This window comes from Gastrolobium bilobum, unplaced genomic scaffold, assembly GCF_033153095.1.
Source record: "Gastrolobium bilobum isolate Gb01-03AN ecotype WA unplaced genomic scaffold, APGP_CSIRO_Gbil_v1 utg26293, whole genome shotgun sequence".
Taxonomy (NCBI): domain Eukaryota; kingdom Viridiplantae; phylum Streptophyta; class Magnoliopsida; order Fabales; family Fabaceae; genus Gastrolobium; species Gastrolobium bilobum.
The window spans coordinates 255988-328076 of NW_026897991.1; the positions used below are offsets into that span (position 1 = coordinate 255988).

General features: G+C 32.9%; 3 protein-coding genes across 5 annotated transcripts; 2 read left to right on the forward strand and 1 right to left on the reverse strand.

The window, feature by feature from the left end:
- Positions 1-6583: 6583 nt before the first annotated feature.
- LOC133311987 (agamous-like MADS-box protein AGL11) lies at positions 6584-18709 on the forward strand. Of its 2 annotated transcripts, XM_061513127.1 has the most exons (8): positions 6584-6600; positions 12924-13106; positions 16676-16757; positions 17056-17117; positions 17263-17362; positions 17670-17711; positions 17885-17926; positions 18551-18709. In XM_061513127.1, the coding sequence occupies exons 2-8, from the start codon at positions 12925-12927 to the stop codon at positions 18707-18709; spliced, it is 669 nt and encodes a 222-aa protein (XP_061369111.1). In that variant the 5' UTR covers positions 6584-6600; position 12924. The 2 variants fall into 2 exon arrangements, with proteins under 2 accessions (XP_061369111.1, XP_061369110.1); XM_061513126.1 differs by lacking the exons at positions 6584-6600; positions 17670-17711 and having other exon boundaries at positions 12925-13106.
- An 83-nt stretch (positions 18710-18792) lies between these two features.
- On the forward strand, positions 18793-33374 carry LOC133311998 (regulator of nonsense transcripts UPF3). The gene is made up of 15 exons (XM_061513139.1): positions 18793-18807; positions 22166-22290; positions 22665-22771; positions 23091-23186; positions 23309-23407; positions 23610-23689; positions 24456-24554; positions 25473-25605; positions 26941-27026; positions 27398-27896; positions 28050-28139; positions 28258-28376; positions 28454-28502; positions 32739-32873; positions 32984-33374. Exons 1-13 carry the CDS (start codon positions 18793-18795, stop codon positions 28490-28492), a joined length of 1587 nt encoding a protein of 528 aa, XP_061369123.1. The 3' UTR covers positions 28493-28502; positions 32739-32873; positions 32984-33374.
- Positions 33375-36456: 3082 nt separating this feature from the next.
- Positions 36457-47878, reverse strand: LOC133311997 (putative methylesterase 12, chloroplastic). 2 transcript variants are annotated; one of them, XM_061513137.1, is made up of 5 exons: positions 47550-47878; positions 46430-46684; positions 46195-46338; positions 45378-45512; positions 36457-36976 (listed from the first exon to the last, which is right to left on the reverse strand). In XM_061513137.1, the coding sequence occupies exons 1-5, from the start codon at positions 47790-47792 to the stop codon at positions 36704-36706; spliced, it is 1050 nt and encodes a 349-aa protein (XP_061369121.1). In that variant the 5' UTR covers positions 47793-47878; the 3' UTR covers positions 36457-36703. The 2 variants fall into 2 exon arrangements, with proteins under 2 accessions (XP_061369121.1, XP_061369122.1); XM_061513138.1 differs by having other exon boundaries at positions 46430-46669; positions 47550-47877.
- Between the last annotated feature and the right edge of the window lie 24211 nt (positions 47879-72089).

Genomic DNA, 72089 nt, shown 5'->3' on the forward strand with positions numbered 1-72089 from the left:
AGTGGCGCAAGTTAGCGCCATGTTGCATAGTACAAATGCCAGAGAATTGGCGCTAGTTGGCGCCAGAATGGCGCACACTAGCGCCACCATGCCAACCAGCGCCCAAGTGAAGCAAAGTGGCGCCACACTTTGATGAAGAAATTGAAATGGCGCCAACAGGCGCCCAACCAAGAAGAAATCATGGCGCCAAAGGGCGCCCAAAGTCCAAGCATCATGGCGCCATGTAGCGCCCAAAAACATGAAGAAAGTGGCGCCACCCTTGATGCCATCTTGCGCCAGTTAGTGAAGAATTCATGGCGCCTAGTGGCGCCATGTTACGAAGAAAGCTTTCTGACTTTTAGTTTGAGCCAGAAGCGCGGCGCGAAGTAGCGTCACACCGGCGCCAACTGGCGCCGGTTTGCGAGAAATTATACCGTGCTATTCTGAGGGTATTTTTGGAAGAAGGAAAAGAGGTTTATAAATATATCCTCTTGACAGAACCCTAGGGATCACATTACATTCAGAAGGAGGCCGACGGCAGAGCTCAGGAGTACTCTTCCACAGATCTTCTTCTTCATCTTCTTCTAGTTGATTTTATGTTCTTATTGAATATTGGATTTTTAACCATGATAATGGTTGGCTAATTTATCTTTTATTGTAGTTAGGGTCACGAGCCCTATGTGAACCCTTGTTACGATGGATTGATTTAGTTTTACTCATTTATATAATTATCTTTGTCTCTACCTTGTGCGTATTTTCTATTTCCTTTATTAGAACTGATCAATCTGATAGTTGAGAATAGTTTGAGGGTTAGAACCCTAGATAGGAATATTGGGGTTTTGATCTTGAAAAGGAGTAGGATAACAATTGGTATGCATGCTAGGAATAGATGTGTATTTAATTGCGGATGCTTAAATTATTGTGTTCATCGCTTAATACCATGAGGAACATTGCAAGGAATTGAGGTTCCAATTGGGGATTAAAGGGTTAACCTTGCAAGGAATTGAGGGTTAACTAATAAATATTCTTAGATAATAATTTATCCGAGTAATTATATGAATAAGTATTGTGAATTAATCCAAAGTAAGAAGTGAGGATCATAAGGTGAGTGCGCTCTAGCTACAATGTTTTTCTCATATTTTTAAAATCAATTCTCATTGTTATTGTTTTATTTCTCTTAAATAAAAATTCAAAAACAAGTCTTTACTTTTATTTCTTATTGTTACTCAAAATCAATTCACAATTTTTCCAAACAACAAACTGAGTTTTCCAACTTAAGGGGACTGGTTATTGTAGTACTTGGTTTACAATCCCTATGGAGACGATACTATACTTACTTTCTATATTACTTGTGCGATCGGTATACTTGCCGTTGAGCATCAAGTTTTTGGCGCCGTTGCCGGGTATTGTTAAATCCAATATTATAAATAACTGTTGATCTTTGAGATTGGATTTTTTATCTTTATTTTATATTGTTTTATCTTATTCTGTGTTCTGCAGGTGCTACTAACATATTTTTCTGAGTTTTATGCGAGGTAGACTTGCTCCTAAAGACTTTGTATTTGATCCTGAAATTACAAGGACTGAGAGGAGATTGAGGAAAGTTGCCAAGCAGTTAATTTGGGAAGATTTCAGTAGAGAACCTGTACAACCAGTACAAGAGATGACGGGTAACAACAATGCAAATAACCCACCTCCACGATAGTTGGACACCATTCTGACTCCGGTGTTCAATAGGCCAAATTCAAGTATACTCAGGCCGACAGTGGAGGCAAACAATTTTGAGCTGAAGCCATCTTTAATTACTTTGGTGGAAAGGGCTCAATTTTCTGGTGCTGAGGAAGAAGACCCTCATGAGTTCATAGATCGATTTCTGATGATTTGTGACACTACTAAGCACAATGGAGTGTCTGCTGATGCTATCAGGCTCCGACTATTCCCTTTTACTGTTAAGGGAAGAGCTCTCAGATGGATAGAAAGGCAACCAGCTAATAGTATCATGACATGGGAAGACTTGTCAACAAAGTTCTTTGCCGAGTTCTTTTCTTTGGAGAAGTACAACCAGCTGGTGAATGAGATCACAAACTTCCGCCAGCTTGAAGGAGAATCGCTTTGTGCAACCTAGAAAAGATTCCAGGAACTTATCCGAAAGTGTCCGCACTATGAGGGAGGTGGCAATTTTCTTTAATGGCATCTCTCCTGAAACAAGATTGGTGATTAATAGTGCAGCTGGAAGTTCTATTTGGCAAAGTACATCTGAACAAGCTATTGACTTGATCAAGAAACTGGCAAGAAATGAGAATGAGAGTTTCCAAGTTCAAGCAAGAAGAGGAGTGGTAAAGCTGAAAAGCAATGAGGCTATGCTTGCCGAACAAAAGTTGTTGTCCAAAAAGTTTGACAGCTTGAATGAGAAGTTTGAGAAATTGCAAGTGTCCAAGGTTCAATCAACTTCTGTGATGTGTGAGTACTGTAGAGAGGCTCACGAGTCTAATGAATGCTAGGGGTGTTCGCTGTTTGGATTGGATCGATTTTGGAAGCAAAATTCATCTGATCCAATCTCTTCGGTTTGATCATGTAATCATCCATTCGGTTTAGTTTTTTTCAAATCCGTTCCAATCCAATCCAATTTTTTTCGGTTTGGATTGGATCGGTTTTCGATTTTTTGAATATCCTAAAATTAGTTTCATGATTATTGTACAAATAACATCTTTTGTATATATTGACTTTGTAAAAAAAATATTGAAATACAAAAATATCAGTAAACAATACTATATAGTTGATGAGACGTGACTAAGTTTTTTCTTGGGTTTAGTTGATGAGTTAATGGGTCTTGAGTTGAGAAATTTTTTGGGCTATGATTGGAGAAAGGACAAGTAGGTTGAGGATAATTAATATAATGGATCGGTTTGGATTGGATCGGTTTTCACCAGCCCATACGAAAACCGATCCAATCCAATTAAAATTTGCGATTTTTTTCGGTTTTTGATTTTTCGATTTTCAATTTATTCGGTTATCGATTTTTCGGTTCGATTTTCGCGGTTTGAATCGGTTGGGATCGGTTGATGAACACCCCTAATGAATGCCCTACTCTAATGAGTGATAATCCACAGCAGTTGCAAGTAAATGGGGTTTAGTATGAGCAGAAGCCCCAACAAAATTTTCCAAGAAATCAGAATTTTCCTGGCGGAAGTAATTTTCAGAGAAGAGGTCAAGGAGGTGGTCTTGATTATAGTTCCAATAACTATCTGCAACCTCCTCCTATTCCACAGAAGGAACCTTCCGATTTGGAGAAGTTAATTGGACAAATGGCTCAACATTCTAATGCTTTCATGGAGGAGACTAGAGCCAATACCAAAAATACAAATGCTTTCATGGAGGAGACGAGAGCTAATACCAAAAACATGAATACTTCCACCAGAAATTTGGAGACTCAGATTGGCCAACTGGCTAAGCAAATCACCGATAGAACTCCAGGTACCTTCCCTAGTAACACAGTTACTAATCCAAGGGAAGATTGTATGGCCATCACAATGAGAAGTGGTAAAGTACTTCCATCTCCTGAAGTTGAAAAGAAGCAAGATACTGCAGGTGAGCTCGAAAAAGAAAAAGAAATTGAAAAACCTGTCGAAGTGGAGAAGCCAGTTGAAAAGAAGAGATTTAAGTTGAAACCTGAATATGTGCGAGCCATGGCACCTTATCCTGAAAGATTCAAGAAGGATGCTCAGAAGCAACAGTATGGCAGATTTCTTGATATCTTCAAGAAGTGCATATAAATATCCCTTTTGCTGAAGCCTTGGCTAGCATGCCAAATTATGCCAAGTTCATGAAGGACTTGTTATCAAGAAAACATAAGCTGCAGGAATACCAGACAGTAACACTCACTGAGGAGTGTAGTGCCATCATACAGAAGAAATTTCCACCTAAACTCAGTGATCCAGGGAGTTTCAAAATTCCTATTGAAATTGGGGACACAAAAATTGGCAGAGCATTATGCGATCTTGGCGCTAGCATTAATTTGATGCCCCTTTCTGTTTGTAAATCCTTGGGGATCACCGAGTTGAAGCCTACTTTGGCATCTCTTCAACTTGCTGATAAGTCTTTGAAGAAGCCTAGTGGTATTATTGAAGATGTTCTTGTGAAGGTGGACAAGTTCATTTTTCCTGCTGATTTTGTAGTGTTGGACATGGGAGGGGGAGCTGAGATGCCTCTTTTGCTGGGTAGACCTTTCTTGGCCACTGCTCGGGCCATGATTGATGTTGAAAATGGAAATCTTGAGTTAAGGATGAATGATGAGACAATTACCATCAACGTCTTTGACTCTATGAAACAATCTTCTGACAAAGGCGATTGTTTTAAACTTGATGTTTTAGAGCAAGTGGGGAAAGAAGATGGTGCCCCAAAAATAGAGTTGAAGGAGCTTCCTGAAACTCTTCAATATACCTTCTTGGGTAATAAGGAGGCAGTGATTGAAGTACTGAAGGAACATGAGATTGCCATAAGGTGGTCTACTTCATATTTGAAAGATAAAGATCCCTCTTCCCGTACCCACAAAATTCTCAATGAAGATGATGACAAACATGGGAGAAAACCCCAAGGGAGGCGTCATCCTATACAGAAGAAGGTACTGAGAAAGGAAGTGGTGAAATTCTTTGATACGAGTTGGAAGAGACACCGGGAGCTGAAGTTTGACAAGAGACACCGAGACTCCATCTCTCAGAAAAACCAAAGCTTCAAAGAGTTCTTAACATGGCTTCATGGTTTGGAACAAATTTGGGAATGGTGGTCTCATACACCAAGGCATCCAGTACCACCGGATCTTCCATTTGCTGAGTCATCCCATGCTGCTGAGGGGGATGACGTGGAGGCTTGATAATATCTCCTTGCTGACGGAGATTTTGTATATTAGTTTATTTTTCTGTTTCGTATTTTTTTTTAGTTACTTTGTGTTGGTATATCTCTCTCTGATGTTTTAACGTGCGCATTATAGTTTATTCTATATGCCACTATTTGTTTCATTGTGCAGGTTTCTCTTCTTTCTCGTGGTTTAATGATTGCTGAGGACAACAATTCTCTAAATCTGGGAATGGTAGGCTTGCACCTGAGAACTGCAATTCTTCTGTCAGGGGAGATACTCTAACTCTTTTAGTTTTCTTAGTTATTTTTATAGTTATTTTGTGTGCTATATAAAAAAAAATTTGAAAATGTTTTCTGAGCAAGTCTCAGGTTTAGATATGCTTTCCCTAGTTAACTTGCCTGATTCATCCTAGAAAATATGTTTTGTATGAACTTCTGGCATGATATTGTATGGGCATGAGTAGATTTCATGATTGCTTGTTTGCCTGAATTTTGTGCTTGAATAATTAATGATGCATGATGTTTCTTTTGGAAGTTTAGCTTGACATCATAGCTGGTGAGGTTTTGTGCTTAAACACTTATTTTATTCTGAGAGACCTCATTGTGATAGCATTCTAGAACTTGCTCTGTTTCTCTGAGATGCATGCATTGATTGAAATGATTAAGGCAATTTTATTCTGTTAGCCATGGCTAGATAGCCCACCTGCTTGATTTCTCCATTGTTAACCCCTTTGAACCTGAGCCTTTTTGTTCATAATTCATGATTGATGGTTTAGCCTATATTCATATAACTTACCTTGATTGAGATTGAATTACTGATGTGTTGGAAATAAAACAAAGAAATTGAGGTAAGCTCCACAAAGGTCAATTAATTAGGGGAGATACAAATTTCATCTGTGCCCTTAAAACAAAGGGAGAAAAAGGAAAAAGCAAGAGAAAAAGAAAAAAATGGGTGAATGTAAAGAAAAGGTGGCTGAAAGGAATTAATTCCTGAAATTCTGTGGGAATGTTAATGGAGAAAAATCATTGAGTTGAATGTGTTAAAAATGAAATAATATCAGTTTTTCAATCTCATTGTTGTTTGAGCTACTTTCCATATATTCCTACCCATTAACTCGACCAAGTTACAACCTGTGAAGTCCTTTTGATCAATTGATGCATATGTTAATGTTCCTCATCTTTAGGAACTTGAGAATATGATCAAGTTTATGATAGTGTTATTGTTGTGGTGGATTGAGTGATTGTTACTCCCCCAAACACTTGAGTGCTGAGCGTTATATGTTTATCTTGGTAAGGGGTGTTCAAGCTAGATTCTGACAATTTTCATGAGAATAGAAGGCATTGTTAGGAGTTCTTTGCATTGATTCAGTCATGCTTAACATAGTGATCTATTGATTGTCTGTGTGATGTTATGTTGGATTAATTAATTATTTCCGGGATTGAGTCTTGTACATTGCTGAGGACAACAACGTTTAAATCTGGGAATGATTTGATGTGCCTCTGGCAAGTGTGGTTTTTCTGTGTTAAAATTGATAAAGATTGAGTCATAAGAGAGCAATTTAAATACATATTTTCTATTTATATTGATTCTTTCTATGTCAATAATATTCACCTTTTGGTTGTATTTTTACAGGTAAAAGGAGTGAAAATTACAAATTATAAAAAGCCTGTTAACGCGACTCCACACACAGGAAAGTTCCATGTTGCATCATGTCGCATAGGCCAAAGTCCAGAGAAATGGCGCAACTTGGCGCCACAGTGGCGCAAGTTAGCGCCATGTTGCATAGTACAAATGCCAGAGAATTGGCGCTAGTTGGCGCCAGAATGGCGCACACTAGCGCCACCATGCCAACCAGCGCCCAAGTGACGCAAAGTGGCGCCACACTTTGATGAAGAGATTGAAATAGCGCCAACAAGCGCCCAACCAAGAAGAAATCATGGCGCCAAAGGGCGCCCAAAGTCCAAGCATCATGGCGCCATGTAGCGCCCAAAAACATGAAGAAAGTGGCGCCACCCTTGATGCCATCTTGCGCCAGTTAGTGAAGAATTCATGGCGCCAACTGGCTCCATGTTACGAAGAAAGCTTTCCGACTTTTAGTTTGAGACAGAAGCGTGGCGCGAAGTAGCGTCACACCAGCGCCAACTGGCGCCGGTTTGCGAGAAATTATACCGTGCTATTCCGAGGGTATTTTTGAAAGAAGGAAAAGAGGTTTATAAATATATCCTCTTGACAGAACCCTAGGGATCACATTACATTCAGAAGGAGGCTGACGGTAGAGCTCAGGAGGACTCTTCCACAGATCTTCTTCTTCATCTTCTTCTAGTTGATTTTATGTTCTTATTGAATATTGGATTTTTAGCCATGATAATGGTTGGCTAATTTATCTTTTATTGTAGTTAGGGTCACGAGCCCTATGTGAACCCTTGTTACGATAGATTGATTTAGTTTTACTCATTTATATAATTATCTTTGTCTCTACCTTGTGCGTATTTTCTATTTCCTTTATTAGAACTGATCAATCTGATAGTTGAGAATAGTTTGAGGGTTAGAACCCTAGATAGGAATATTGGGGTTTTGATCTTGAAAGAGGGTAGGATAACAATTGGTATGCATGCTAGGAATAAATATGTATTTAATTGCGGATGCTTAAATTATTGTGTTCATCGCTTAATACCATGAGGAACATTGCAAGCAATTGGGGATTAAAGGGTTAACCTTGCAAGGAATTGAGGGTTAACTAATAAATATTCTTATATAATAATTTATCCGAGTAATTATATGAATAAGTATTGTGAATCAATCCAAAGTAAGAAGTGGGGATCATAAGGTGAGTGCTCTAGCTACAATATTTTTCTCATATTTTTAAAATCAATTCTCATTGTTATTGTTTTATTTCTCTTAAATAAAAATTCAAAAACAAGTCTTTACTTTTATTTCTTATCGTTACTCAAAATCAATTCACAATTTTTCCAAACAACAAACCGAGTTTTCCAACTTAAGGGGAAAGGTTATTGTAGTACTTGGTTTACAATCCCTGTGGAGACGATACTCTACTTACTTTCTATATTACTTGTGCGATTGGTATACTTGCCGTTGAGCATCAGATTGCATATGAAGGCATAAGGGGTTTGAGCAACAGGATAGTCTCATGGTTATGATGCAGAGGCTAATGGAAAAAATGAATAAGCTTATGCGAAGACTCAGCCTCCGTCTCAGGTAGGGGTGTTCGCGGTCTGGATTGGATCAGTTTTGGAAGCAAAAATCATCTGATCCAATACCTTCGGTTTGATCATATAATCATCCATTCGGTTTGGATTTTTTTTCAAATCGGATCCAATCCAATTCAATTTTTTTCGGTTTGGATTGGATCAGTTTTCGATTTTTTGAAAATCCTAAAATTTGTTTCATGATTATTGTGCAAATTACATCTTTTGTATATATTGGCTTTGTAAATTATTATTTTTTCAAATACAAAAGCATCAGTAAATGATAATATAGTTTTTTTTTTTTGCAATGAGATATGAAACTCTACACAGATGAAATTTTGTTGATGAGATGTGATTAGGTTTTTTCTTGGGTATAGTTGATGGGTTAACATGTCTTGGGTTTAGAAATTTTTGGACTATGATTGGGAAAAAGTCCAAGTAGGTAGAGGAAAATTAATATATTGGATCGGTTTTCATCAACCCATCCGAAAACCGATCCAATCCAATTAAAATTTGCGGGGTTTTTTTCGGTTTTTGATTTTTCGGTTTTCGGTTTATTCGGTTATCGATTTTTCGGTTCGGTCACCGCGGTTTGAATCGGTTTGGATCGGTTAATGAACACCCCTAGTCTCAGGACCTAGGCGTGACCATGATTATGAAGATCATCCACCAGCATGACTTTTGAATCTTTATTGGATGTATATGAAATGGACTATTGTAGATAGACTCTTTTCATTAGTACATAACAGGGACTTTCGTATGAGTATGTCCATTTTGATTAGTATATGACTTGGGCATTTACAGATATAGGACATTTTTCATTAGTATATGACAGAGACTTTTTGTACACATAATTATATTAAGTTCATATGATTTTGATATATTATTTACTTTCATTATATTTGTTTATCAGGTGCAAAACATAAATTGGTATTAATTTTGTAGAGAAAAATTAAAAAAAAAATCGACGGAAGAACAATTTCATCGAAAATTGAGGCAATAGTTTTTTTACGGAATTTCATTCGTTTTTTGGTTCAAATTTTCGACGGAATTTGTTTTTCGTAAAAAATTGTTACAAGATTTTTCGACGAAATTTCATTTATTTTCCATCGAAAATTAATACAAGAGTTTTCGACGGAATTTCATTCATTTTTCGTCGAAAATTTTTGACGAAATTTATTTTCTGTCGAAAATTATTTCAAGAATTTTCGACGGAATTTCATTCAATTTCCGTCAAAAATTTTCGACGGAATTTCATTTATTTTTCGTTGAAATTTTTCTACAGAATCTCTAATTCCGTCGAAAAAATTGTTACCAACGAAGAGATATTCCACGGCTTCATTTCCGTCGAAAATTCCGTCGAAAACTTCATTTTCGACGGAATTTTTCCGTCGAAAAAAATGCATTTTAGTAGTGGCACGAATGTAAATTACTAAATTACTCCAATTAAGTTTTAGTGGCACCAATAAAAGTACAACATTTTTGTTTTACTCTGCTATAATAATATCATTAAGAAGATGTAGCAATTTTTTTATCATATATAAATCAACCCTTTTATAACAGAACATTATATTTGGCCCATAAGAAGCGTATACCAAAACAACAGGGGAAAAAAAACATATCTTATATATATATAAAGGGCAGTATTATTTGCTTACCACATTTTATGAACATCTTTTACATTTTTGTAATTTAAAAAGCAAAAGCAGAGAAATAATACTTTGAAATATGTGTGTGTGTTTTTTTTTTGGTTTTGTTATTTATAAAGGAAGTGCTGTAAAAATAATCTAACGATGATAATATGCAAGTAACATTATTGTGTGCATAACTATAACATTATATAACTAAATCGTCACTTACTGTCTCCGTTAACAAGACAGGATAAAATCTAATGAACCAATCCTAATCCTGTTGTTTGTTGTTGATTTTTTATTATTATTTCCTTTTTGTTGTGAGTATTCAGCGTTGTGCATGATACGTGGAAAGCACCAAAAGTCCAATCAGAACCCTAACATCAACTTGCAGTTTAACGAATGTTGTTGAAGCTTTTTGAAAAAAAATGTTTTATGCTTTTTTTTCCCCCAAAACTATCATTTTTTACCTTATAAGAAAAGCATTAAACTCATTTGTTCAAGTTTTAAAAAAATATTTTTATGATATACTTTTTTGGAGATATTTTTCAGAACTTACTATTTTTAACTTCTCAAAAAAATCTAAAATAATATTTTAATAAAACTCATTTAATTATTATAAAGAAATTTAAATATATTTTTCAACAAACGGCTCCTAGCTAGATGTAGCTTCCCAGATATTGTGGTTCTCCTTTGTTGGGTGTCTTGTGTCTATTCAAAGTTCAAAGCTCAAACTAATTAATTCATAGATCCATTTTATATGAATGGTCCGAATTTTGGCACCAACAGCAATTAATGAGACTGAAAATGATAGATTCTCTACAGGGGCATGTTAGTCATCAAAAATTGAAAACCTTTTTGGTAGAATTTATATATGTACAAAAAAAAAAAGTAGGAAATTTTATGGGCTTTTTGACCCTTTTGCCTCTTATTAATTAATTAATAACCAATTTGTCCCTCCCCCAGAACTATCCACCATCCTACCCTCATTTAGTCGAGCAACTTGCACTTTTAATCGACTAAATGGTCAAAATTCAGAAAACATAAATCACGAGATTTAGTCGACTACATCCTCACCTTGATCGACTACATTTCGAGCCTTGTGAACCAATGATGGTGCAATCGGACCTTCAAGGGGATGGGATTCGGACTTGGTTGAAGAGAGGGGTTCTTGGAGCCTTCTTAATCGACTAGGGTTTGAAAATAACCCCCTTTGCGAAATGGGATTTTTTTTTTTAAAAAATCGGATCTGCGACTTTTAATCGACTAAATAATGTCCTTAGTCGATTAAAAGTGCTCGAAATGTAATCGATCAAGGTGAGGATGTAGTCGACTAAATCTCGTGATTCATGTTTTCTGAATTTTGACCATTTAGTCGATTAAAAGTGCAAGTTGCTCGACTAAATGGGGGCAGGATGGTGGATAGTTTTGGGGAGGAACAAATTGGTTATTAATTAATTAATGAGGGGCAAAAGGGTAAAAAAAAAACCAAATTTTATGAACGAACACGATCACTTTCGAAATGTTAACTTTTTTTTTGGAGCAAAAAGCGAAATATTATAACTTTTCTCTCACGTAATGTACCAAAGAATCAAATAAATGTCCTTGTTAAGACGTGCAATTCACTTTTATTACACCACGGAATACATATACATATCAACTGAGAATATCCTCTCTCGTATTAAATTTTTACATAAATTAATTATGTGAATTTTTTTGTGTCTATTTATTTATTTATTAATGATAATTAGACCGTATCTATTTAATTGTAAAGAACTATTTCAACTTAAAATCTTAAGGCGTTGAATGAGAATCTTTTTTAATAATTTATACTATTCTCTAACATTAATGAATGTGAAAAGAGGGATAGATAAAAGCCCAGCACAATTGGTAGATAGCTGAGTTCTTTAAACATGTTGACGGGGGTTCGATCCTTGGCCGTGCGTATGGAAAAGACTTTATTGGAGAGGTTTACCCACTTAATGTAATCTACTCTCATATTCTCTAATATCACATACAGTTAGGAAAATTGAAAAATCTAAAAGCAAATCAAGAGTTTCTATTTATGGTGGTAATTTGCACCTGGAAAGATGCATTGTTTAGATAAAACTTCTACGTCGAGTATTTGCTTTAGGCAAAAAACCATTCGAGCTTAGCTGGTACTTTTTCCTTGTTGAGAACCTCTCTATTTCATGCACCCATTTCAAAGTTACACAAAGAAAGAAAGGGCTATAAATAGGAGTGATAGAAGTGGAACAAAGTCTATAGTGCACTTCCTTTTCTTTGGGATTAGGAATTTTTCCGAAAGCTGAAGTAGCCGGAGTGATCATACCCTCAGCCAGGTCTGTTCTCTATAGTTCCCTTCTTCTTCTTTTTTAATCTTTTTTCTTATGTTATGTTACTTCATATAACCAACCCCCTTATGAAATTAAGCATAAACTCATAACCTCATATTTTCCTATACTTCATTTTTTTTTTTTTTTTTACCTTGCTCCGCGTGAGATTTTTTTTCCATTTCTTTCTCCAACTCTTTTTCTCATCAATGAACTGTTTTTCCTTGAAAAGTGTTATAGTTCTCTTTCCTTTCCCAAGACTTCTGGTCTCCTTGACTTTCCAAAATTTTCTGTACCAAAAGAGAATGGAAAGAACAAAAAAACAGACTTAAATTTATGTAAAAGTAAAAGGATTTCATGAGTCTGATCATTCTTATGCTTAGACTTTCATATTTTTGTGTTAAAGCAAAAGGGTCTTTGATCTTCTCTCTTAAGAATTCAAACGATAAACTTCACCAGGGTTTCTGGCCCTAAGAAAAAAAAAAAAGAGGAGCTTCAAAAGCACTGACACAAACATACACTGATCATATATAAAAGCTGATAAAAAAGAGTATTATATACTGTGTTTTTTCATAAAAGGGGCTAGTGCATCTTCTCCAAATCTTGTTCATTTTCTTAGATCTTGCTCTTAATTTTCATCTGAAACTTAAAAGAACATATGTTCCATTACCCTAGCTAGTTACATGGCTATTTATGAAGTATGCACAGAACCTTCTCATATCTCATATCGTTCGTGAACTTTCCTTTGAAGTTTGAACTTTCCAACCTAATAAGAAGCTCGATTTGATTAGATCTAGCTTTGTAGGATCTCTATTGTTCTGGTTTGTTTTTCTATGATCTCTCTTATATATGTAATTTATTTCCCTTTATTTATTTATTTATTATTATTATTTTATTTTATTTTGACAAGGAGTTCAAGAATGGGGAGGGGAAAGATTGAAATCAAAAGGATTGAGAACACAACTAATCGCCAAGTCACATTCTGCAAGCGAAGAAATGGGCTTCTCAAGAAAGCTTATGAGCTTTCTGTGCTGTGTGATGCAGAAGTGGCACTCATTGTCTTCTCAAGCCGTGGCAGACTCTATGAGTATTCAAACAACAAGTAAGTTACTTTCTACTCTTCATGTCAATTATTTTCTTCATTTGGGTGTCAAAAAAAAATTATGAATCAACCATAAATTAATATATAACTAATCCTCACTCATACTAACTCTCTTTCTGATTCACCTCAGCAAATGTTTCATGATAAATTCTTCTTCTGTTTTGCATGAGCTTGACTATACTAATTGAAACTACAGAAACTTATTATCTTTTATAAAATGGTTCATTAATGATTACTTTAATACAATAAGTTACCATTAATTGTTGGTCAGTCTGAGTAGATCTATAAAAAAAATTGGGCAATTGATTTTAGGACACCCTATATAACATTTATCAAAAGGGAACTAAATTAATGTTCTATCTTCCATAATTGGAAGCAATGATCACTTGGTTTGCAAAGCAACTAAGAGCTTTTCTAACTAGTGGCTATGGTTAAACAGTATTTAATATTTATTTTCTTACTATTTTTTAATTACTTTTAAAAATATTAATTTTTTTTATGTTTTTTAGATATTAAATACTTTTATGTTACATTTCATAATTTCTAATTTAGTTTCTTAACCAGGGCATTAAAAGAACTCATTAGTTAATCACAAGAACTTAAACTTAGCTTAGTCTTTAGTGTTATAATTGGAAGCTTATAATTTTTAAATCTTATTCCACCTGCCTTTTGTGTTCATTTTGAGGCAATACTTCTTCCTAACCCTATTTCTATTTTACTGAATCAAATTATTTAGTAACCCGAGAAATGACTATTTTTGGTTAATGTTACTGGTGCTTCTTGGTTAGTTATTACCTTCTACTTAATTTGTTGTTGAGGTGATAAGTAAATCAATGCCAAATAGAAGAGAAATTATAAATGAGGATATAAGGGATCTATTCTAAATAAATGTTTAATTAAGTTCAATTGTTAGATTGCTTTTCTTTCATATTAGGAAAAATTATTGAATTGTTCCTTTGGCAAAGCCTTAATTCAAATCATTCATTTTACTCCAAATGTTAAGCTTATGGTTAAGACATTTTTTTAGTAGAATAGTTAAGACATATTTTATGTTTGGATAAGCTTATTTTATGTTTTAAATAATTTAAAACTAAACTTTTACTAACTTTTTTTAAAAAGGCAAGTATTTTCTCAATTTTAATCAAAATTAAACATGCCTATAGTCTAAAGCAACAAATACGCCATTAAAAGCTTTCATTATAATTGGATCACAAAGTCAACCCACCACAATATAGTATTTTTTTTTTTTAATGTTTGAAATAATAGAATGGGGGATATTTGTATTCATAATTTAATGATAAGGTTGACCTTCAGCTTCAGTCATTGTAACTAAAAACTCAGGTCTTGTAACGAGAATGCATACCTATGCAGTTATTATATATATGTTTCATTTTCCTCACGTACTTATGTGCTATATCAGAACTTGTCTTTTCTGCTTCCACTTTCACACTTGTGTTCATGTTGAAGTGACAGAGAGTGATGATTTCAATTGTACCCCTAGTTTTGGTTTTGGTTCTCTTTAAAAGTTTTTACCTTTTCCCTTTACACGGTTTTGCAAGAAAACGGTGAAACACTGCAGTTTGTAGGATTTCCAATCACAATGTTTAAAACTTATATACTACACAGAGTACGGTCAATATTTAATCATGGAACACATATTTCAAAAGACTACTATACTATACTACACTAACATTTTATGTTTCATCATATTAATATGGAGCGAATTTCTATGCAACTAAGGTTCCACTCTGCACTAGTACTTGGTTCTGGTAAGTGGTAATCTAGAACACCATGACTATTTATATCCAATAAATAAAAAGCTGTTGATTCTTGATTATTTGTCTCTCCCCAATATATCATAAACATTAAACTTTTTATTTTAAATCTAATTGAAATTTAACTATCAACCACCAAACACGTGGATCAATTGCTAAGTGGTTGTTCCAGCTTAATCAATTGTCTTGAGTTCGAGCTTTTCCCAGCTCTCGGATTAGTCAATTAATCAATGAATCGGTGAAGAAATCTTAAAAAGAAAAAAATATTTAACTATCAATGATGATGATCATGACCATGTCTGTGATCATTATATAGAAGTACACTAACTTTGACTGACCCTACTGAGCTGGTTAACAAAATTGTAAGAGACAAATGAGTTTTGTATCACTGAGTCAGCTCCAATAAGTTGCAGCCAAAGGGAACTATGCTTTCTCTGCATTCATGTCAATGGCTACTTCTATTTCTTTCCTTTTTGAGTGATAAGATTTATGAGAATCTGTGCATCTTTATAGAGAAAAAAGTGATCATATAAAAGTCTTGGCCAATAAATCACTTCTGGCCAATCTCATTTCTTGTTCAAACATCTCTGAAATCCAATTTTGCTTGCTCAAATTTCTTTGCCCTCTTTAGTGAAAAGAAAACATTTCTCTCTTCTCTTATATTGGAAATCTCTCTTATCCTTTCACTTACTATATCTTTTACCTTTTAGTCTTAGCCTCAGGTTCAGTTCTAAATGGAAGAAAAGAAAAAGCTAGTTTCCATAAGACGTGCAAAAAATAAAAAATAAAATAAGGACTTGGTGGATAATCTTTGTATATGGTTCATGCTTACATTCATAGATTCCGTTGAAAGATATCATAGAACTTAATGATTATATGTTATAGCAGTTATAGTTACAAGTTAAGGTCCTGATTTATAATTATTAAATTAAAATTGTGAAGAAAACATGCATTGGTAGAAGGACATGCCACCTAGGTTTGTAGGGCTTTTATACATCTTCCAAAGAATTGCATGCACGATTATAAGTTTAATTACTTTGGTTATTACATGCTTTATTCGGTGATTTTGTTATTTATCCTTCTAATATTAAAATGTTATATTAACATAACGATGCTTTTCTAAAATATAAAATTATTTAAGGTAGCTAAATTGTTTACCACTACTTGTCACTTGTTATAAAATTTAAAATTTAAAATTATTATTATTATTATTATTATTATTATTATTATTATTATTATTTATTGTAGGGCTTTTGTTATGACTTTTAAAACTTACAAATTTAAGACTTAGATATGTTTTCTTGAGACTTGTGTATGTTTATTTCATATTTATTTTATATCTTAAGGTTTGTGTATGTTTGTTTGAGACTTATATTATGTTCATCAAGAGACTCTGGTTACTTTAGCTAACACTTATATGCATATTGTTTTTGGGTATTTTTAGACCGGGCAACCAACTCGACCTGCTCATGAATGGGTTAATTAGGTTAAACCCATAAACTTAACTTATATTAAAAAAATTCATATGCTAAATAAGTGTTAGCTTATCTAGTGTACACCCTTAACCTTTAACATATATGCAAATCTCTTGTGACCTAGTCCCACATAAAGAAAGAAAACGAATGTACTTGAAAAATTTATTTCTCTTATTTCATTAAAAGAAATAATGATATATATAAGAATACTATAATTGAAGTGGTATACAAATAACATTGTGAACAATGTACAAATAACATTAGAATATATGTAACCATAATGATTCCTTCGTATTTTTTTTTTCCTTTATGGCTACAGCATAAGGTCAACTATTGAGAGGTACAAAAAGGCATGTTCAGATCATTCAAGTACGAGCACTACCACTGAAATTAATGCTCAGGTAATTTGTCTACATGAATGGCCATATATAATTTCATTTAGCTATAAACAGGTTAAACTAAAAATTCAAATCTTGGTTCAACAAAATCATTATTCACTAACTTCAACAAATTATAATTAGTGATAAAATGTAATCAGGTTAACAAAATTACAAGATATTAACTTGGACCTAGTTTGAATATGGTTCAGTTTTATGCTTATTGTGTGTTGCACATTTATGTTAATCTATCTACTGTATAATTATCATATACATGTATTCTCTTCTGCATCATTTTAAAACTATATATGAATAATGACAGTATTATCAACAAGAATCTGCAAAGCTGCGACAGCAAATACAGATGCTGCAAAATTCTAACAGGTGATCTGTTATTATCATTGTTTCTCTTAAAGCTTCTAATTAAACAAAACATTGTAATGGATATATATGATATGATGATTGTTTTTACCTTTTAAGTTTCAAAGATGCAACTTGGTCATTTATTTCTCCCTAGTGCCTTTTGTAGGCACCTGATGGGCGATGCCTTAAGCACACTGACTGTGAAGGAACTTAAGCAGTTGGAGAATAGACTTGAAAGAGGAATAACTAGAATCAGATCTAAGAAAGTAAGAGTGCAATATCATGTGATTGATGTGCTAATTTACATTACTTAAATGTGACATTAATATTAAATCCATTAGCATCTCTGAAAATAAAGCTAATTAATTCTACCTTTTAATTGAGAAATTTACTCTAGCAAAATAGTTCCTTTCATGCATCATGCACTGTGATAATTATGTATCATATTCAAATGTCTCATTCAGATATGATTATATATAATTAAGAATAAATCATTATAACATGATTAAATCTTTGACCCCATATTTGCTAATAATCATCTTATTACTTTTTTTGCCTTTCTAACTGCAACAGCATGAGATGCTACTGGCAGAAATTGAATACTTTCAGAAAAGGGTAATTCACAACTTGAATTAATTCTTCTAGCTTTATTTTCCATTTCTTTCATCTTTATTGTTATTCTGTGGCTATCTTAATTTGATCTCTCTCTCTCTCTCCCACCAAAATTCTTTGTTATTATCGTTAATTAATCTATTGGCAACTGATAACCTGCTTTATTGGCTGGCTAGGAAATTGAACTGGAAAATGAAAATCTTTGCCTTCGGACTAAGGTATGTTGATAGCAAATTACTTCTTTTCTTCTACAACCTGAGTTAAAGTATAATTAATACTCAAACTAAATAGGGTATTATTTTTAGTAATTTCGTTTAAAATATGAACAATGTTCATTATTTTGGTAAGTATGAATCAACAGCTTTAAGGTTTTGTTTAATATGGCAACACCCAAATTGTGAGAATTTGTCACTTATGCTATCAAAATTATAATTACACAAAAAAAATTATAAATCAAAATTTCCTCGGTAGAAATTGAAATAGGAAGAATTGCTTTAGTATAATTTTAATACTTGTCAAAAAATTATATACAACTCCTTGATGTGAATTTTTATAAAGATTGTCATCTTCCCTACACCTGCTAGTCAGGGTTTCAAGGGGAATGTATTATTTGATTTCAATTTTATATGACCAAGAGAATAGCCTATAGTAGCACCTCAATTTCACAAAAAAATAAAAATAAAAATGCCTTTGGAGATTAATATTCTTGCTTGCTTGCACAAAATTTACTTTTTGCGTCCTTTAATCCATTCTCTTTATTCTTTTCATTTTTGGTAATAATCAATAGATGCATTTTTTTATTTTAATTACAATGCTCTTAATTACTACTTCCAAATTTTCAGATAACTGATGTTGAGAGGATTCAGCAAGTAAACATGGTTTCTGGACAAGAACTGAATGCCATCCAGGCATTAGCTTCCCGTAATTTCTTCAATCCAAACATGATGGAAGGTGGAACTGCCTACCCTCAGCCAGATAAGAAGATTCTCCATCTTGGGTAAGTCATTTCTAGTTTCACTTTCTTAATTTTATTTTCGTATGTCATTTTGCATCTCAATATATTCATTTTTTTTCCATGGTTCCAATGGCGGAGCCACTTGTAAGTCAGCCACCAACTAATTTTTAAAAATGGTATAGATTTTCTTCAAAAATTATAATACAACCTTAATATTGATTGAATTTTTAAAAATAATACAATATTGGCACGGCTGAAATTTACTTGGTGGTCTTTTAACACTAGCTAAACTTTTCTTCTCGCTCCACCACTGCATGTTTCTTATTAGAGTAAACACCATTTTTGCTCCCTGGCAATATCTACGAAATCCTTTTTAGCCTCTGGCAATAAAAAAGGATCAAATTAGTCCCTAACAGTATGTAAAAAGGGCCACGTTAGTGACGGAGGAGTTGACATAAGGACTAACGTGGCCCTTTTTTCATAATTTTAGGGACCAATTTGGTCCTTTTTTATTGCCAGGGACTAAAAAAGATTTCGTAGATATTGCTAGGGACCAAAAAAGATGTTTACTCTTCTTATTATATACTTACTTGATATCTTCGTTTCATTATTTATAAATATCATTCTGATTATCATTTCATTACATTGCATATTTTCAACAATATGCTTGATTTGAAAATTGTGAACTTTGTTTTAATTACTTTGTTACCTCATAATCATAACAAAGTATTTTTTTTATTAGGTTAGTTAACAATCAAATGCAAGCTTTATTTGAATAGAAATTTTGCTACATTTTACTTCTCACTTCTTTTCTATTCTTTCTTCCTTTGTTGACACAGGTGATCAATAATAATAGCATTCGCTATATGACAACATATCCGATTAGCTGGTGGCTAAATGCATGATTAATACTCTTTTGATTAATGCTCATTAGCCCAAGTGACCAATTACGTCCTAAATTTCTCTTTTTCAATATATATGATGGATATTTATGTTGTGATGATTGTATGATATTATGGGTGTGTGTTGTTGGAATAATAATTAAACAATTGTGGGCTATGTATGAAGTCACTAAGCTATTATGGCATGATGAACCACTTTCGTACTATGTGAAAATTCTTCCATTTATCTAAGTACTTTATATTTAGATGACATTAAATAATTACTGTAGTGTATATAGCAACAATTATGGATAAAAACTTAAGAATCTCCTAATTCTAATAATAAATAAGAAACCATAGCCTTGTATATCAAGTACAGCCTCGATATTAGATTAGAGACCAAAACACTTTTTCGCTAGAGAGTTGAGAGATGGTAAGCAATGGCTTAATTCAATTATATATAATTCATTTATCTTACTAAAGAGAATTATAATAATGGTATTATCTTATGAAATTAAAGTCTTATATCTTCAAAATGCTTGGGAGATTGTAGAGAAATGTTATACGCTACCACAAAATGAGGTTACGTACATTAATTGTTGCCAAATGTGAAGGAAAATTTGTTGTAAAGAAGAATCAACAAGCACTTGCTGCATACCTAGCTATCAATGTGTTGATGAAGTGTTTGAAAAGGTTTTCAATGTACGTAACCACCTCAAAAGGTGTTTAACAAGGTGAAGAACCTTGATATCAAAATTTTGGTCGAGTTAAAATTGTTCTTGTCTTGCTAATGACGTATTTGCTAATGACCTATCAGACTAGGGTTTCTTTTTATAAACAACTATCTCACCTAAAAATTTAAGTTATTAAATGAAGGTTCATTAATAATTTTTGTATTATATCTCTCTAACACATTTTTTTATCTCTCTTTAAGGCAATTTTGAGCTCTAATCAAGCAAGGTTCAAATTAAAGTTAAACATCCTGAATGAGAATCTTCGTGACAAAAATCAACATACCAACACATTATGATAAAGTTTCAAAGAAGACTCATGACTACAGCTACCCAAGAAGACTCATGACTAACTAAGGAGTTATCAAGTTCAAAAAGTTTTAAATATTGATTTTCTTTTATTTGACTTTATATTCAAAACAATTAATTTATAAATTAAATATATAAAAATTTAGGTCCACTACTTTTTTTTAATTATTTTAAAAAAATATTTAAATTATTTTTTCATTTTTTTTATTTAAGATTATTTGTGCAACAAAATCAGAGTTTTTTTTTCTAATTTTTTTCGAAATTGCTAAACTTTATTAATTGCACTTTTTAAAAAAATTATTTAGTTTATTTTTATAATTTTACTCTTATTTACCCACATATTTCAAATTTAAAAAAATCATATAATACAAATATAACCAAAGTAAATAGGTTATGTTTTAATTTTTTGGATAAATAACTTAAGAAAATTACACTTTGTTTTCATCTTAGCATGCTTTAAGAGCATTTCTTTTATTAGCCTAAGTAATAGGAAGGTTGGCTTTGGTAACACAGATTTGGGATAGGAAATCGGTGGAAGGTGACGAGAATAACCTTATACCGCAATCTTAGTCAAGAGAGAATATCACGTAAATACAAAATATTTATTATACTATAAAAGATGAACTTTAAAATTTTTATTTGAAGTTTTTTTTTTTATTTGTTTTTGGTATCCTTTTTATTTGAAGTTATTATTCAAATACAGCGTGTCTGAATTAAATAATTTTTTTGAAAAAATTGCATCTGCTACTATTCATTCAATTATTTTTTTAAAAATGTCATCGTTATTAATTTTTTGTTATTTCCTAATTTGTTTTTCATTGGATCTCAAATACTTCTTCATCAAACATTAATTAATATATTAAATCTTAATTAACATATTCCTAAAATGATAATTAGCTAAATTGGACTATAATAATTTAAATAACTATTAATTCCAGTTAGATATTTTATAAAAAAATTATTTTTGATAAATAATTTAATATAAAATACAAAGATTAAAAATAACAAATAATTTAACTGAGATAGGATATTGTTATTACCAATTAGTATTATTATCAATGTCACTACCAGTTTGTTTTACCGTTAGATCGATTATGTTGATCTAATAATTATATTTATTTTCATCTTTGTATGGTTATAACTTATAACTCCCCATATTTAATGCATTAAATATGTAAAATGAAAATAAATATAAAATATAGAGAGAAGAAACCAGATTTTTAGAAAGTTAAATCAGAATTAAATCAGTTATTCGATATTACAGTGAAATAAATTGATAATGACACTAGTAATAACACTATTTAGTAATTAGTAGTAAGAATATTCTATCTCAACTTAACTAGTATATATGTATTAAAAAAAAAAAAAACTTAACTAGTATATAAAGCGAGAGTGATATGATCCGTTTGGGAATTGGGCGTATCGGGTCGTAGAAGTTTGAGTTTGAGCCCAGTGTATCGAACGAAATAACAAAGCGAATGCGAAGGAAAAGAAAGAAATTAAGGAAATTGCGTGTTGCAGTTGAATAGAAAAAAATTGGTGATCGAGAATTGGAAGAAGATGAAGGTGCGTTTGGAAAAGGAAAGGACGAAAGTGGTAATTAGGCATTTGCCTCCATCTCTCACACAATCTGATCTCATCCAAAACATCGATAACCACTTCGCTTCTCGCTACAATTGGTTCTCTTTTCGTCCCGGCAATAACAGGTGTTACCATTTTTTATTTTTTATTTTTGTTATCAAGATTGAATCGTCTTTTTAAAAGCCTCGTAGATGATATAGTTATAAATAACACTTGTTATGAACTTGAATTTATAGTTTTATGGTTACTTTTAAATAGAATGAATATCTATGATATAATTAGTTGCCACTTTTTATTTTAGTTTTCTTATCTGTAACAAATTATCTATGATATATAATTAATTGTTACTTTTTTATTTTATTTTTCTTATCTGTAACAAAACCCTAACAATAGTTAGTTCCGTATTGCTTAGCACAGTGTTAGCTGAAGATTTTATACATAGAATTTCAGTTTGTGCATATTATGTATGACTTCTCTTCCGTTGAAATAATATTTGCAGTCACAAGCATCAGAGGTATTCGCGAGCATATATAGATTTCAAGTCTCCTGATGATGTTTTCGAGTTTGCTGAGTTCTTTGATGGACATGTTTTTGTTAACGAGAGAGGTAATTAGCAACATATAATTTATTTGTCACCCACTACATGTTTTTTTATTCATATGCCATATGGAAAGGAACAAAGCCTTAAAATTGTTTAGACCTGAGTAATGTTTTCCAGATAAGTGTTTAGCTTTTTTTATAGGATTTGTTGCTTATTGTACTGTAAGTTGTAACTTCAATTCAATGTTTTCATGACGTAATTGATTTAATAGACTTACATATACAAACTTAGAGCTGATATTCTGTTTTATTTTTAATTTTCATTATTTATTCATATTGATTGCTTTTATGTTGTGGAAAATCTTCATGCCTGATATTCAATCAGGTGCCCAGCATAAAGCAATAGTTGAGTATGCACCTTCTCAGCGTGTTCCAAAGCCAAGTACCAAAAAGGATGGTCGTGAAGGAACTATATATAAAGGTATCAATGTAAATTGTAATTTACAATGGCTAAATGTATAAATGTTCTAATGCTACCTATGTGCTTACAGCATGTTCCCTTTTCATTTCTGATAATAATTTTTTTTTTTTAAAATGGGACAGATCCAGACTATCTTGAGTTCCTCAAACTCATTGCAAAACCTCCTGAAAATCTTCCTAGTGCAGAAATACAATTGGAAAGAAAAGAAGCTGAGCAAGCTGGTTAGTTATTAGTTCACCAACTTTATTTGATTTACACTTAATTTAAAAGTGATTGATAAACATTAGAAAGAACTTTTGATCACTTCTTCCCCTGACATTAATGTGTTCATCTGCCTCTTCCATATGTTATAAATGTGTCGTGGGGATTTGTCTGAGGACAAATTTCTGTATCATTGTGTCTCATGTTATCTCCTCTTTCTAGGGGCTAACAAGGAAACACTTATAGTCACACCCCTGATGGAATATGTTCGTCAGAAACGTGCTGTTGACAGTGGTATGCAGGTAATGGTTCTAGGTCTTCAGTTTTTTTTTTTTTCCCTTTTTCTTGTGTCATGTTTAGGTTCTCCAGGTATGCATTCCGAGCTTATAGCTTTATTGATAAAAAGAAGGCTTTGTATTCATCTTCTTCTTTTTGTGTGTTTATCCCAAGTCGGCTGTCAGATGTGTGGTGAGTATTGTTATATTGCATTTTTGCATGCCTGTACTTGATTGAAGAGAAATCTTCATATTGCATGTATGGAATTCATGTGCTTTTACTAGAGTACTGCTGCTGTATTTGAGTTTTGGTTTAAATCAACATAATCTTAAAAATTGAAGATTTAGAACAATTATATCTCAAAAATTTAAGATATATATGGAGCATTTTTAACATTTCAAAGACAGCAATGCATGTTAAGTACTACAGCTAGGTTTGGCGCATATTATAAAAGGCATGTAGAATTTGAGCATATAACTTTTTTAACCTTTTCTTAGCAGGTTCACTAGATTTTTGGGCTTCAGTAGGGGTGATGAATTTTGATTGTATAAAAACTGTGCAAATGTACTACCTCAAAAAATTTGCAGTTTATCATATGCATCTTTCATTTATATTATACCTTTATATCATTATGGCTTTTGACTTCCTCTCCTGCTGCGTGAAATTACTCTGGTATTATATCTATGTAATTTGTTAAATCACAAATAAATATAAGTTAAGATGGTTTTTCCTGCTTGGGTATATGTTGACATATAATACTGCACGCCTTATGTTTTTAATAATCAATGATAGGCATCATCGGCAGTGGTAAAAGTTAGCAGAAGAGCCAGAGCTGCTTTGGCGGGCAAGCCAGGCGCAGCCAATACTAAACGAGGCTCTGAAAAGAAAAAGGTAAACCTTTTCAAATGAATGCATGTATGCTATTATTATTGCTGGTGCCGACACATAATCACTTGACTTATTTTGACTGTCTTGACTGCATTGTCTTAAATATTGTAACTTTTCTGTTAATACAATAAATACAATATCATGACACTATATAGTTCGCCTCAAACACTGGATAGGATAATATTATCCTATCAGACTGCTTATCTTGTGCACATCAAACACAGGATGAGATATGAGCTTATAAGGCTTATATCCTATCCTATTCTTGTCCAGCCCTCCTATCCTATCTATTCCTATCCTATCCTGTCCACCAAACTAGCCATAATAGTTATCAATGAAGGAAATTAGTTGCGCTATCATGTTGGAACAGGCTTCTTCCTCTTCTTAGGCTCTAGATACCTTGTTAAGAAAGGAGGAAACGAAAGACATTTAGTGAAATTTATGTGTCTAAACTACACAACGGAGGCTAGATTATATAACGAAAAAGTAATAAATACAGATATCATGGTTATCCTAATTAGTTCAATTACATGATTCTGGTTAGTCTATACAATGAACCTAGACACTATTTAGATGTTTTCCCACAGATTGATATAACTATAGGAACATTTGTTGAATATTGCTTGGGATCAAGGTTCTTATTCTGTACTCTGTGTGTAGCATTTGGAAATGCTATACTTTCAAGCTTTTTTTTGGATAAATCCTCTTGTGCAACTATAAATCAATCAGAAATACTTCAATATAATAAATTATCATCTTCTCAGCATTTTGACCTTTTTTTTTCCGTCAAGCTAATGAAGAGTTTTGGTCTTTGGCTTTTGCCTGAGTAGTCTTACTTCTATTGTCGATATAGATGTTCTATTTATGCTTGCAAAAAGACAATGGGTTGTCACTTAAATGAAAATTGGTGTTGATTGTCAGTATATTCAGAAGGACAATGCCAAGGGTGCCAATCGGAAAGAGTCGAAAGACAAGTCAACCTTTATTGTCGTCCCCCGGCGAGAGGATCAATCAGCTGCATCAAGTGTGAAAGGATTTTCTGAAATTGAAACGTGTAATTCATCTTTTCTACCTTTAGATTTTGTTAGAATATCTTTTTCTTGTGAATGCCTCTGCTATAGTTATTCTAAATCTCCAAATCCAATGTTTTATTATCTACTTTCACTGTAACTTTCTGTTCGTGTGTACAGAGAGCTTCCTCTGAAATCAAGGAGCTAGTATGGATTTCCTATATAGTGAAGTTTCAGTCCCTTGTAAAAGACAAGGAGATCCCCTTAAATATTTGTTCAGCTTTGATAGGACCAGGAAGTTAGGAAGTTATAGAATTACTTATGAAGTAGATATAAAATTAATTAGGTGATTATAGTTCAAACGGCAGGGGCTTAGTTTAAATAGTAGGAGGGTAGAAATAGAGGGATTTAGATTTGTTAGTTTGGGAAAACAGGACAGGGGCTCAGTTGTTAAAACCCTTTGTTGAAGGGAAACCCTCATTATGAGACACTAAAGAAGGTCCTGAACTTTTGATAGATCGTGTTCTTGATAGAAATTATAGAATCAGTACAGCATCACTAAATGGTAGTAATAGACCAGAACAAATTCTTTTCTCCCTATCACAACAAATTCTCAACAAGATTTTGGGTGTTGTTCATTCATGGCAAGCATGAGACAAGGTTCACAATCACTTCGACTCCTTGATGAAGGCTAAGTTCCATCAACTTCCCTCAGAGCTACGCAACATAAAGAAAGGTGGCAGAGACATATCTGAGTATGTCTTGCGAATTAAAGCACTCAAAGTTACCCCATTAAAGAATCACGAGGGCTTTAATTTGCAAGAGATACTCAGATATGTCTCTGCCACATTTCTTGATGTTGCGTAAAGTGAAGCTGACGGGATTTAAGTAAGAAGCTCTTTCAGTATTCAAAAAGTTTAATGCTATGGTCACAATCCAATTCAACACTCACATTTGAGCTGTGAGCTGTCTAATCTGATTTTTTATTTATTTTTTTGGGGGTGGGGTTTAATTTTGTCCTTCCACTCAACTGCTTAATGAACTAGGAAACTTTCAATTAATTAGACTGTTATGGTTGTTAGCTTTCTGTTATAGTAGCTTTGATCAGGTGTGGCTGGTCTTATTTTACTGCTCTTGCTCCAAGCTTGTTGAGCAAAGCTTTTTTGTATCCTATAATCAGGTTACTCCATGTTTCGAGTAACTAAGTTTGAATAACACAAGAATTCAGAAACCTCTTTAAATTCTCTTCTCTCTCTTTTCCATTTCTGACATTTTCCCTCACTTTCCTCTATTATATTATAACCAAATTTTATTTATTTCAGCTGATAAATTATTTTTTTTATTTGCGATTAATGAATATGCAGTGCATGGCATTGAAGGTCCCGTTTCTGGAATCCCACTGACTTCTGACTCAGGAAAGAAAAAAATCCTTCTTTTGAAAGGAAAACAGCGGGAAATTCCCAATGTAGGTTTTGTTTTACCCATAAAGGTTTCATTTCTTTCAACAATATCTTGCTCATCTCTATTTTGTCTGCTTTTATTAATCATATTAACATCTCTTGTTTCCTTGTAAAAATTTTCTCTTCATATTAAACAAGAAAAAAAATGTTTTTTTTTTTCTCCCCCTCTATACAAGGTTTGAGTTAGTATGTGTTTGAGTGGACTGAGTTTTTTTTTTTTTTTTTCTGGTCAGAAGTAGTGTGAGTGTGTCTTCTGGCTTGAAGTTATTTTGGATGGGTTAGATTGCTCAAGTTTACTTTTAGATCCCCACTCAAACATGATTAAGCTCATTACTGTCAATTTGTTATTATGAACTTTTTTTTTGGGAACTTTCAGGCCACAGAGGGTATGGTAAAACAGCAAAATGTTCAATCTGGAAATTCTTCTGTTTCAACTACTGGAAAACATAACCAGAGGCGTGAAGCTGGTGGAAGGTTGATTAGGAACATACTTCTAAATAATGAAGCTCGTCAAAGTCAGTCTACAACGGGTACACAACATAAGATTCAAATCTTAAGTTCTGAGAATGGGAAACGAACAGCACGTCATTTCGGTGCAAGGTCTGGGTTAAATGATGTAGTCTCTAATCATGATGCTGGTCAAGTTAATTCTGTAGCGGATTCTAAAAGGGCTTTGGATGAAAAGTTCGTAAAAAGGGATCTGCATGGTTTGGGTAGTATGGCTGAGAAAACAGAAAAACGTACAAGAAACAAGGATAGACCTGATCGTGGTGTTTGGGCCCCCCTTCATCGTTCTGATGTTTCACATGCTGGTATTGAGAACTTGTCATCCTCATTGGCACAGCCTACTCTCTCAAATCCTGAGTCAGTTGGAGGTATGGCCATTGACTAGGCAACGAGTTGTTTCCAAACAAAATAGAAGATATATTTCTCTCCAATGTATATTATGAAATCATTGCCCTGAGATTTCAAAATATAGCTTAGTGATTAAAATCCATTGTCTGCTGCTGTTTTTCTTGTCTCGGCAGGAGAAGTAAGAGAAAATGTTCCTTTGGGAAACAGGAGTGGGGAATCCTCAGCTTCTGCAGGTGGACATAGCAGTCCCTTTGTTGAGAATGGTTGGTGTCTCTTTACTGATTATGGCTAATAAATGAAAGACTAATAATATACACATTAGAATGTATTTATCTTGACTCTAATAGAAATATGTTTTGACCAACCTATTGAGTTCTCTAGGTTCTCAAAGAAATTTTACTCGCAGAGGAGCGTCCTATATGGTGAAGGATGATGGTGCAGTCAGCTTGGGTGAAGGGAAACCTTCCAAGAAAGGAGTTGCTGGGCATAGTGCTCATGAGGTATCCATGTCTTTTGCTGATGTATTTTGTCATGCCTCTGCTTGATTCATAGTGTAAAGTGCTTATTGTGTCTGCAGAAACAAGTTTGGGTTCAGAAATCATCTTCAGGGTCTTAAAACATCTGTTGTAAGTCCGTACTCATTTGCATCTAGTTTTATTGTTCTTTATCTCTTCAAACTGAGACTCAGAGCTTATTTTATCAATGGGGGAATAAGTAACTCGTCCTGAAATAAAGATTGGTCTCTTTGAAAACCTTCAGTGAAATTAGTAGTTAGTTGTGACATGTTTGTTGAGCTTTTGATTTATAAATAGGTAAGTGATTTTGGTTCCCATTTGCCTATCCTGCCCTTTAACCTGGTGGTGCTTTTGAGCTTTTGATTAAGATATAGTTGTAGAAGATATGGTGTTTGTCAATGGTAAATTATTGCATTTATCCTAATTTATTAAAAGCAGGAGAAAAAGGAAGGAAAGACCTTGGTGGTGGAAGTTACACCATACTCATAACACTAGTAGGTTCCAGCCTTTGCTTGACTCCATCAACAATTTTTCCTTATCCCAGTATTAATCACCCAACATCTGGTTGTCTTCCACTTTGGCATAATTTCAATTGTTGAATTTTTCTAGATCTATTTTATTTCCAAGTATACTGTGTTTTGTATTCCCAAAATTGTCTTCCAATGTTTTCCTTTATGTGATTATATTATTGAATTCTTCATGTTCACTAATTTGGATAATGGAACTGAATTACTATTTCATGATGGTTTGTAAATGTATAATTAATTGCTTGCAGTAGAATATGAACACTATGTATGTTTGTGTTTATCATTAATTGGTTATAGTGTTTTAAGCAATACAATTGGTCAGAAGCTATCTACAACGATCACATCAAAGTGGATATAATTATTTACCTGTTTAAGTCTAAGTGAAGGCTGGATGGATTGTTAATATTAACAAACCTTGATCTATTGCTCCTAACCCTCTTAACTTAAGACAATCATGTGAATCTTTGCAATTAACAATTTGCAATCAGAGCCGCTAAAGTTGGTGTTGAAAACTGGGACAAAAGATTACAGTCTGAAGTGGGATAACTTTGAAATATGATTTCACATGAAACTGAAAGCTTTTTGAGTCCTTCTGTGTAAATGTGCCTGTGTGTTTAGAAGCGAATGCAAAACAGTGTCTTAATGTTGAGATATATAAAATCATTAATGTAGCCTCACCTAATAGCTTAAGTGTTGAGATATATAAAACCATTAATGTAGCCTCACCCAATAGCTTAAGCTTTTGGGTTGAATTGGTTCTTTACATGGTATCAGAGCCTCGGTGTACCGGGTTCGATCCTCTCCGTCCCCCACTTTCTTTCTAGTGAAATTTCTTTCTTCGCACAGGTAGGTGGGCCTGTGCATTGTCCACCCTTCAAGCCCAAGGGCTCTTGTGTGAGAGGGTGTGTTGAGATATATAAAACCATTAATGTAGCCTCACCCAATAGCTTAAGCTTTTGGGTTGAATTGGTTCTTTACATTAAGCTTTTGGGTTGAATTGACTCTTTACATGGTATCAGAGCCTCGGTGTACCGGGTTCGATTCTCACTGTCCCCACTTTCTTACTAGTGGAATTTCTTTCTTCACACAGGTAGGTGGCCTGTGCATCGTCCACCCTTCAAGCCCAGTGGGCTCTCCTGTGAGGGGGCGTGTTGAGATATATAAAACCATTAATGTAGCCTCACCCAATAGCTTAAGCTTTTGGGTTGAATTGGTTCTTTACATGTTGGGTGATGCTACATTAATGGTTTTATATATCTCAACACGCTCCCTCACACGAGAGCCCACTGGACTTAAAGGGTGGACGATGCACAAACCCACCTACCTGTGCGAAGAAAGAAATTCCACTAGAAAGAAAGTGGGGGGCGATGAGGACCGAACCCGGTACATCGAGGCTCTGATACCAAGTTGAAAAAAAAAAGGATAATCTTATTGATAAAAATTGTGTATTACATCTGTACAATTGCTTTCTATTTAAAGAGACTAAATAACCTGATGGGCTAAGCCCAAACAAGATTCTAGAATGAAAATAAATAAAAAAATACTATTATTTACAACACTAAAGTCATTTTATGAGTTGATTACTTAAATTTTTGGTTATTATGGCATCAAAGTCTTGAAACTTCTTGCTATTTTACACGTAAGTTGATAAGCTTTGAAAGGTAAAGGATTCTCATTCTGAAGTAAGATTTAAATTTTATTGCGGTTATGATAGGAGGGCAGACAAATAAAGGAAAATAAGGCGAAGTAGTTAGAGTAGTTATAGGATTAGTTAGAGTTCGTTAAAGTTGTTAGTTACATAATTGGTTAACCAGCTTAAATAGTAGGAGAGTCGTAGAAGATTCATTCTGAATTATTAGCATTGGAAGCACTAGTTCTGTTGTAAAAGGGCAAACCCTTGGAAGGACAATTTTGTCCTTTTTGTGTTGAGATTCAATAAAGCTTTGCAGATTTGTTCTCTTTCTCTCTTTTCTCTCTATTTTTCTTGCTTGTAGTTTTGTGACAGGTTATACTTTGCTTTTACTGGGACCTAATTGTTAAGATATAGCCATTTTTAAATAGGCGGAGAATGATAAGAGCTGTTAAGGGGAGACTCTAGGAGAAATGACATATTTCAAAGGAACTTTGGGGGCATTTGGTAGAGAAATTTTTTTTCCTGGGAATATACTGAGAAAGTGAATTTTCTAGTAATGTTACTAAAAAGTTGTTTGGTAAGCCAAAATATTCTCAGGAATGTTGGCTCAAATTTCTGATTCTAAGTTTGGTTCATTGTCAATGATTGCTGGGAATGCGGGCTGATTTTACAAAACTAATCTTTGATGAATTTTTGAAAAAAAATTCTGATATGCCACAAAAGAGTCAAAACGCAACGTTGGAGATCAAACCCAAATTTTCCAAACAAATTTGACCGTTCTCAAACCAGAGAAACCACAAATCCTCTTCAGCAACCAAGCTATTACCATTTGCAGCAACCACAAAATTGTTCTCAACCACGGAATCGTGGCTGTTGATTCAATGTCGGAACCAGACGATTATGGCGTTGGGGTCACCGGAGCGAAGCAGAGAGAAACCCAGTAAAGGCGTGGTGAAAAGGAAGAGAGGATATTTTAGTCATGAAAATATTAAAGCAGTGTTATTTATATCCTATAAATATGTAAAAAATTTCCATCCTGATGATAGTATTTCATGGGATTCTTATTCACAATTTTAATCCCTAGGAATCTCATTTTTCCTGGAAAATTTTAAGTATCCTTGTACTAAACGTGGGTAGCTAGGATTCTCAACGTGAGTTTCCTGGGAATTTAAAACTTATCGCTCTACGAAATTGCCCATAAGAGAAAGCCCATAGTTAGAGGAGCCCATGAATTTTGACTCTATCATTCTCTGAGTAAGATGGGAGATGTTGGATTCAATCTTTGGCCACTTCTGCATTGAATTTGAACTTACTGAAGGAAGAGACAGAGATAAAGAGAGAAAAAAAAATAAGGGGGGGGGGGGGGGGGGGGGGGGGGGGGAGATGAAGGAGATATTGGTAAATCAAGTAAAGAAACACATGCTTTATAGATGTCAGTAAGTAGAAATAATGAAATCTCTGCAAGGGTGCTAACTTTATCATTAACCCATCGCTTCAAGTTTTGGGGTACTCTGATGGGGGAATATGTTATTTCAAGCCAGATAGCTGCTAGCAGTTTGTAAAGAATTAGAATTATCATGTAGTTGAGATACAATCTTCAGTGTTCTAGCGTCCAAAAGACTTCCTTTCCTTAAAAAGTCTGGGTGGTTTATTGAATTAAGCTGTAGAAATCCTAATGATCAGGGTATCTGCATACCTTGTGTTTTCCTCCCTCATGGCTGTCTAAGCACTATCTGATGCAGGGGATAGGCTATCTTAATTTTTAATGTTTCTTTGCTAGTTTTCTAAATTTATTAACTTAGTGCACCCAACTTAACTGCTCCAAGTTTATGCAAGAATTTTCTTGCTTCTAGTGACTGGATTATTTGATGTAATGCTGTGTTGGTTACAATCTATTGCTTGGTAGAGTGGTTGTTTTACTACATTTTTTACCATCATTCAATTTGATCCTTGATTAGTGATATCTGGTGTATTGTAGTTATGAGTTGTTATTATATCCATACTATACATTTGACAAAGGGTTTTGTTGCTTGAAGTTTTAATCCTGTGCTTTTATTGTTTAACAAATGTGCTTGAGTAATCACAAAAGGTGTTGCTTTACCTTTATTTAGTATGCAAATTCATCTAATGGTTTAAGAGGATTGTTTACATCGAATATTGCAATTGACTTTGTAATGTTATAAACAGTTAATGGACACTCACTCAGGGCTATAATTCCTCGAAGTTTTGACGGGATAATTCCTGCTATGTTGAGCTACGGTCTCCGTTTAGGACATCATCCACAACTAATACAGGTCAACCTGAGGCTGAGCGACTTGTAAAGTATGTGCAAGTTCTATTTTTTTTTTAAAAGACTACTTGAATGTGGGTTTCATTCTTTTTTTATGAAATTTCGTTGGCTTGGAATCAATTTAACATGTCGATTTTTACAGAAAGATGATCCAGTTGGTGCCTGGCGGAGCCTGCACAATGAAGGGAATGCAAAGTTACAGACCTTGTTGACATGATTATCTACTGAAAACAGATTGGCATTGATAACCATGTTGGTGGGTTTCCCTTGTATGGTTCGTGTCTCCTTAAATTGTTGAATATTTCAGTTTTGGGTAATGTTTTGTGTTTGGGATGTAACTGTAAAGTACTTGGTACATATCATGGGATAGTATGTTGGGGAGTGAAGCATTTTGTCCCGTCCAGTGGATATGTAGCTGAGTAGCACTTTGTATTCAAGGCTTATACTTGATTTTAGCGTGCACATGATCTACTTGTTATTGTAAGGATATTAACATGTCTTTGGTACGCCAGAATCAATCATCTCCTGTTCCTTACCCCTCACTTATTTTCAGTTATTCTGTTAGAGATATATAAAATCATTAATGTAACCTCACTTAAAAACTTAAACTTTTAGGTTGAATTAGTTCTTTATTTGATATCAGAGTCTAGTTGTTATGGATTTGATTCTTAATGTTTCTCACTTTTTCTTGTGAAAATTTTTAGCACAATTAGGTTGGGTTTGAAACATCCATTATTCACTATTCAAATTCAATTGGCTTTCGTGTGAGTGTGTTACAAATATATAAAATCATTAATGTGACTTCACCAATCAACTTTAGTTTTTGAGTTGAATTGATTCTTTACACATTTAATAAATGAGAAATATCTTTGTTTTCTTAATAGAAAAAGAAACTACTAAAGAGAAATAGAAAAATTACAAGAAGAAAAGAGGAATTTTCTACGGAGAGAAAATAAAATGAAAACTCTCAGCATATTTAATTATGATATTACACGGTAACCGTATTTTAATTTTTATTATGCGTGGCCAATCTGGCTTTTGAAAAAATATATATATTTTATGAAATCACCATTAATAAAATGATTGACAACGCATGTCCTAATTGAGCACCATAGTAATGGGACAACGACCGAATTGAGAGGGGATGGTTAAATTTGCAAGGGAGAACAATCTGTCCGAAGGAGATTCTTGTGTTTGAGTTGATCAAGAGGAACCCGGTTTTGCTTAAAGTTACAGCGTTTCGTGCAGTTGATTATGCTAATTCCACGTTGGCCTTGAAGAACTTGATCTAGGTGTGACGTTTGACGTTCTTGAACTAGTAATAGCTACTTAACTTTTTTTACTGTTTATTGCTTTAATGGGATGCTTTCTTTCGTTTTGGCATTTTTTTTTTTTTATCTTCAAGCAATGTAAGGTTGCTGTGTAATAGGAGTGTCTTAAAACTTGGTGACTGTTAAAGAACACATTGGCGGGATGTTAATAGATTGATGAGAATTTATAATGGATTATCAGCTAGATTGTTAAGTATCTTTTCAGAACATTAATTACTACCGTACAGCTTTAATCAAATAGTAGCCACTAACTTCTGATTTAAATAAAGATTAATGTTGTAGGTTATTAATCAATTAGATCAATTTCTTGCCCGTTTATATTATGTAGAAATGAGAATAGGCCTTCTAGAATAGCCTCTGGGGACTAATAAGTCAATTATGTGGTGTTTGGTTGGGAGCTTTTTAGGAGATATCTATCTTTCTCAAGTATGGCTTTTAGAAACACCATGTTTGTTTCAACGTTTTTTACCAAAAATCCATCTATCTAATTTGTCTGGATTTATGAGAAACATAGATATCCGCACTGTTTAGAAACCCAATTTGAAGGTGGAATTTTTCGGAAAACCGATTATGTGGCTTTTAATGCACTGTTGATTTCATAAAGTTACCTAATTTTCCCAGTAAAGTTTTTCCCCACCAAACAACTTTTTTTTACATTTTTCTACCTATCTCACTTTATGTATCTTTCCAATCATTTCTCTATCTATCTCATTTCTCTACTATTCCAAAAAAATTTCCTCAACCAAACGCCGCCTAAAGCTTTTAGTCATATTATATTCAAATAAGACTTTTTATTTTCCCGGGGTAGACCAGCGACTTTTCTTCATTCCTCGTTCGAATAGTCAAACATTCGAATATTCTTTTTCTCTACTCAATTTTTTTTTTTTTTGAGGCTTTTTGGTAGAAGGATAAATTTTAAATTATGAGAAAATTGATATTGAAAATCCTAGTTTTCCATATTTGGTACAAAAATTCTTAGGAATGTGTGTTGGATTGAGATTTCAAATGATTTTAATAGATTATTTTTGGACAAAAAAAATTCATTGATATTCAATTATAAGTACTAAAAAAATAAATTAACTTCTATTTTTTTACAATAACTTCAGTACATGATTATAGAATTTTAAAATAATTTCGCAAGCACATATAGGATGCATAATTTACTCACCTTGTGTTAATAGATTAATTAGATTATATGCTTGGACGCAAGAATTTTAAGAAAAACAAGAAAAAGGTAGTCAAACTTTCATTTTTAAATTAAGTTATAAAATATTTTTAAAAATAAATAAAAAATATTTAAATATTCAATAATAATATACCATCTATTTAAGAATTTCAAATAATAAAAATATTTACTCACGATGAAAAACTAGCCCTCCCCTTTTTTCCCTCCAACCAAAACCCCCTTCCCTTAAAATCTAAAAATACCCTAAGGGTGTGTTTGGTACAGGAGAAATTTTTTGGTGATCGGGAATCATGATTAATGGGAATTCAGTAGAAATTGAGTTTACTTGTAATCTTACAAAAGATGTGTTTGGTTAGCCAAAATATTACCGGGAATACTGGGTAAAAATTACTGATTCCATATTTGGTTTAGAACGAAATATGACTTGGAATATGAGCTTATTTTACAAAAATAACCCCAAACTTTTTTTACTTTTGTAATTGATAGATTTGGTCTAGATTTTTATGTGTATTGGGGTATTTTTGTCTCAAAATTTATTGTTGTGTTTTCCCTTTACTTGGTATTCTGATTGGTATTCCGAATTACCATATTATTTTTGGTAATCTGAATAGTGACTTTTCTTTATAAATCAAATTACCGGTAATCCTTGGATATCCGGGAATCGTAATTTATTCCTTCTACCAAACGTGGTAATTACATTTACCAAAGAAGGATTACCGGTAATCCTCTCCAAAAACTTGAACCAAACACCCCCTAAAAGTCTAATTGATTATAAAGTTTAAAGAACACCCTTCAAATATAATATTGAAATTAAAAAAAAAAAAACAAAAAGAAGCCCCCTTTGGTTTTATTGAACGTCAGCAAATGTTCATGCACTTTTTACTCTATGAAACAATGATTTAATATCTCTCATGTTGTCATACATAAAAATATATGAAATCTATATTTTTTCTTTCTTTCTCTTCTTTTCACATGACCTCACTTGAGCCCCATATACTTTTATGTATGTAAGAAATAATTTTATATTCTACGACATAAAAAACATCAATCAAAGCCAAAATGTAAAGTGAAAAGTTAATATAACTATACACATGGAGAGAGAGAAAAATAATAATAATAACCGAGGCTTACAGAAGTCATTTACTACTTACTATAATACTGTTGTCTTAAAGGCAATGAAATCATGTTCCTTTCTCTATTATATTCCATAATTATAAAAAATAAGATACTTCTCCCAATTGGGCCTACCTGTATGATGGTCAATAATGCAAAGCCATATCAACTCTTTTTCATTTTGTAATCTTAAGGGGATGGAAAGATAAAAGAAATCATGTTGACCATTAAGCTATGCAATTTGAGCTATTTCCACCAAAATTTTGTGGAGAGATTGTGGCTTGGAGAAGAATGGACAGTGGTCACTGCCTTTGATTTTGAAAACACCTTCAGGTGGGTTTTCCCTCACTAGCTTCTCTTGGACATCTGGTGAAAGTGCATGATCATCAAGTGTTTGAATGTAAAACCGGCGACCAGTACCATATTTTTCAGCAGATAAAGATAGCTTCTCCATGATAGGACCAAGAGGGCTATGTCTCATGGAAACCATGGCTAAAGCAATATCCTGAAATACACCTCATTTCAAATTTTATCAGATGCATATATTAGTAGAATCTATAAATACTCATGAGAACATTCATGGTAAATTGAAAAACTAGTCCGAGTTGCTATAAGCCATGCGCAAATTTCCCGGCGAAAAATGTTAATACAACAAAAATGAAGATGGTTTTCATCTTCCTTCAATTAGGACACAATTTACAATATACAGTTAGAAATATAATAAATGAAGATGGTATAATAGTTTTTTTAATTTGAGCACAGTTATGACCCCAACCTTTAGAGGAAACATGGAACATGAAAGATGAGGATTGCAAATGTTTCAGGTCATATACTAGTAACATGTAATGTTTACAAACCCATTTTCCAGCACAAGGACATTAAGAAACTAGAAACATACTAGATGATTGTCTTGGGTAATGTCAGATGATTAATCCATAAAAACAAAAAAAGAATAAAATAAACACATATCTTGGATGAAAATCACTCCCCATTAAACCCCAACTAGCGAGGGTAGGGACGAAAGCAATACTTATACGTAGCCTTACCCTTACATATTTGCAAAGAGATTGTTTCTCGAATTCGAACTCGTGACCTTTCAGTCATAAAGAAATAGTTTTATCACTATTTCAGGCTCGCACTCTTAAACACATTCACATACTTGGATATCAAAGAAAAAAAAAGTCCACCTTAACATAACAATACTTAAGAAAATAAAACAATGAATATATATGAACAACTTCAACCGTACTTGAAAAAGACTAGGCTTAGTAAAACGAGAAACTATTAGGAACCCACAAATTCAACAGTTCTGCTCCTTCTAAGTGTGTTTGGATTAACTTTTAAAAAAAGTTACTTTTATGCCCTGCTTATTTTAAAAGTGTTTTTTATAAAAGTTAAAACTATTTAGATTTTTAAAAAAATATATTTTTTTTTTAAAAAAATTTGGCTTTTGACTTTTGCTTTTTTGAGAAGCTAAAATTTTTAGCTTCTGGAAAAAGCAGATTTTTGACTTTTTTTATGACTTCTGCTTTTTTAAAAACAGTCATCCAAATGCACTTTACAACAAAAGTTCTTTTTTTTGAAAAAAAAAATAACTTTTGACTGAAAAAAAACTCATCCAAATGGGTAGGTTACACTGTTGCGGGGATACAACCCTCTTGGTCAATCATGCTCGTATTTGGGCAAAAAAAAATCCATTGCTTTAGACAGCATTCAAAGACAGTGGAAGATCTTTAGAGAAATCAAGTATGACTAGGGGGAGGATAAGAGAAAGAAGACAAAAAAAAAAAAAAAAGGAAAGAGATGCAAACAAGGTTTAATCAAGAGTGCGACAAGGCTGTTCAGTCCTGCATTGCATATCAGTAATGGTAACTCCCTTGAAAGAAGCCATAAACACAACACTATCCGGAAATAAAACTAGGGGCAAAGAGAGAGACTTAAAAATGCAGGCATTTCGTTTAGGGGGTGTCAATTCTTGACACAACACGAATATGATACGAAAATTCATATCCGAATTGACCCTTATTTAAATTTGTGACATGTTCGTGTTGGCAAAATATGACATGCAAAAATTCGTATCATGTCGCATGTCAACACGCAAACCCGCATTTGCCCGTATTTTTTAACTATTTACTATTTTGACCGATTCATGTCGTGTCGCGTCATGCCGTGTCACCCCTGTCATGTCGGTGTCAAGAACACAAATTTCAATTTGCATGTTGTTCCTATTGTGTTGTGTTAACCAGCAAAATTTGTGGGTCGTGCATGTATTGAAGGTTTTGACACGAATAAAAATGTGTCGTGTTCGTATTAATATATTTGTGTCGTGTCAACATGAATTGACACCCCTAATTTCGCTCTAACCAAAAATAACACAGGACGGCAAACATGCACACTGCCACAAAATATTAGTCTCCTTGTTTCTTCCAAAATCTTGAAGCAAACCAAGAGATACTGCACCAAAGTGACACCCAAGATTCATCCAGCACACCAAACAAAATATTAAAAGGAAAGTAGCTGGCTTAAAATGTAGAAATAGATGGGCTACTGTTTCTGAACTTGAGCTGAAAATAACAGAAATGTCAGGGAAAACTGCTGAGTAGGGCTCACAAATTTGTAGCAAGTCATTGGTATTAATCCTATTGAGTACTGTTGTTCATACAAAAGACTTGACCTTAGAGGGAATCTTAGATTCCAAATGGGTCTCGAGAAGAATACTCTCCCTATTAAAAAAATGAGTAAGAAATATAAAAATAGGAATCATAAGAAAAGATACCAGCACAGTTAATAGACCAAATTCTACTATCTTGATAAAGGAATAAAAGTAAGAATCAAGTAAAGCAAAAGGGATTGAATCTCAATGCTCTCCCTATCATTCAGGTCTCATCAAGTGAAAATCCCAATAAATATTCGAATCCTGAATACAATAAATGCTTTGGATGGGTGACTCATGAAAACAAAACAAATTATAAAGGAAAGAAAGATCTCTGAAAAAGGAACAGTTCCCATCTATACATCCACCAAAATTCAGATCCAAGAACCATCACCCAAGCACAAAGAAGCGCACACCCTTAACAGATAAACTTCCAAGGATTCACATGACTAACTTCTGTTTTTGTATAATCTGCTTTATGAACTTGTTTTGCAAAACTGTTATGGAAACAACTTTCAAAAAAAATTAAGAATTTGTTTGGAATATTTGATCAAGAAGCATGTCTTTCTTAAAGAAAAGAAAAAAAAGTGAAAAAAAAAAAACCTTCCTAAAGCATTTGGAAAGGGGAATAAAAAACAAACCCACAACACTCAAGCTTTAGAGGCAGAAGGGGTTTTGCTCCTTAAACTTGGTACAAGAGAAAAAAAAATTTGTCCGGGAATCTCAATTTTAAAAAATATGATTTTTACATTCAGTTTACGATAATATCTGAAAATTAAAAATTTAAAAAAATTCAGTTTCCCGAGAATCTCCATGAATCCCGCATACCAAACGGGCCCCGGCCAGCTATATTTGAGTTCTAAGGGCATTATCTTCCTCATGCAGAGCTCACGGATCAACAATTAAAAAATTGTTTTCCAAAGCCCCTCTGGGCGGTGGAAGAAAGTCGAGCTTTGGCCCTTACAGTACTAGATTGACCAGCAAGAAGGGGCTAAAGTCATCCAGTTGCTCAATTGTACTCGTTTTAAATCTCCTATCATATGGAACTTGCAAGAGGAGTGACAAGAAAACAACAATTGCTAAAGGAGATAAAAGACAATAATATATTACATTACCTTTTTCAAGTTGGTATCAGAGCTCTCGATTCTGAGGACTCTGCTTCCACAAATCACCGTCTTTAAAAAACCAAACCCTATTTGCCTTTCGCCGCGGGAAAAAAATTTCCGGGGACCTTTTGGACCGTGAGGACCCCTGTTTCACTCTGTTTTCTTAGATCTATCATTCTACGGAGGTTTCTTTTTCATCAGACGACCGGAACAGCTCAAAAAAAAAAAAAAACGCGATACTGTTCATCGGGTACTGTTTACAAAAAAAAAAACTTTTCCTACTTGGTTTTGTCTCCTCTTTCCAGATCTGTGTTTTCTTCCTCTACCTGGATCTATGATTTTCTCTCTGATCTGACGTCGTTTGGGTGTACGTTGTGTGTTTTTGGTACTGTTTTTCACTCTTTCTTATCACTATGGCCGATTTAGAAGATGGTTCGATTATCACGCAGCCTCCACATGTCTCTTCATATTTGAATATTTAGCAAAAGGAGTTGAATCAGCTTAAACCCGCTATTGATAATATGTGTAAGCCATCTGACCGTTCTTTGATCTTGTCAGGTAAGAACACACATTCTACATCTCTTCTTGTTTCTTGCACTGATTTTAAAACCTTATGGATTTTGGATTTTGGTGCAACTGATCATATGACTTGTCGACCTGAGTCTTTTCTTTCTTATCATCCTATTGTTGGTAGTCATACTATATCCGTAGTTGATGGATCCCATAAATCAGTTATTGGTTCTGGTAACATTCAAATTCAACCTTCCTTGTTTCTTAAAAATGTTCTTTATGTTCCTCAGCTTTCTACTAATCTTATCTCCACTCAAAAACTTACAACTGATTTGAATTGTTCTATCACATTTTTCCCTTCTCATTGTGTTATTCAGGATCTTACCTCAAAGAAGACAATTGGAGTTGCTAATGAGCAGGATGGGTTGTATTATCTCCTTCCAGAACATGCTATAAATGATAGCAAAAATCAGTTATTAATGACACGTCATCCTTCTACTACAGAGTCTATGATTTGGCTCCATCACAAGCGTCTGTGGCATCCACCATTCAGTCTATTGAAGTCAATGTTTCCTTCTTTGTTTCTAAATCAGTCAGTTGAGTCCTTCCATTGCGATGTTTGTGAATTTGCAAAACACCATCGAGTGTCATTACCTTCTAGCACTATCAAAAGCAGCGAACCTTTTTCTCTTATCCATTCTGATGTTTGGGACCCTTCTAAAGTGCATAGTGTTTCAGGTGCAAGGTGGTTTGTTTCTTTTATTGACAATTGTACTCGGGTAACATGGATATTCTTGATGAAAGACAAGTCTGAAGTACCAGAGATATTTATTCGATTTCATCACATGATTGAGACTCAGTTTGGTAAGTGTATTAAAAGACTAAGATCTGATAATGGTACTGAGTACGTCAACCAATGCCTGTCGCAATTCATTTCAGACAGAGGTATGGTTCATGAGCTCACATGTGTTGATACCCCTCAACAAAACGGGGTTGCTGAAAGAAAAAATCGTCACCTCCTTGAAGTTGCTAGAGCACTACTCTTCCAGACATCTGTTCCTAGTTCTTATTGGGGAGAAGCCATGTTAGCTGCAGCCTTTTTGATCAATCGCTTACCTTCACGGATCCTTAACAATACTATTCATTCCATGACTTCTTATTTTCTTCTGTTCCCATTTTGCAGAGCCTTCCACCAAAAGTGTTTGGATGTGTTGCCTTTGTCCTTATTCATAAACAACATCGCAATAAGTTGGATCCTAGGGCTCTTAAGTGTGTCTTCCTTGGTTATGCCCCTGATAAAAAAGGGTACAAGTGTTATTATCCACCAAGTCGAAAAAATTTTGTTTCTATGGATGTCACCTTTCAAGAATCTGAGTCTTATTTCTTGGGTCTTCATCTTCAGGGGGAGAACAGTTCTTCAGAAGACTCATCCCCTTCCTTCTTTGAGTCTGGATCGTCCTTGTCTACTCCTACACCTCTTCCTAGTGTGTCTGCTCCTGGTGTGTCAGAACCTTCAAATACACCTGAGATACGAAAGTTTTTGACACCTAAACTGGTATATCAGAGGAGGAAACAACCCATACTGTCTCACCAGCAACCTCAATCGTCTGAACCACTGGTAAGTCCTAAGTCTCCTGTTTCTGATTCTAATATTATTGCCTCTCATGATTTGCCTATTTCTTCTGATACTTCTAATGACTTACCCATTGCTTCAGCTTCTGATGACTTACCTATTGCCCTAAGAAAAGGGAGAAGATCTTGTTCAAAACAATCTTGTTCCTCTTGTACTCAGTACCCTATCTCCCATTTTGTTTCTTCTACTAATCTATCTGTGCAGCACAAAAGCTTTGTTTCAGCACTAGATTCTATTTCAATCCCAAAATCAGTACATGAAGCATTGAAAAATAAGAATTGGGCTCAAGCCATGCAAGAGGAGATGAATGCGTTGGAGAAAAATAAAACATAGGAGGTTATTGATAGACCCAATGGAAAGAAAGCAGTAGGGTGCAGATGGGTTTATGCCCTAAAGTATAATTATGATAGCACTCTTGAGAGATATAAGGCTCGGTTAGTCGCCAAGGGTTACACTTAGACCTATGACATTGATTATGAAGAAACCTTTGCTCCAGTTGCAAAGATGAATATCGTGAGAGTCTTGTTATGCCTTGCTGCCCATTACAATTGGTATATAAATCAATTTGATGTGAAGAATGCTTTCCTTAATAGTGAGTTAGAAGAAGTCTACATGAAAATCCCGCCTGGTTTTGATTCTGTGGACGGAGAAAATAAAGTTTGTAGATTAAGAAAAGCCTTGTATGCATTGAAGCAGTCACCTCGTGCCTGGTTTGGGAGGTTTACTAAGGTTATGATGACCTTAAGATACAAACAGAGTCAAGGAGATCACACTCTTTTCTTTAAGCACTCCCAAGATGAGAAGCTCATTGTGCTCCTTGTATATGTTGATGATATTATTATAATATGTGATGATTTTGTGGAAAGACATATTCTGCAAACACGACTAGCCTCTAAGTTTGAAGTTAAAGACCTTGGGAAACTGCGATATTTCCTAAGTCATTCAAAGAAAGGAATTTTTATCAGCCAGAGGAAATATATTCTTGATCTTCTCAAAGAAGCAGGAAAGCTTGGGTGTAAACCCTCTAATACTCCTATTGAGCAGAATCACAAGATAGGTTATGAAGAGGAGAGTCCTCCAGTTGATAAAGGACAATATCAAAGGCTAGTTGGGAAACTGATATATCTGGCTCATACTAGACCAGACTTAGCTTATGCTGTTAGTATTGTCAGTCAGTTTATGCACGATCCCAAGGACAAACACATGCAGGCAGTGGAGAAAATTCTTCAGTATCTTAAAGCCACTCCTGGTAAAGGACTGTTATTCCGGCGTGATAGCAATCTCTCTTTAAAAGTTTACACTGATGCTGATTATGCTGGATCTGTGACTGACCGTCGTTCTACCACTGGTTATTGTATGTTTCTTTGTGATAATTTAGTGACGTGGAGAAGTAAGAAACAAGATGTAGTTGCCAGATCAAGTGCAGAGGCTGAATTTCGAGCTATGGCTCAAGGCATTTATGAGTTGTTGTGGTTGAAAATTGTACTTGATGATCTCAAAATAAAATGTGAGGGACCTATGAAGCTGCTATGTGATAATAAGTCTGCTATTTGTATAGTTCATAATTCAGTTCAACATGATCGGACTAAACATATTGAGGTCGACCGCCATTTCATCAAAGAGAAGCTTGATAACGCTTTGATTACCACTCCATACATTCCCACTGGGCGTCAATTAGCTGATGTATTGACAAAGGGACTTCCTTCAGATAGATTTCAAGAGCTTACTAGCAAGCTGGGAATGATAAATATCTATTCCTCAGCTTGAGGGAGAGTGTTGTAAATAATAATAATTATTTATTTGTTGTATTCTAGAATCTCTCTTGGGCTTAGCCCATTAGGTCATGTATTCTCTTTAAATAGAGAAACCTTTGTACATTTTAGATACAATTTAATAATATATTTCATTACCTTTTTCAAGTGAATGACATGAAGGAGGAGCTATAAGTCAAGACTAGATAAAACATTATATTAAAAAAAGAAAAGGTAAACACCTATTTTGGTTTTCCAAATATACAACTGTTATTACTTTACCCCTATTATACTAAATATATCAAAACAGTCCTTCCATGACAATTTTCAACATCAAATTGGTCATTCAATGTCAATCTTTTAAATACCCAATTTGCCTTTTGGAAAATCATGATCAAGAGTTAAGATAACATCTCGGTTGTTTCAGTTTTTTTTATAAAAAAACTACACTTTATTGATTTATAAACACAAATCAAAACCAAGGGCCAAACAAGTTTTTATCTTTCTTTCTTTTCTTTTCTTTTTGTGAAAAACAGGAAACAAATTTGTAAGTCCCAAATCTACTTCTTTTTTGGGCAAAAAACTAACAAGGTGGTCTGTACTCCTCTCCCCCATCTCATACCAAAAGACAACCCTTAATCTTCTCAATCCTCTCAGCCACTGTGTCTGGAATTCAAAATAGGGAATGGTAATATGGAAAGCTAAACAAACAAGCTTGAACAATGGTAATACGTTCTCCAACCAAAAGAGATGTACACACCTTTCCACTATTAACACAATTACAGATCTTGTGAATCACTACACCACTACAAGAAATTACCCTTGAACCAAAAAATTGAGAGTACAAAATAGCTCCTCTAGTTAATTGAATTTAATATTAATCATAATCTCCTTCCCCGTTATCTTTTTCCCATATGTTAAAGCTTTTAAGCATGTACTTATCAGCACAGTAATACATTTAGATGAAGCCAATTAATATTTATCTTTGTGTCTTTTAATATTTGAAATTATTCATTGTGCAATAAGTTTTATCTGTTTTTTTTCTTTCTTTCTCCACTCAACCACTTCTGAAAAATAAGAGAAAGAGAATGAAAGGAGGGAAAAAAGTAATGAAAAAGTTTTTTAGTTCCAAAATTTTACTATTTGTCACGAGGTGTACAGCTTTAAGTAGCTAATTTAAATGGACAGTCAAGATATAGCAGCTAAAAAACCTAGGAGGAAGAAAGATAGAAATAGACTTAAATCCAGCATACCTTTGCTGGGGACAGGTTAAAATATAACCCTTTCATCTGCTCTTTCTCAAACATAAATCCTGTCGGGGGCTTTTCTTGACCATTTCCATGGATCAAAAACTTTGATTCTTGCATAAAACGTTCAGCAGATCCAAGCTGCAGTGTAGATAATTTGTGAGAACAATTATGAGATCTTCCAAGCAACATGCAAAACAAGAAATTTAAAAATAAAAAATGTTTAAATAAAAAAATGTTCATTCTGAAAGGAAAATACATCATAAAGAACTTTTACTTTGGCTGCTATAATGTTTACTTTGAGTGTCTAACGGAAGAAAACATTCCAGTATCACTCTAATTAACAGAACATTTGAATGTGCTTTTTATTTCTCAGAACTGTTGAAATTTTCACCTTTCTCAAAACAGCTTTTTTATTTTTCTTGCTTTTACAAGAGCCAAAATATTTACTTTTTCCAAGGTTTTTAATTCTTACGATGAAGTAATTTTTTGCTAAGGAAACATTATTTAAGAAGACAGAAAAATCATGGAAAATCAAGTTGGCTGAGCAGCACATTAGAGCAATAAAAGATTCAATGGAAAATTGGCTAAGACTTCAAATTATAACCATAGAATCTGAGTTATTGAAATTCAAATATTCACGTTATAGTAAACTTGTGATAATAGATGAAGAAACCACACCAATCAATTTAAGCATGTCACTTCAAATTGCTTTAGCATGTGTTATTATTAATTTAAGTTTGATTTGAGGATTTATTCACCATATATGAACTCGCAAAAATTCAACTATTGACATAAATAAATGAAGAAACTAACTGGATACCTCATCAGCAAAAACATCAAAAGGTCTTTGGCCATTAGTCACCATTGTAGCACAAAGGAAAATTGCTTTCGAGATCTTTTGAGGATAATGTTCCAATGCATAAGAAACGCAAGCACCACCAATGCTATGACCAACAAGAACAACCTGCAAAATTTCCATTTTCATGAAATATAACAGAATGCAGGAAAATGACATGTTTCAAGTCAGATATATATTCAATCTCACGCATCCAAACCTTTTCATCCTCAGGAAGGTTTTCAAGATAATTAATTAAAGGTTTTGAATACTCTGCCAATGTAGTGACGCTGTTTGTGTCTGTGAGATCAATTCCAGAACCTGTAAGATCTAAAGCAACAGGAAGCAGTCCAGCTTCTTCTAGAAAGGCAACAGTCTTGTACCAACACCATGCTCCAAAACCTTCTCCATGGATTAAAACAAATTTCTTCGTTTTAATATTCTCCAGTAATTCTGGAATCTGCACAGGATATGACTGGCAAGAAGTCAGAATATTTCAACCAAAATTCAGGGGGAAAGCAGATTTCAACATGGCTGACAAAGTTTGTTAACCAATCTTTTGTGCAAATACAAAGATTGTGAAGAGCATATATATATATATATATATTGATTACTCATTTCCTTTCCATTCTAGGTCCTAGCTAACATTTGCAACACTCAAGAATATAATATATTAATGTTAATTCTATTGCATCAATTCAAACAACATTTCAAAGATCCCTTAGAAGGAGTTAGTTTACATTAAATCACAGACAAAATCCAACTGCATAAGAACTAACATAACATAATTAAGCATCACCACCAGCTCAGATATTGATTCAACAAAAGTACCAACAGCCAGGTTGCTCAACATCTCTCATTTTTTCCCCTTACACAACTGTGCTGAACTCTCTCCTAAAAAAGGAGGAAGAAAAGCATTTTTCCCATGGCGCTTAAGAATAAATGGGGTCAAAACGCATTAGTATTTAGTGGAGTCAGGGAAGTGGGGTATATAAACAAGTACAAGATACAGGCAACTAAACATAAATAAATAGCATTTGCTTTTCAAAGCACACTACTTTTCAAGATGCACCTTTTTAGTCATAAAAAAGAAAAAAAGGTAAGCCCTTGATTTCTTTTTTCAATGTACACTTTTCAGCTAAGGCTTGTTCTGTTGACTCAATTGCTTACCCTAGCAATTAACTAGTCTTCACTTCTACCCATATACTTTAAAGATCTTTAATCATGACAACCCACTTTTTGCAACTGATCAAATGATTCAAAAATCAAAACTTTTCAATCAATAACCCACAAATCATGCTATAAAAAATATAATAATAATTAAAAAAAAAAAAAAAAACCTGTTTGTTGGCTGAGAATGACTCAGATAAATTGCGCCTTCTAGAGCTTGTTGAACCAATTCTCCTAGACATGGACCCTTCAAATCTCTGAGACAATTGATGCTGTTGAAGTGCCATAGAGAGTGCTTGCAGATGAAGTTCTTCCTCAGTCACCAACTTCCTCTGTGATCTACCCATTCTCTTGCTTCTCGATCCAACATCTTTGGGTTCCTTCTTTATCATGCAAATAAAACGATTACCCATGTTTTTCCAACAACTCTCTTTGTTCAGTGTTCAAGGGAAATTGTTGGTAAATGAAGAAACTTCTTCAATCCTCAGATTTTTATTTTTATTTTTTTTCTGTCTTTTTCTTTTTCTGTGGTTTCGGAGTTGTTAGAGTATAAATGCAAAAAATAAAAGCCAAAAATGCTAATGAAACAACACGCCAGCGTTTTTCTTTTTTTTTCAATCCCCAACTGATTTTTAGTGCTTATTAAATGCTTGCGATTTCAAGATTTCAACGACACAATACTTCATTTCATAATGTCAATGCTCTTTCTAATTATTTCTTTCTCTATATTGCTTTCAATTTCAACCTAACAAACTTTTATTTTTATTTTTATAATATAAAAATATTATTTGGCTTAGTTTTTTTTAACTTTTTACATGAGCAGTGCTGTAGCAGTGGAGACAAAGTGAACCGAAAATAAGCGCATAATCTGTAGGCGGTTTTTCAACGTGCAGTTGAGTGCAACACATGTCACCATTTATATTTTAGCTAAATTAAAAATGGCTTTACAAAGGTCAAATTCCTCTTCTTCTTTTTTTAACTATTTGTAAGCTTGTAAAAGTAAACTTGTTACGACATATAGCTCATTTCAATGTTTTTTTTTCTTTTTTTTAAAAAATATCTTTCTCGCTATAAATGAATTTTTGGAGATGCTTTTAAAAAAGAAGAAGTCATAAAAAAGTCAAAAAAATTACTCTCTTTTTTTCAAAATCAAAATTTTTGGCTTTTCTAATGAAATGTGCTTGGCTTTTCTTTCTCACTAGACTGAATCCAACAAAACTTTATCTAGGGGAATACTCATCAGAATAGGTCATACCACGCGGTGGGCTGGGATATCCTGATTACCCAGAGGAACACAGCTTTAATGAATTATGCTTTTCTAATGAAATGTGTTTGGCGCTTTCAAAATGAAGTCAATTTTCTTTGGTCTCATTCGTTGCGTGACAAATACAAGGTGCAAGTTGATCAAGTGTCAATCCCTAAGGCTGGATGCCCTCCTTTCTGGAAGGCAATCTACAATATCATGCTCAATATGCAAGATAGCATAGTTTGGAAAATGGGGAGACAATCTCTTTTTGGAAGGACAAGTGGGTCGACTCTTTTATATGCTTCTTGGATCATGTTCCAAGCAGTGTACCCGAAGATTTGAACGATTGCTGCCTCAATCAAGTGGTAGGCCAGGATGGAAAGTGGAATTATAACATGCTGCTACAACTTTTCGATTTGGAGGTGGTTGAAAAGATTATAAGTATACTCCCTCATAATATGATGTTCGGTATGTATGTTCTTTGAGAGGGCAACCAGTGCGCGGATTGGTTGGCAAACTATCTATTGGTTCACTTGAAGTTACCTGATAAGGCTCACTTCTCTGAACCCCCCCCCCCCCAACTATGGTATCATCTTCAGGCTGACAATATGGGTGTGATTTTGGCTAGACATGTGTAGACTCGCTAAAAGCTTCCCTGTCTAATCTTTTCTATGTTTTATTTTTTCTTTGCTTTATGTCTTTACCTCAATGTATAAAAAAAAAATTGGCTTTTAAAAAATAAAAGTCAAAAGCCAAATATATTTTTTTAGAACTCAAATTTTCCCAACCCCAGCTAATCCATCTCTTTACCGTCACCACCACCACCTCCTCCACCATTGTTGTTGCTGCCATTACAACCCCACCGCTCACATACCCTGTCATAACCTATGTAGCACCGACACTTCAAAAAACCTGAAGTGTCGTGCCTGACGCTCCCGGACACTTTAACACGCTCTGTCATCTATAATATTTGAAATTTCATTACATATCATGGAAAAATTAATCGATGTTTTACCAAATTGATATAATAAAATAAAAGATGGATACCAAATAAATCTCACTGTAGTGTATAAGAGGTTTTCAATTTGAAAATACAATAGTAAATATTTACATCTTATATTTCTTTGCAAAATTGATGGGTATTATAAGTTTAGTTTCTTTTTTTGTTAAATTATTGAATATTAAATATAATATACACTGAAAAGAAATATGACTAAACAATCACACAAGAGGAACTGTGTGTTACTTCTAATGCAAGAAATATTCAAAAACACAACACTTTAACAAGATTTTCAACCTAAACGAATTCAAACAGAATATAAACTTTTTTCTCAATACAAAACAAAATTAAAACAATTCTGATAACACAAATTTCAGAGGTAATACAGCGGAATCAAAATTGAATGGGAAAATAGAGAAAATCAATGTTTATGGCAACTCTTTTCAAGAAATCATGCAAGAACGAATTTAAACATAAAACTTATGATTCCCAACCCTCAAACAGATTCAATATAACATATACAAAAATCAAAACGAAATTAATTGATCGAAATCAATATAGAGAAGGGTTTAGGAAAAATCACACCGTGATATATCCTGGTTCACTCTCTAACCACTTGAGAGCTATATCCAGACTGAGGTCGATCTGTTCACTATCATCAAGCTTCCATCAGGTGCTTGAAGAAACCTTTTTACAACTGGAATTTTTTAAGTCTATGACCAATCCTTTAATCACACACAACCTAACACCTTAGGATTACTCCAATTGTCTCACCAACATTTACAGCATTCAAATTCGTTTAAACAGATTAAAGTCGCCTCTCTAAGTTCAAACAAAAATGAAAGAACAAAAAAGATTGAGAAACAAGAGAATAATTGAGTTTTTTTTCAAGGATGTGAAAAACTAAGCCAATATGGGTTCAATTCTGAGTTCTCTTAGATTTTGAGTTTTCCAGTTTTAATTCTTGTGTTCAGAACCTTAATAACATGTATTTATAGGTGCCGAGTTAATATTCGTTTATAGTTGTTAAACATCAAATATTTGAATTACTTCGAGTTTAAGTCACTTACAAGTGAAAGTATTCATTACTTTTCGGGGACTATTCGAATACTTCTTCAAGTTAAGCAAGTATCCGATTCTTGTTCATCAGATATTCGAATACTTCTTCAAACCCAGAAAGCATTCGATTACTTTTATGCAGAAATCAATTTTCATGTTGGTTTTCGAATCTTAATGCATCTAATTGATTTCCAGTGACTTCTAAATGATTTCTAATGACATCTAACATATGTATAATCATGTTTCACACTTGTATAACAACTCTTGATGTGTATGTGATCTTGTATGCATGATCAAACTGAATATGTGTCACTTATATGAGTTTATAGTTTAATTATGCAATTCCTAAGATAAAGCTCAATAAACTCATTCCTATAAGTTCTATGAATCTAAAAAAACATAACAAACAGTAAGCACATGAGTCTTCTTTGTCTTCCTTGTTTGAGTCTTCTAATACTTCTTTTGAACTTGAAATTTTGACTTGAGCTTCGACTTTGCCAATTTGAGTGTTCTTTTCATGTTTGCACTTTCTTATAGGCTTCTTGTACCATTTAGGACTTGTTGTCATGCCTTGTATTGCGAGCATCCATGTTGAGTTATGTTGGTCCTTTATAGGTGTTTTGTTATCATCAAAACTTCAATATCATAGTCTTCATGACCTATGGTTCAACATATACTACATAAATTAAAAATTTATTTAATATTAAAACATGCCATAACGTGTTGAAATCTAATATTTTTTAGAATTAATGTGTTTGAGTATCGTGTCGTGTCTCATGTCGGTGTTAATGCAACATAGGTCATAACTACCACCACATCGTCGTTACTGCCATCTCCTCACAACCATTCATACCATTATTGTCATCACCACCATTACCCAACCTCCACCACCACCTCGCCACTACCTCCACCGCCATTGCCGCCACCAAATCTACTCCTATAATTTATTTTCACGTTACCTTTTTAGTAATTTATACTTTTTAATTTTAACATCTGAATAATATATTTAGTTAAAAGTATTTTTCATGTATTATGTCCAAATATAAAATAACTTTAGCTTTTTAAAAGTCCTTCTAAAATAATTAATGCACAAAAAGTCATTTTTTCAAAAGCTCATCTAAATGGGCCCTATGAGTGATACATTTACCATTGACTCATTAATCATGGCTTAAGTATTTAACGATTGATTCAACAAATTCATTCTAAATCAGATTTATGCCATGAGTGTTAAAGGAAAATGACTTGCTTTGAGAACAAAAATTTGTGATGTACATTGAGCTTAATTGATGATAAGTTTTCATTTGTAAAATGTTATTTTACTTATTAGTATTGATTTAAATGTAGTTTTTTTAGTTTATGTTTATTGGTTTCTAATCACCTATCTTAAAAACTTTTTTTGAAACATAGTTAATTTTGATTGATTTGTAATTACTTATAGAAGTGTGTTTAACATTATTACTGTAATGCAATTGTTTTTTTTTTTTTATTCTGATAACTCAATTTTAAGATAAAAAAATTCATTATCAAATCCAAATTTTTAATTTAGTCTATCTTTTTCTTCTGTTAGAGAAATATAATATAAAAATTATTAATGGGTCTTCACTTCTCAACTTAAACTTTTGGGTTGAAATGGTTCTTTACATGAAATCGAGCATCTGTGACCATAGGGCCACTAATTCGATCCTCAGTGCCCCTTACTTTCTAGTGTAATTAAGGCAGCACAAGGTATTACCGAAAAATAGACCTGTGCAATATCCACGCTTCAAGGCTAAAGAGCTCTTGTGTGAAAGGGTGTATTAGAGAAATATGAGCCTTCACTCACAAGCTTAAATTTTTAGGTGAGATGATTGCTTTATCATGTTTTTTCTGCATCAAAATGTATAGTTCACTAATGGTGAGGCAGTTTAGTTTTTTTAACACGTTTCTAACATTATTGAGATTTTATAAGGGCTTCCCTCCTCCTTATGAAAGCTTAATATTCAAATTCATAAGAGTGTCTATAGATTGATAGTAATTAATATTATAAAACATATTCAAGTGCATGTATAAACAAGTAATATTAGAATAAATCTTATCGTAAGATGATTGTTACTAATGTTTGTGATGAGTACTAACAAACTATTTTATAACTTTATCTAAGTAATTCTAATATTTCAAGATTAATCAACAACTTATGAAATATATATATATATATATATATATATATATATATATATATATATATATATATAAAGGCCTATTTAAAGACATAAGAACATGATCAAAAGGAGATAAATAATTAAATAAAGCCCATGGTACATTCTCCATTTGCACTTCACTAAAATCAATACATTTTTTATTACAATCATTCATGGAATTGAATTTATAGTCTAGGCACAAATGTATTTATAAGCCTCTTTGATGGTGATTGTTAACTCTTCCAAAGAGAGTTGATTTTGAGTTTATAATTAATGATTTGGTGCCTAATATTTCATATAATTCCTTCATAAGTATGATACAATTGCACGAATCTTATCTTTGTGTATTTTGAATGATACATGTGTTAAGTGTTAATAATTGAGTTGATTATGATACTAAAGCATTTAACAAGCTATGAAGTTTGTGATGCAAGTCAATGTCGTAGAAATGCAATAGCATTGAAGCGATTAATGAAACATTGTGTTTTGAAACTGTAGTAAAACAAATAAAAAGATAAGCAACATAATTTCAAATTCAAATAAAATATAGTATGCTAGAGCACATGATAAAGGATAAGAAGGCTAAAGATATGAAGAGATAACATCCATCTTAATGAATCCTTAATCAAGATCATAAAACTAAGCTTAAAGATAATTCAAGATCAAAATTGAAGCTTGTTCTAAAAGGGATTTGAATTCAAATAACAACTTGGATTCCAAGTCATCCATCTCTATAAATAAAGAAGCAAAGGCATGCTCCAATATACTGAGGAATCAATCAATCAATCTTGTTGAGAGGAATCCAATAGATCAAAGGGTGATTCTGGATCTAATAGAGGGATTATTGTATCAGGTTGACCCCAACACTTTTCTAAGAGCATAGATATAGTGGAAAGTGGTGGCATGCATGTCGAGTAGTTGCGTGAGTAGTGCTAAAGCATCGCCTATGTCTATCTTTATTTGTGTGTTCATGTTTCTTTCTTTGTTCTTTTTTGTTTCTTTTATTTTAAATATGAGTTCATTTTCTTATGATTGGATGATAAAGTATCTGTATTATAATGAAGTCATGAATGCCTAAACTCTTCTAAATTACTTGTTTAATAAAGTGCTTTTGTTTTAATTTTGTTGACTGGCAAGTGTCTTACGATTTGGGTTGCAGGGATGTAAATAAATCCATAACCTTATTAAGCAATGTGGATAAATTAGGTTAAAGAAATCTAGTTAAGTTGTTTGGGCTTTATGCCTTCGATGTTACATGATGTGAAAACGATGTTATTCGCTCTTCCCAAAGTGGTATTTGACAACAAGGTTCCCTAGGTACTAGTAGCAACTTTGTGTAAAGGTGTACACACTAGAATTTGATATTTTGATGGCCAATTTTGATTATATGTGGCTGGCAACATGGTTTCCCGAGTCACAGGGTAGACTGACAATAGGGTTTCTCGGGTCTACCATTGTGCTCTTCCCACTAAATTAACTAATTTAACTTCATAAAGATAAATCTGATGAATAATGGAATTTGATACTTGATTTGATTATGATGAATATTTGAGTTATGATTATTATTTATGTAATATTATGATTGATGCTAAGCTGAATATGTTAATTGATTAATTTATGATTATCCTTAATAAAACATCAATGAGTTGATTATGCTGATTTATTGAGTTATATTTATTCTAAATAAAATGCCTTGATTGATGTTTGGGTTGATTACAATTATTGATTAACTTATGACTATCCTCTTCGTGTTCTGGATTGGGTTTACCTGCTTTTGCTAATTATTTGTCTGTGTTTGTGTGTTGTAATGATCCTTCGGGGGAGCAGATTTTTCAGTGAAGCAGGTTGCAAAAGCTGGGGCTAATAGTGGTCAATGAGGATAACGTCTCAGATATTTCTAGCTTATCATAAATTTTACAATTTTATGAGATTTAATAAAATGTATAAGATATATTTTGAGTTAAATCTTAGTCTCTTGTTTTATTTTAATATTTATGAATTTAATAAAGTTACCCTTGCACTTGTCCCTCTTATAGGGGCGACATTAATATTTTCTCAAATTAATTTTAGATTAGCTTCCGTGATATTTATAAGATCCTAATAAATAATAAAATATGAATTTTGGCAAATTCTATTATTTTAAGAATATTTTAAAATTGTTAAAAATTTGAGTGTTGCAAAATGATATCAGAGTCCTTGGTTTAGCTTGGGTTTGCTCTTGATGCTGACTTAAGGTATCAAAGATCCCAGAGTTAAATAAATAAATAAGTACTTACAAATATTTAGTAAATAAAATAAGATATAAAAAAAGAATTCGTGAAAGTTGAGTAGTAAAAAAGGTTCTTATTGTCCTTTAAAAATACTTTAATTTTGAAGTCTTGATCTTGTTAATTATGTTCTTGAAATTACTTATATGTTATCTTTTGTAACTCATTTTGTGTTAATAGGAGTAATTAACTTTCTTTAAGATTTTGAGTTGTACTTGTATTGGTTAAATTTTTTCTAAATGAAGGATGATATATGCAATAAATACTTTTGTCTATTTAAAGAAGATATGCAATTTTGAATCTTTTCTTTTAGGGGGTAAATAAAAAAATTAGTGTTTTAAATTCTTGGTATCCTAAATTGTCTTGTTTGCTTGATTATGCATGACCCATGTTTGCTTGCTAACTTTTATTTGTGGGAGAGCATAAATTTTTAAGTTTCGAGGATGAAACTTATTTTAAGGAAGATAGAATTTAATAACCCAGAAAAACAAATAATAATAATAATATAGTGTATTGACGTGCGCTGTCAAACCCACGCAAATCACCGAGCTTAGGTTTTGTAATGATAGGGCAACTCAGATCGTCTTTCAAAGAACCTGCTTGAAATCAGAAACGTTCTATAGAATAAAATATAAAAGGGAAGGGGGGATTTTGTTGATTTTAAAATTTAAATAAAAACAGAATGTAAAAGATGAATTTGAAATTGTAATTAAAAATAACCAACCTAAGGCTGTGATTCATCTGACGTCTTTCCTCAGATAAAAAAAATATCAGAATCGTGATTGATGTCAATTGAATCATAATCCTTATTTTCAATTGAGAACCCTCTCTAAGCGATTGCTTAGCTTTTGATTAAATACGGTGCTTCTACTCATACAATCCCAGAATATCAGCCCGTTTGATTTAAGGTCATAGGGTCAATCAACCTAATCATCAAATCTGATGATTAATCCTTTTCTGTAATCGCAATCGCGAACCTCAAATTGAATATCCACAATCGCACGATATCAATCTGAGTTTAGAAGGGAAACGAAACTGATTTTAAACAAAGCGCAGATCCTCAAGACTAATCCATGAAATCCGCTACCCTTAGGTTGATTAAAGGGTTCTTAGTCTCGCATGGCTAAGGTAAACATAATTAAAAATTAAAAATAATTAAAACAGAAGATGAAGAAGAAGAACAGAATTTAATTGAAAACTCAGAGAAAATTTGTCTGACGTCAAACTCCCAAAAATCTGACTACCGAAGGGTTTCCTAAACTTTCTCTTAAATAGCCGTCATTCAGAACGGTTAGGATTTCACCACTTCGGCCCATACATAAAATAAAAACTGAATAAAATAAAACAAAACTGCAGCTATAAATAGCAATTAACGTAACCAAACTAAATCACTTCCATATTCTCTCTAGTTCCCTACATCTCCATTTCCTTTCTCCTCTTATCCTTTTCCCTCTCATTCCCAACCCCTTTCAAATTAATGTTGTTATAATTTTCCTTTAGCTACCAACTGCGCTTTCCCTCACGAATCACTCATTGCCTAGTGAAGCCTTCAACCACGGAGACCAGGTAATCATAATCTCTAGGTGATTGTAGGTTAGTTTTTTATAATGAAAAAATTTATATAGAATCATGACCGTTAGGATATCATACATAGTTTTATATTTAATTTGCTATATGTGATATTGAAATTTTTTTTTTAGAAAATTTATAGGTTAATCATATGGTATTAATTATAGGTTAATTTTAAGAATAAAGTTGGGAATTTTATTATGTTTAAAATTTTAACCCCTAAAAAAAATCAACATCAACAGCACCTTTGACCCAAGCTAATTGGGGTTGGTGGTAGATGAACGTAATGATAAATAAGAGGAGATAACATATTATAAGTGGAGATAAAAAAAATATTGAAAATTTTAGCTTTTGGTAATAATCTTAATGGTAATAAGTGGACATAACATATTATATATAGTATAAATTTTAGCTTTGATAAAATGATGGAAAATTGATTATTTGTTATATATGTGTGCCATACGAATCTTATTGAATAATTGTGAAAATTATGATTTTGATACCCTGAAATGAATGAATAGTTGATATGATGATTGAATTATGTGTAATGATGATTGCATTATGTGTAATAGATAATTGATATGGTGTTTGGATTTGGGTTTTACCCTTAATAGATGTTGGATATTTAAATTATGATATTCTTTAATAATTTGGAAAATTATGATACCCTTGAGCAACTAATATAGAAAATATAATACTCTTTGGGGAAATTTTCCAATTAAGAGAATTGTGGCAAGATTGAATTTTATTGATTGTGTGTGATTGTAAAAAAATAATGTGGAAGATAACTTTTGGGATGGCACCTCCTAAAAGTGATGAACACAACATTTGGGCTTTATGCCTTCAATGTTACATGATGTGAAAACAATGTTATTTGTTCTTCCCAAAATGGTATCTAGCAAAAAGATTTTTCGGGGTACTAGTAGCAACTTTGGAAAGAGGTGTGCATACTAGGATTTGATATTTTGATGACCAATTTTGATTTTACGTGGCTGGCAACATGATTTTTCGAGTCACGGGGTAGACTGGCAACAAGGTTTCTGGGGTCTACCATGGTTCTTTTCCCACTAAATTCACTAATTGAACTTAATAAAGATAAATATGATGAATAATGGAATTTGATACTTGATTTGATTATGATGAATATTTGAATGTGATTATTATTTATGTAATATTGTGATTGATGCTGAGCTGAATATGTTAATTGATTAATTTATGATTATCCTTAATAAAACATCATTTAGTTGATTATGTTGATTTATTGAGTTATAATTATTCTAAGTAAAATGCCTTGATTGATGTTTGGGTTGATTATAATTATTGATTAACTGATGACTATTCTCGTTGTGTTTTGGATTGGGATTACGAGCTTTCGCTGATTGTTTGTCTTTGTTTATATGCTGCAATGATCCTTTAGGGGAGCAATTTTTTTAGTAAAGCATGTTGCAAAAGCTGGGGCTAACAGTACGCATTGAGGATAACATCTCAGATATTTCTAGCTTGTCATAAATTTTACAATTTAATCATATTTAATAAGATATATAAGACATATTTTGAGTTAAATCTTAGTCTCTGGTTTTATTTTAATATTTATGAATATAATAAAGTTAGTCTTGTACTTGTCCCTGATATAGGTGCGGCGGTAACATTTTCCCAAATTAGTTTTAGATTAGCTTATGTAGTATTTAAGATCCTAATAAATAGTAAAATGTGAATTTTGGCAAATTCTGATATTTTAAGAATATTTTAAAATTGCTAGAAATTTGAGGGTGTTACAAGTAAGATCAACATACTTCACTCATTTGAGATGTAGAGCAATACTCTAATCTTCTGACTATTTCATTATTTTAACTATGAATGATTGAAAAAGTGAATCATGTAAAATGACTTGCCAAAAATGAAGGAAATCCAGCGTATTAGATGAGATTTAAGGTCCTAAGTGTGCTACTTCTCGATTTCATTTAAATTTTGAACCACTTTTGCTTTATGTGTTTGATATCTTGTACCTTTGAAAAGCACTTTTTTGACACCCTCTTTCCACTTGATTTGTTTGTGCTATTTAATAGGCATATGCCATGTTTGCATTATTAAACTCCATTTGTGCGACCACTCTACATATATCAATCTAAGCTTATTGTGAAAGATAAATCAACAAAAAAAGCTTACATGAATGTAATATTATAGACTTTCCAAAGAGTCTCCTTCATGTTTTGCTGGCCAAGGAAGACGATGCGCGACATGACTGTCAATAATTAATGTTGGGTTATTACGGCTCTTGGAAAAAGACCAGACTTTATTTTTCTTTTTCAATAACACGTAAAGAAAAAGAACCCAACAAAGCGGAGAGAGATAGAGACAAGAAGAGTAATGAGTGAGATAGAGTTATGAGTATACGTGATGTAGAGTGAGAAGGGAGAGGACCAAAATAGTGCAAAGGATTTGACAAGGTTAAGGTGAGTGTTTCTGATTAACCATGTATGTGATGTATAGGTTATAACTGATTTTCAACCCCTAACACACCTATTTTGGGCGTGATCAATCACATCTTATTTGGGCGTGACTAGTTTCTATAGATCTATAAATTTATTCTAAAATACTATGTTTTCGTAAATTATTATTTAAAGCATTGAGTTATCCACTGCATAAAACTATCGAAAGTATGGAAGAAGACAGTGAGGAGTAAAGGATATTTTAGAAACTATCTCCCAAAAATAGGGACCACATAAGGTCAAAGGTCAAGGCTAAAAATTTCGATCGAGAGCCTTAATTTTAAATTTGTAGTTGCCACTATGGCCCTCATCATTGTCATGTGGAGGTCGAAATGTCTGAATTAATCGAAGCCTTCCATGCGACACTTACGATTTTCAAAATAATTTGAAAAGTCAATTGTAAAATCAGAAAGACATACTGAATTATCTCAAATAGTATAACCTCTTGAATACCCCCCCCCCCCCCCCCCCCCCCCCCCCCCCCCCCCCCCCCCCCCCAAACACCCCTGAACTATCAAGGACCACGTCAACCAATATTAGATTTCTCATATTGACACTGTGTTACGAAGATTGGCAAATAACAGAGACAACCAGACTATAGATGATAGAGAAACAACTAATGTTATTAATATGTAATCAAAGAAAAACAAAATAACTCTTATCCAAGGGAACCACCTTTTACAACGACTTATGGTCTTGAGCTTTCTCTAGATGAAATTTCAATTACCTCATCCCTGTTTATTAAATCTTGGGCTATAGATTCCAACAACGTCTCCCCCGGAGCAAATTTAGTCAAAGATGGAGGAGCCCTTTCATAAACCATTTCAAATGGTGTGGGGTGTGCTGAGTGGTGGAAACTGGTATTACACCAGTATTCTGCCCATGAGAGAAAATTGCCCCCTCCTTCGGTTGCTCACAACAAAAATAATGCAGATAAGTTTCTAAAGTCTGATTCACCACCTCTGTTTGCCCATTCATTTTCGGATGGTAAGCAGTGCTAAAATGTAGTGGTACCATGCAATTTAAGGATCTCACGCCAGAAATTACTCATGAAGGTTGGATCCCTATCGCTTACAATTGAGAGAGGAACTCCATGAAGACATATAACTTCTCTAATAAAAATACCAGCCAAACTACGAGTTGTGTATGGGTGTTTAAGCATCACAAAGTGGGCACAGATGATAGAGACAACCAGAGCTGTGTATGGTTCGAATCCGACAGGTTGGACCACTGTTATGAAGATTGGCAAATAACAGAGACAACCAGACTATATGTGATAGAGAAACAACTAATGTTATTAATATGTATTCAAAGAAATACAAGAGAACAACTCTTGTCCAAGGGAACCCCCTTTTACAACGACTTACTTGTTCCTGAAACTAGGTCTAATTTTTCCTCTCCCCTATGAGACCCATGCCTTACTATTTATACCCCACCTCTACTACTGATGTACAAACTCAACAAACAAACTAACCCATATGGTTCATACCCCTTTATTCCTTTCTTTTGTTCTTCTCGAATATACCTTCCAAGTAGGTGGTTTATACATTTGATGTATAACACTTTGACATAGTAGAGTATTCAGCCAGAGGACAATTAATATGGGTCAGTAATGTAACCTAGTAGCTAGGGGTGAAAGTGGGTTGGGCTGGGACGAGCTTTGTCTCGAAAAGCCCAAGCCTATGCCAAAAAATTTCAATTTGATCTGGCCTGATAGCATAGTATGCGTCTAACTGTTAGCCTAACCTAACTCATTTATAAAAAATAAATGGCCTGCCCTGACCCATTAGCCTGTTAATATTTAACTTCCAAGCAGAACATAAATCAACTTCACAAAATACTCAAATTTTGTTGTTAAAACAAAAACCACAATTTCAGCGTTCAAACAATACCATGAATCACAATAACAACTTATCATAATATGCATTTAAGTCACTTTCATAAGCAAGATGCCCAAACTAAATAACATATATTTCATCAGATCCAACAAATCAATCCATACTATGTAAATTAAAATAACTGCATGAATCCAATAAATACATCATGATGCTAGTAGTAGCCAAAAAATTCTCATCATCTTCTCTCCCCTGCAAATACAATTCCAATGTTACATAAGTTGGCAAACAATTTGTAAATATAGAAAACAAAAATCAAAATTAAATAAAAAAAATATTTAGAAAAAAAAACCTTTTTACATCTTATATTTTTTCTTCAAGCCATACTTATTACGTAGCCAATCTCTACCATATATTAAAGCTTGGATGGTATCTTCAGCCAAGCTAGAACGATAGGTATCAATAACTTTTCCTCCAGTACTAAATATTGATTCTGATGCTACTGTAGATATTGGTACAAATCTTATGTCACTCCCAAAGGTATTATTGGTGGGGGACCGAATCTATGTCCTTCCACCACCTATTCAACTCACATGCACCAATTGAACTATCATCATTTGGTACCACAATGAATAATATTATCTTATTTAATTTAAAATAAATAATATGATATATGTCGACCTGTAGGCTTATAGGACCAGCAGTAAAAAAAATGCATATAGCCTGCTTTCTAAGTAGCCTTTTTTAAAAGCCTGAATATGTTCTATTTGATTAAATGTAATAAGCTGAGCCTGACCTGATATAGGCCTTTGTAGGCCGACCCGATCACTTTCACCCCTACTAGTAGCCAACCAAAAAAATGTCCAAATAGCTTTGCAGATTGACCCATCAATCGCTTTATAGGGTCACGTCCTTTTAGCACCACAAGATTGACACCTGAGTCGCGTGTACAATGTGAACACATGTCCCATCACCTCGGCGATCCTTCCATGATAAAGGTAATAATTAACTTGCTTCTAATGGCTTGGAAATAGATCCTCTCGTATTAAAAGAAAATGACATGGTCATGTGAAAAATCACAATCATACAAAGGTAAATCAACGGTTATGATTTTGTAACTACCTATTTCAATATTTTTTCTCTCCTCCTTTATCACCATTGATCTATCTTTGTATGATTATAATTTTTTACATGACCTTGTCATATTGTTTTTAACATAAGAGGATCCAGATCCTAATGGCTTACATCTCCATCACCTCCGGATCGACTCCGAAACACAAATCTCATAGTTCTTCTATTTATAAATATAGAAACCAAATCCTCAAGTATCGATCTATGTGATTCATACTTTTCACTCTCATTCACATATTAATTTGAGCATGTGAGTCTTTTCGAGTGTACCCCCAATCTTTCCACTCCCCAACTTATGATGAAAAAATCACTAAAAGTCACTGGCAACCGCCTTTGAATAAAAGCCCAAAAATAGTACCCATTTGTCCCCTATATCCTATATTGAACATGATATTTTTAGGAAAAAGTTCAAATACCTCTTATGGTTTGTCTTTGAATCACGTACCCCCCTCCCATGCTTTTTTTTTTTATATCATTTACCCCTTTATGTTTTTTCCTATCCAATCCCTCCTTAACAGTGTTAGAGTTTCTAATCAATATGTCTATTATACCCTTCTTACAAAAATACACTTTAACTACCTTAAGCCATTTTCTTCCCCAAACTCTACAAGGGATTTTTACCGTACAAAATTGTTAAAATCCAAGTTTGAATTTAAATTGTTGTTTTAAAAGATAGGAATAACAGCTGTAATCAGAAAATAGGGGAAAGTAGTTTAGCAATTTGTTTTTTGTTATTCTGTTACTGATGCAGATCTGTTTCTGATACTGATATATAGAATTGTTTCTCTGTGTATAAAAGACCTCACTTGAGGAAGAATTAATAGAAGAAAAGTAATCTTTCCAGTATTTGCTTTTTTGACAAAAATTTCTCTAGTTCTCGAGAAAGATACATGTTATCTACCTTGTGTCATCTTGATTCTTGAATTACTAGGTTATAGATTTAGTTTCTTTTGATTTTTATTATAATATAGTAAAAGCTTAGTCTCTTAATATTGACTTCTATAAATGTGTTATGGATTCAGACATAAAGGTTATCCTAGGTGTCAATCATTAGATTGCGTGATTTTTTGTCATAATTACTGTTTTTTCATTTTTTTAGGTTAAATTGGATGACCATGGCCCAGAAACAAAACCAATAAATAGAAAGCAAACTAGAATCTGATATTTCCATACGGCATTTTCCAAACTATAATTACAAATGTTGTAAAAAGGCAGTATCATAGTGACTCTGCACTGTGTCTCTATCATTGGCCCATACCAATGTAATAGTTATTGTATTTTATTTCTTATTTTTATATTGTTTGCATTGTGTCTCGTTGATGAGTTAATAATATGAACTCAGTGTTTGTATGATATACATGATATCCTAATTGAAACTAGTTCGCAAATAGAGATGGCTTAAAGGGTCTAAGGCAAAGATTATGTCTTTGTATGTTGAGAAAATGAAGGTTACTGTTGTTTTAAACATTGTTACTTTTGAATCGAGCAGATGAGATAGCCCAATGAGCCCATAAACAACTTCAAATCAATTTTAATGGCTAATCATGTAACAGATGAAGAAAATTCTTGATATTGTAAAATACTCTTGTAAAGTTTGGAGAAGAATATGACACAAGGTAACTGAAATATATTTTTGTAAGAAGGATTGAATATGTATATTAATAATAAACTCTAACGCTGTTAATGAATGACTTAGAAAAAAAAATAGGATGGTAAATGATAATATATATATATATATATATATATATATATATATATATATATATAGGGTCACGATCATTTTACACCAGTGTAAGTTACACTTTTAATCTTGTCCGTTGATCTCATTTATATCTAAGGGCTCTAATTTTTTAGTAATGTGAGCCATTGGATACAAGTGAATCAATGGTCAATATTGAGTGTAAGACTTCTAACTCTTACACCGGTGTAAGAATATCTCGCCCATATATATATATATATATGGGTTAGGATCATTTTACTAAGTTACACTCTTAATCTTGTCCGTTAATCCCACTTGTATCTAAGGACTCAATTTTTTTAGTAACGTGAGTCATTTGATACAAGTAGATCAATAGTCAAGATTGAGTGTCAGACTCAATCTTGACGATTGATATATATATATATATATATATATATATATATATATATATATATATATATATATATAGGGGCAGGATATTCTTACATCGGTGTAAGAGTTAGAAGTCTGACACTCAATCTTGACCATTGATCTACTTGTATCCAATGGCTCACATTACTAAAAAAATTGAGTCCTTAGATATAAGTGGGATTAACGGACAAGATTAAGAGTGTAACTTACACTGGTGTAAAATGATCATGACCCATATATATATATATATATATATATATATATATATATATATATATATGGGCAAGATATTCTTACACCGGTGAAAGAGTTTGAAGTCTTACACTCAATATTGGCCATTGATTCACTTGTATCCAATGGCTCACATTACTAAAAAATTGGAGCCCTTACATAAAATTGAGATCAACGATCAAGATTGAGAGTGTAACTTACACTGGTATAAAATGATCTTCACCTATATATATATATATGGGCTTTTCGTTTCTCATGCTGCTTGAGATAATCTTATTTCCATCTTATTTCTGGCTACTAAATCATAACCGTATAAAGATGGATCGATGGTGATAAAAGAAGAGAGAAAAAAAGAGAATGGTGAATCAATTAATATAAGAAAATAAATAAATAAAACGACGTAGTTTTGGGTTAACCAGAGATAAACTTATCTCAAGTTGCTTGAAAAATATTTTTCCCTATATATATATATATGAAAAAAATATTTCTGTAGCCACTTTAGATAAGCTTATAACTATCCATTTATAACTATGTTCTCCCGAGAGAACATAGTTATAACATTAAAGTTATTTTTTTTTCTCTCTCCACATCAGCAGACAGGTTCTGAAAAGTAAATGAGGAGAGAGAGAAAAAAAGCAACTTTTAATGTTATAACTATGTTCTCCCGGGAGAACATAGTTATAAAGGGTAGCTGTAGATAAGCTTATCTAAAGTGACTGCAGAAATGTTTATATAGTCTGCAGAAATGTTTTCCACAATATATATGTATATATATATATATATAGAGAGAGAGAGAGGAGGGTTATATTGATAAATTTTTGTTTACAAACTAAACTATATCTTATCGATAAGACTTTACTCGAAAATGTCTTACGAGTAAGATAACGTAGTTTGTAAAAATTTATAAATAAAAATTTGTAAATATAACATTTTCACACACACATAAGTGATTCATAAACAAATTACATGTTGTATTTGAACTTTTTCCATATTTTTATCAGCAAGTATAAATAAATTATTAGTAAATTTGTTGAGTGAAATGTTTCTCCCAATATATCTTACCAAGGAAAGTTCTTTTGACAAGTACTGAAGCAACTTCCGTAGATAACCTTGGAGGAGGGACAAGGAGTTCGTGCTAGCAATGTTGGATATTTAACATGTTGTAAACAATGCATAGCTGTAGTGTTTGATTAATATTAGATTTAATCTCCATTATAATCAAATAATAAAGAACTGCACGACTTACATATTGATCAAATTTGACTATTAATTTTATGTCCACAGCAAATAGATGTTAAGACACGATAATATATGATTCTACAAAGAGAGCATAAGATTGTGGAACAACAATTAAAAATAAACTATTAGTTATGCTTAAAGTATTTTGCGTTTTGTTTAAGGGAAAAATGTTTATCTCTTCAAATGACACAACTTATATCATTTCATTCTCACAAAGAGGTGGGATCCACATCTTTATTTTTTTGTCAACTCTCTCCTTTTTTATCTATCTTTTTTTCTTTATTAAAATAACACAACTTTACGTCCTTTAAAATGACACACTCTACCTTGTTTAATCATTTCACTTTTACTTGATTTGTATCGTGCAGGTCGCAACTTGTTAAGAATTATTTTCAGGAAAAAAAAAAAAAAAAAAACTTTGATGACGTGTTAGTATATGGTTTTGCCCGTGTCACGACTAAGGGGCATTTAAAATGTGAAAAGGACGTGGCAATGGGTATTCCAGTAATCACTCATTGCATTATAACCTCTTCTGAAAGCGCTTTTTAATATCTTTTGTCCCACTCGCCTAACCCTCCTCCTACCTCGGGACCACCAAGTTCACTGTTTTTCTCCTCTTACCTATGTCTCTGACAGTGTGTCTATACAAAACTCTCGGGTTTCGGTTCTGATCATTCGCCGAATTTTTTTAATATGGTTGATATTAATATATTATCGTAGTTCTTCCATTAAATGAATGACATTTAAAAAAAAATATTTTTTTCTTTTCTTTTCTTAATTTCTTCTATCTTTTTTCTCTGTTCCACTAAATTCAAAATGTTCGGAAGCATTAAATTAGACTTTGTTTGATAATTATTTTTAAAAATATTTTTGATTTTTAGAAAAAAAAAATAATATGGTAAGATTTATTTTGCAAAAAAATATTATTTTTTATTATATTTTATTATTTTTTAACAATAAAAAATACTTATTTTTATAATTATTTTACAAAATAATTTAAAAAAAAATAGCAGAACACAATCAAGTCCTATCTCCCATCCGGCAATGTAATCCGCAAAGAGTGGAAAATAATCTTTATTACAAAAGCAACTTTTTTCTCAAAAGTAACATTCTTTTTGAATTGAGCAAATAAATATATTTTTTAACCGATCATTTTAATCCGGTTCGAATTTCGAATTTTTACACTCATATCGAGACGAATCTCCTAACATTATTTTTTATAAGATTAAATACATTTTTTGGTCTCACTAAATTTCACGATATCCGCTTTAGTCCCTAGTAAATGAAAAGGCCCATCAGGGTCCTTAAGAAATTCAAAATGGATCCATTTTAGTCCTTTTGAGGACTAATATGGTCTTTTTTAAATTTGTGAGGGACCATAATTTCAACTAAATGGGTCCATTTTGAATTTCTTAGGGACCACGATAGCCTTTTTTATTTGCTAGGGACTAAAGCGGGAATCGTGAAATTTGCTGAGGACCAAAAAGAGTATTTACACTTTTTATAATTCGAAATTTCCAATTAAGAGAAATAATTTCATTATTACTTGAGTCAATATTATTAATAAATGAATATATTTTTGGTTTTTAAAAATTAAAATTTTATGTATTTTAATAAAAGAGTAAATACCCTTTTTAGTCCCTGTCAATATCTACGAAATCCTTTTTAGTCCCTGGCAATAAAAAAGGACCAAATTGGTCCCTGAAATTACAAAAAAAGGTCATGTTAGTCCTTATGTCAACTCCCAAATATGTAGAGTGGCCCTTTTCTTGTACTTTCAGGGACCAATTTGATCTTTTTTTATTGCTAGGGACTGAAAAAGATTTCGTAGATATTGCCAGGACTAAAAAGGGTGTTTACTCTTAATAAAATTAAAAATAAAAGTATTCTTAATTATTTAATTTACAGTTTTATTTTAAAAAAATATCATCAAATGATTGAAAATGTTTTATTACACTATTAAGCACAAGATTATATAATAGTTATCATATTTTATTTATTATTGTAAGTTGATCTGCAACCATCCCTCGAGAAATTACAGACCCAACTAGATAAGGACCCAAAAGGGTCAAAGATTATTGCTTTTAGGGGAAGAAAACGCAGTCATTTCGCGTATCATGATGATCTTACAACCCTTTTGACACACGCTATCAGAATCCAAAGAACTCACAAGAGAGAAAACTGTATTTATCTTATTGAAGAAAGATTAGAAACTGAAAAAACTAATTAACTACACGTTCAAGTCACTATTTATACAACAGCTATGGAACAACTATAACGTAACTACTTTACCGTAAATAAATAGATGAAAAAACTTAATGAACCAACTCATCTAATCTTGAAGAATATAAACTGATCACCAGATAAATAGATGATGAGTTGTAATACATGCATCAGCTGCTCAGTGAATTGCGATTACACGACATCAGTTGTTCAAAATATTACTACCCCTCTTATAGCCAATGGCTAGAGGAAAGACATGTGCTTGCACTACATACACTAGATATAGCCTGGAATTAGGCATCCCACTTAATATTCAAGTTTTTTTAAATAAATAAATAAAAATGATGATGAGTACTGAAAGCGTGGGGAGCAGCAGCGCTAATAGCACCATAGTGCTGTGCAAATATATATATATATATATATATATATATATATATATATATATATGAAAAAATATTTGTCATTTTAAATGACACAATTTTGTGTCATTAATGAAACTATGTCATTTTGGTGAGTTTTTATATTTTTTTTATAAAATTATGAAAAAAAGAGTGGAGGAGAGAGAATGCAAAAATACATCAAAATGACATAGTTTAATTAAAAAAGATACAAAGTTATGTCATTTAAAATGACAGACACTTTTTATATATATATATATATAAATTAAAAAAATAATATAATAAACTATAAGCCATATGCACATCTTGGAGAGCAACGTGAAAGCATGAAATGAAGGCTTTAAGATTTTTTTATACAAGCAATGATTACATCCTTTAAGGATTAGTTAGATTCTAAACAAACTTAGTTAGTTTAGTTAAGATTTAAGTATATATAATGATGAGTCAAGTTAATCAATGTGTTTATCTATATATATACATATGCATACTCTGTTGCTTGAACGAAAAAGGAAAGAAAGAAGAGAAACAGACGTAGAGATTTAGAAAGAATCCGACAAAAGAAAGGGAAGGAAAGGAGAAAAGAAAGGAAACGAAGAAGAGAAAAGGAAAGCAAGAGAAGAAAGAAAAAAGGAATGTAATATTAAGAGATAAATTTTTTTTCTCATTTTTCTTCTTTTCATTACTTTTTTAAAAGATTTTTAATGGTGCTGTTACTCTGTCAGGTTCCTTTCTTAAAATTCCTTTTCTACGTGATTTATTTCTACCTTTAGTTTTATTATTATTTAGTTCTAAAATCTTATTTTTTTAAGTTAATTATTGACCGATGAATTATTTGGTACCAAATAAATATGAAGATAATGTGTAAACTTTAACTGTATGATACTGCTGTGAACTGACCCACAAAATTTTGGGATTAGACGATTATAGGGTAAGGGACGCCTTATCATGGCTTGAGTTCCGCCATACATATCTTTTCATATGCAGAGACCCATAAAATTGGGCATTTAATTAGCTTCAGTTAAACATTACACAATTTATCATTTTACTATTATTTTATGAAACATACTTGAGAGAATGATATTTTCTATTATTATGGCTGTAAATGGTTATGGTTAGAAAACCTCAATATTACTGAGATTTTTCTCACATTATTTGTTTTGTGCTAACCTTTTCAGAGAACTATCATGCCTAGCCTAACCTTATCTGGTGAAGGATGGACTGTTAATATTTACTTTTATGAAGACCGCTGGGAATTTTATATAGGAGTATGTACTCAAGGATTAGTGGCTATATTTCATTCGGACAACATAGAAACTTACACCTATAGATTAGACTGAACAAGGCTTATGTATTGTATAAATGTTGTAACCTTAAGTAGTTAGGAATGTAGTATATGTATTGGACTGATGTAAAATAGTTTAAAATATAGACTTTATTGTAAAATATCTAGAATGTAAAAACAATTATGTATTAACTTCCATCCATGTATAAATAACGAAGGATGTTATTATAACCAATTAATCTTTCTAAATTTATTTTATTTTATATATTTTTGTTGTTATTATTAAAATATATTTTAAGAAAGCAATGTGATATTCTCTATACTAGTTAATTATAGAGTATGTTACATTTTATGGTATTAGAGCAGCGGTTCAGGTAAATAAAAGACCTAACTTATTATAGTTGCTTAGTATTTTGTCATAGATCATGCATATTTTGAATTGTTTAGTAATGAGCTTGATCAACTCATTATCATGAAATAATATATGTAGATCTATGATAGATACAAGAAATACATCTTCAACTTCTAAACCAGAAGTTAACCTAGTAACTAATGCTTTTACCCGGGTGGATGAAGCTCTCAGAGAACATACTGTAACAAACCAGCAAATTATTCAGGAGCTAAGAGAGGATCGTATAAATAGAAATCACACTCATAAGTCTGACAGTAAAAGTGGACCTAAAACTGCAAGTGCTCAAGGAAGACCTAATTATGATTACAAAGTACTCACTGAATTCCGTAAGTATAAATCTTCCACTTTTTGCGAAGATCCTGATGCAGCTATGGAATGGGTGAAATAACTTGAGAAAATTTTCTTGGTAATGGACTGTCCTAATATTCATCGTGTAAATTTTTTCACATATTTGTCTGTTGAAGAAGCAGAACATTAGTGGACAAATACCAAAAGATATTTTCAAAGTCAAGGAACGAAGATTACCTGCACGACATTCAAATATGCCTTTTTGGAAAAATATTTTCCTCAAAGTGTAAGAAACAGAAAATAAATAAACTTCCTTGAACAGAAACAAGGAAACATGACTGTTGATGAATGTGTGGTAAAATTTGAGGAATTATATAGATATTCTAACTATGTACAAAATCATCCTAATGAGGAATGATTGATAACTAAATTTGAATCCGGACTAAAACTTGAACTAAAAAGTATGATAATAGGACATCAAATCAGGAATTTTCCATCATTAATAAACAGATACAGAGACATTGAAGCAAGCATGAAGGAAGCTGAGGAGGGAAGAGAGAAAGACATAATTTCAAGTCGAAGAAGGAACAAGGACAACAACAAAGGAAGGTTTCCACGGGCACAAAACTAGAGAAATAATTTTGCTGGTAATAGAAGGAGGAAAAATGCAGGTCAAATGAATTCGCAGATTCAGGTATGCCCCAAATACAAGAAGAATCATGCTGGAGAATGTTTGGTAGGAAGATGTGTGTGCTTTAAGTGAGGGAAGCCTAGACATATGTTGAGGCAATATACTCAGAATCAAGATCAGAATTCATCAAACTAACCTGCAACAAGAGGAAGAGTTTTCACTCTTAATGGCCCGGAAGCGACTCAAACTTCAAATTTGGTTCAAGGTACGAGTTTAATACAAGATTATCTTATAATTGTACTATTTGATTCTGGGGCTACTCATTCTTTCATCTCCCTATCTTCCTCTCCTTATATTATGGCAAGAGTACAAGCTCTTATTGACCAAGACTAGATAGTGGCTCTAAAGCACACCTCTAGAGAAGCAAATAGGTGCGCTAACTAGCTAGCCAAGTCCTCCATACAGTGTACTTTCGGTCTCCAATACTACTGGATTATGCCTGCAAACCTGATATCCTTATTTAAGTTAGATCTCCAGGGAACAACCCATTGCATTGTTGTTAATCCTGGCTAGTTTGAGTCTTTAATTTTTTGCTTGTCTCAGTTTTTTTTCTTGGGGCTTTGCCCCTTTCTGATATCAAAATAAAAATTGCCAATTTTTATTTTACCTTTTTATCTTTAAATCTCTCTTCTTACTGGAGAGAAAATAACTACAACTCAAATCTATAGAAATTGTCCTATTTGAATTAAAGGAAGATTATTTGAAATAGATTTAGTTTGTCTGCCTATGACTGACATAGATGTTGTTCTTAGTATGAATTGGTTATCTTCCAATTGTGTGATTATTGATTGTCAGAATAAAAAGATAATTTTCACAAAAGAGTTAGAATTTCCCAATGAATCTTTATTTTTGTCAACTTCTTAACTTAGGATGAGTCTGTTAGATGGAGCACAAGGATATGTTATCTTCAACCTTACAAAAACAAACGTTAAGCCTGATACAACTAGTATTCTTGTTGTCTCTGAATACTCAGAGGTTTTTTCTGACGATATTCCTGGTTTACCCCCAAACAAAAAAATTGGATTCTTTATTGATTTGATACCTGGAGTAGGGCCAATTTCCA

Excerpts from the sequence above, each read along its gene's own strand:
- LOC133311998 (XM_061513139.1), top strand. Across the intron at positions 27,897-28,049 it reads AAATCCTGAGTCAGTTGGAG|GAGAAGTAAGAGAAAATGTT; the intron begins GTATGGCCATTG and ends TTGTCTCGGCAG. Across the intron at positions 28,140-28,257 it reads CAGTCCCTTTGTTGAGAATG|GTTCTCAAAGAAATTTTACT; the intron begins GTTGGTGTCTCT and ends TGAGTTCTCTAG.
- LOC133311987 (XM_061513127.1), top strand. The coding sequence starts at position 12,925 with ATGGGGAGGGGAAAGATTGAAATCAAAAGGATTGAGAACACAACTAAT. Across the intron at positions 17,363-17,669 it reads CTAGAATCAGATCTAAGAAA|CATGAGATGCTACTGGCAGA; the intron begins GTAAGAGTGCAA and ends TAACTGCAACAG. Across the intron at positions 17,927-18,550 it reads ATCTTTGCCTTCGGACTAAG|ATAACTGATGTTGAGAGGAT; the intron begins GTATGTTGATAG and ends CCAAATTTTCAG.
- LOC133311997 (XM_061513137.1), bottom strand. The coding sequence starts at position 47,792 with ATGGGTAATCGTTTTATTTGCATGATAAAGAAGGAACCCAAAGATGTT. Across the intron at positions 46,685-47,549 it reads CATTCTCAGCCAACAAACAG|TCATATCCTGTGCAGATTCC; the intron begins GTTTTTTTTTTT and ends ACTTCTTGCCAG. Across the intron at positions 45,513-46,194 it reads TTGATGTTTTTGCTGATGAG|CTTGGATCTGCTGAACGTTT; the intron begins GTATCCAGTTAG and ends TCTACACTGCAG.